At 41.2% G+C, this 72089-nt stretch overlaps 3 protein-coding genes and 1 non-coding gene across 4 annotated transcripts in view; 3 read left to right on the top strand and 1 right to left on the bottom strand.

Moving 5' to 3' along the window:
- The window catches only part of LOC147881535 (Peroxisomal membrane 22 kDa (Mpv17/PMP22) family protein), a 12182-nt gene extending 5599 nt beyond the window's left edge, over nucleotides 1–6583 (top strand). The window contains exons 3-6 of the mRNA XM_087370225.1: nucleotides 5178–5310; nucleotides 5414–5453; nucleotides 5539–5651; nucleotides 5979–6583. Coding sequence (XP_087226351.1) covers nucleotides 5178–5310; nucleotides 5414–5453; nucleotides 5539–5629 — 264 coding nt within the window. The 3' untranslated portion in view covers nucleotides 5630–5651; nucleotides 5979–6583. The remainder of the gene's footprint in view (nucleotides 1–5177; nucleotides 5311–5413; nucleotides 5454–5538; nucleotides 5652–5978) is intronic.
- A 13620-nt stretch (nucleotides 6584–20203) lies between these two features.
- On the top strand, nucleotides 20204–22639 carry LOC147881536 (pentatricopeptide repeat-containing protein At4g13650-like). The gene has a single exon (XM_087402409.1). The coding sequence runs from the start codon at nucleotides 20204–20206 to the stop codon at nucleotides 22637–22639; it is 2436 nt and encodes an 811-aa protein (XP_087258535.1).
- A 13216-nt stretch (nucleotides 22640–35855) lies between these two features.
- Nucleotides 35856–53671, top strand: LOC147881537 (adenosine kinase 1-like). The gene is made up of 13 exons (XM_087402427.1): nucleotides 35856–36117; nucleotides 36609–36662; nucleotides 48293–48339; nucleotides 48447–48478; nucleotides 48581–48682; nucleotides 48786–48853; nucleotides 51413–51489; nucleotides 51584–51681; nucleotides 51770–51840; nucleotides 51961–52027; nucleotides 52138–52260; nucleotides 52344–52404; nucleotides 53358–53671. The coding sequence occupies exons 1-13, from the start codon at nucleotides 35876–35878 to the stop codon at nucleotides 53498–53500; spliced, it is 1185 nt and encodes a 394-aa protein (XP_087258553.1). The 5' UTR covers nucleotides 35856–35875; the 3' UTR covers nucleotides 53501–53671.
- A 14697-nt stretch (nucleotides 53672–68368) lies between these two features.
- LOC147881538 (U6 spliceosomal RNA) lies at nucleotides 68369–68474 on the bottom strand. Its single transcript, XR_015540508.1, has one exon. It is a non-coding gene; the product is annotated as a U6 spliceosomal RNA (small nuclear RNA).
- Nucleotides 68475–72089: the final 3615 nt, after the last annotated feature.

Raw genomic sequence — 72089 nt, forward strand, 5'->3', positions numbered from 1 at the left:
TCATCTCTGATTGCATAGCATACTCCCACTTGCGTTGATCCTCGCGCATCATAGCCTCTTTGTAGCAAGAAGGCTCCCCGCAATCAGTAAGCATCACATAGTCTACCCCTGGAATAAACTTATCAGGCGGTCTAGACACTCTAGAAGATCTTCTCAAGGGCATTTCAGCTTGCTGTCCCACTTGCATATCAGCCACATTTGGCTCATCATTTCCACCAATAGATGATCCATCATCTACCCTTGATTGTATACCTGTGGGAGTACTTGGTGGTACCATTTCTTGCACATTTGGTGCATGGACAGCTTGCTGTCTATCAACATATGTAGGTGGATTCACATCCTGGAAAGTGATTCTCCCCATTTCCACATCCCTCATGGGTGCCTTATGCATCTTCTTCTCATTGAAGACTACATCATGGCTGCGTATGATCTTCTTTGCTTCTGGATCCCAGAGACGATAGTCCATCTCTCCACTTTCACCATAACCCAGAAAGATGCATTCCTTAGACTTACGAAGTCTGAAATACCTGGAACACATCACTCTTTCGAGCTATAGCATAAGCCCACACTTTCCTAGTTGCATCATCTATGAATGTCACATAGTATTCAGCCCCGCCTAATGACCGTGTAGGCATGGGACCACATACGTCTGAATGCACCAAATCAAGCATTTCAAACTCTTTCTTTTCCCTTCTTTTATGGGCTGATTTAGTTCGCTTCCCATAGAGACAGTGCTCACAAAATTCAAAATCAAAGAAACTTAAATGCGGTACATAACCCAAACGGCATAAGAGTTTCATTCCATTCTGGCTCATGTGCCCCAACCTGCAATGCCACAAAGAAGTGCTTGGCTGCTCGGTTATTGCAACAACATGATCAAATACCCCTGATATATGTAAGGGATACAAAGTCCCACACTTGGCACCCCTGGCCAAAAGCATAGAGCCCTTCTGAATTTTTCAACTCTGAAAGCCAAAAGTGGTGTGAAAACCAGCATCATCTAGTTGACCCACTGAAATAAGACTCTTGGTCAGCTTAGGCACATGTCTCACATGTTTCAAAACAAATGCAGACCCATTTGCAAAAGAAAACTTTATGTCACCTGCTCCCACTCCACCTGCTCCCACTATGTCACATGCATAGTCATTTCCAAGATACACACAACCTGTCTTTCCACTGTCATAAGTGGAGAACCATTCCCTATGGGGAGTAACATGGAATGAAGCACAAGAATCCAAAATCCAATCCTGGGAATATGCATCATCTGAAGTGGTAAGCAACTTTGCAGATAAACTAGACATGAAGAGAACGTCATTGTCACTATCATGTGTGACTGCATTGATCTCCTCGATCTTCACTTCTCCTTTGTCCTCCCTTGGACTCTCTTTCTTTTGATTTGCACCCCAATTTGCATTCTTTTTCTTATCCTTTTGCTCTCTTTTCAGCTTGTAGCAATCCTTTTTCATATGGCCCTTCTTGCCACAGTGGTAACACTCAATGTTCCGTGCCTTGGATTTGCTACGAGACTTCCCTCTTTCTTGGGACTTCTCCCTGAACTGTGATCTACCCCTTTGCACATTTAAGGCTGCATCCTGCTTGTTATCATCCATAGACTTCCGTCTAATCTCCTCGGCCAACAAGCTACCCACAACATCATCAAATTTCAGTACTCCACCAGGTGCAGAGTTACTGACAGTTGTACGGAAGGTATCCCATGAGGATGGCAATGAACATAAGAGAAATATTGCCTTAGTCTCCACATCAAAATTCATCTTCTGAGCTTGAAGCTGGCTGAAAATAATATTGAATTCATTCAAGTGAGAAGCAATGGAGATCCCTTCCTTCATCTGCAGCTCAAACAACCTCTTCATGAGGTAAACTTTATTAGAGGCAGTTTCCTTCTCATAAGTGGCACACAGTTTCTTCCACAAATCTTCCGTAGTCTGCTCATTTACTACTGTGAAATAAACAGACTCTGCAAGATGAAGTCTAATAGTAGACTTTGCTAATGCATCCAACTCATTCCAATCATCCTCAGACATATTTGCAGGCTTAGCTTCAATCCCTGCCAAGGGTTTAATCTGCTTCTTTTGAATAAGCACATCCCTTATCTGTTCTTTCCACAAAGAAAAGTTTGTCCCATCAAACTTTTTAATGTTGAAAAACTCCTTTTCAGACATGGAAGAGGATGCCATAATGCAAATAAAGCAAAATCCCAAATGCTAGTGCCTGTAAGAGAGAATCACACCAAATACCAGGTGCACCCAAATGTGTATGCCACAATAGAGTGAAATATCACCAAAACTCAAAACTCAAAGCATCAAAAGATGCATTTGACTCATGTGCATATACTATGCATCCATATGAGCAAATCTGGCCAAAAAGAAAATGCCAATAAGTGCCAAATAACTCAAGCATAAACACCGTCCACTGGCATATGCATCAATAATATCTCATCCAAGAGAGCATAGCACTATCAGTGCATCACCTGCAATGTGTCAAAGCTGTCCCTCAGCATAAAATAGCATCCATGTGCAAAGCATCCATAAAAAATAGCATCCCACAAGGCAATTTGGGCCTATCAGCGCATCCAATAAGGACCGTAATGCATCCAAATGGCCTATAAATCATCCACTGTAACCCAATGCATACCACGAATGAGCGCACACTGCTCAAACTGCAACCAGAGTGATCTGCATAAGGTATGCTCAAGAAATCATAGTCCCACATTAATGACCGCTACTGAAAATAGAACCTGAGATGCCTCAAAAAACATGGGCACCATTGCATAATCGGACTCAGCAAGAAAATTTGCAAATATCTCTCTTCTGTCAGAACTCCAAAATCCCAACCGATGAGTGAGAAATGGGAGTCAACACTTATCCACTGCCATGTGGCATAAATCTAAGGTTTCAAAACCTTAGAATGAAAAATGCATAACAGAGAGACGAAATCGAATACACAGAGATCTATAACTCTGAAAATCCTCAACCGAATTGCGCAAGAACTGACAGATAGGGGTTTTGGGCGTCTGGAACGCAATGGGACATACGGTTTTGGAAACCGTGGTCTCAATCACTGGGCCCAACACACGGACTGAAAAACGTTTTTGGAAATAGAGCTGTTTGTAAACTCCACCGGAGTGCGAATGATGAGTAACATAGAAATTTTAGGACCTACTGAGTCCACCGGAACTGACAGATCTGCAAATGGTTGCTCCAAACTTGAGTTCCAACACCCGGGCAAAAAACGCAAAAACTGACACAGTGAGTCAGAAATCCAATGAAATGATCCCAGATTCAAGAATGAAGGTGTTTCCAAGCTTCTGAAGTGAAGTGGATACCAAAAGCAAGCAATAGTTGCCTCTACAAGTCAATATGGAGTCTCTGTCATCGAACGGAACAGGGAAAAGCTCAAAAAATGACTTTTTCTTTGAAAACACTTAACAGGCTCTCAAAACCACTTTGCAAAACCAAAGTGACTTTTCCAAAGGTTCTTCCAAGGTCTTTGCATACTCGGATGCAAGTAAAGTCACCCACAAAGCTTCCCACAGAGCTTCTCCTTCCTCCCACAGAGCTGCTGAGGTTCTAGCATTCACGCACGCTCAGTTAGATCACCCGGGCTCTGATACCAGTTGAGAATGCTCTCAACGGAAGCAGGAACGGAAGAGGGAGAGAGAGAAACAGAGAGCCACACAAGTTTTGGTGGGTGCAGAACCACCCTAATCTTCTTTTTTATTCATTTATATATGTGTTTGAGTATTGTACATAACTGGGGTAAAGGCACAGTGACCTTTAACCCCCACAGGACGTTCAGCTCTAGTGGGCACTATTTATAGTTGGAGAGGGGATCTCAGTCTGTCCCAATTGATTGGGTTTTGTAGCAGGTTTGACTAAGTCTTCGCGTCCACCGACCCCTTTCAGGCCTTAAATGGCTGCCCCAGTTAGTCTGACCTAGCCCACTATATCCCAAACCCAGGGGGCTAATTTTAAGACTCTTGTTGGCCTAATTGCAGCACCTTACTGAAATGAAGTCTCCTTGCTGGAGGAACGACTTGCTTCAGTTTGTTAAAGCAGACAAAGAGGGTACCATGTTCAGCTCCAGTGGGCTCCTGAACAGTAACCCTTTACAGCAGAATCTTTTCAAACTCTCTTATTGCTAACACGAAGTAGGTGCATGCACACACCTGCACGCGCACGCATACACACTGAAACCTCACCCAGTAAAGTACAGCATGAAAGTGAGAAGAACTCAGACTTTATTAATCCGCTGAGACTTGCAGAGAACAGTCCTTCAGTCTGCAGTGCCTTCGGAGAGCTTCAGTGGCTGATGGAGTTTGCAAAAGACCTCCCCTGGCTAGAGCCCTCCCCAAAATAGGCTGACCCTGCAGGCAAACAGGCTGGCCCTTCTGATGATGCATCTCCAAACAGTCACAGATGTTGCGCCCCAGCCTGCTTTCGAGTTCCAGGTAAGCCTTACCTACCCAGGTCCACTAAGCGTTTGTCCTCCTTATATGGGGGCTTACAGTTTGGTTGTGACCATTCCTCTAAAATATTGACTTGTGGTCAGCTTTCTCCTCTGCCAAGGCCAGGCGCTTGGTGGCCTAATATAAGGAAGGGTCATACCCTCCTCTTCAGCAAATCTTAGGGCGCTTACTCGTCTAGTAGAATGGAAAGCAGGTCTTGTGTCCGCCACTGGAGCACATAATTGTTCACATCTCCCGTCTTACAAGTGTACAAGATGGTGATATCTATTTTTTGGTCCTTGAGTGCATGTGTGTGTGTGATGAGACAATGTATTCATTGGCCTGGTTCTACGTGTTAATTTGGTGTTCCTAGTTCTGAATGTGTATGCGACTAGCTAGACTAATACTCATATCAGTGCTCCAAGTATATTGAGAATATATTCCCCTTAGAATAAAAAGACTATGAACTGACTCATTGGCTTGGTTCTACAGGTTTATATGGGGTTGAACTTAAGAGACTAAAACTCATGTTAGCAGTTACAAGTAAATGGAGAATTTATTCCCCTTGGAATCCTCAACATATATAATTTAATATTTGCACCAATCTTTCACATATTTTTGTCCTGAACGCTAGCTTCCTGGTTTATGTGGCTAGATTATGCAACTGAAATACCAGTATAACAAATCATGTGCTGCCGTGATGACTTTGCAGGTCACTCTTAATCAACTTGTTTTAGGCCCATTTGTGATTGCTGTAGTTTTTGCATGGAACAGCGTATGGCAAGGAAAAATGGATGAGCTTCCAGCTCTCTATCATGAACGTGCAATTTCGACACTTATAGATGGTATATATATTGCAAGTTCCTATGTTTGTCTTTTCTCAATTATCAACAACTATTTATCATTTTTATGTTGGATTTCCTAATAAATAGCATCTGCTTGATGCAGGCTGGAAATTTTGGATTCCTGCTAGTGTCCTGAATTTTGGGTAAGTAAAGGACCTTTGGAACCTTTGCTTTCTCGTTTCAATTTTCTTTTTAAGTTGCTGACTGTGTGGTGTTGGTTGCTTGCAGGTTAGTTCCTCTGCAGGGAAGGGTGGCTTTCATGTCATCATGCTCTATTTTCTGGAATTTTTACCTTTCAACTACCATGGGAAAATCCTAATGGATTTGCTTCAAGATAGGAGGTGAGTCAATGTGTATAAGCTGATTGCTATAACAGCTTTCTGGGATCGGATAAATCCGGAATATTTGCAATCTGAGGAGTAGAAATAAGTCAATTCACATGAGTTGCTGACCATGCTAGCACAGGTTACAGTATTTATCACCTGGTATATGTAAATCTGGAATTGATAAAGGATGAGATCCAGCTCATGTGTTGATGATTTGATGTCAGGACCCATAAGCTCCTCTTTCACTAAAGCACCTTGTTTCTTCATGTTCTCTTGCGAAAGTCCTGCCTTGTAATGCTACTTTCTATTGAGTGTATCTGTGATGTTTTGTCTGTTGTGCAGGGACTTGAAACTTTAAAGGATGCTGCACTTTCGCCGGAGGCGATTGAATGGATTTTGTGAAGAGTACCATATTGGCCACGATGTCTGGTATCATTGGAAAGAAGTTGATTAGTGCGAGGACTGATTGTTCCTTGCACCATTTAATTGATTGTTCCTTGCACCATTTAATTCTTTTCTTGCAAATCTAGAAATATGCATTTCTTTTATCAGAATGTAGGAAGTCTTTGCTTTATTATTTATGCATCTAATTTGAAAAACAGTACAGGATCCACAGAATGAATTACATACAAATAGAAACGATATGTTATTATAGGCTGAACGTGTAAGGCCCGCATATGAGGCGAAGCCAGTAAGCATTAGATCAGGTGGTCATTCAGCCATCTATGCTGAGCATATCACGTGACAGCTGGCAGCCAAAGCTTTGCATTCCAGGTTGGCCAATCGGATCGTCCATTTTGAGTTTCCTTTCATCACTTAGAAGAGTACAAGGAAGGTTACTGACCTTCAGTAGGAGAGGTCAGCCTGATTTGAGGCAGCACCTCATATGAGAACTTCTATGTTGACCTTCATCCTCTCCATGTTTAGGAAGTAGTCTTGATATAATGTCTTGTGCTTTTGTACGTGGGTGCATTGTAATTGTTTCATGTGGTATGAGGTTTCAGTACACTTGAAATTAATTTTTGAACTTCTAAATAGCTGCAAACAAATTATAAATAGTAGTTTAAATCACGCATGTAGCTATCCTGACAGAGGGTTTAGAAGAACTGAAATAAAGGAGGCTGATGCAGCGTAAGTATACAATCAAGGACTGACCGCTAGCAAAATATCAAACCTTGGTAGGGTTACCCTTGGTAGGCAGACTTCATGTCTTATAGGGTTGTAAAGGATACCTTGAGATTGGGGGGAATTCTAGAAGTCTCATCACAGACAACTGTATGGTAAGTCAAATGAAATCTTTGGAGATTGCCTACTAGAATAATTTTGTGGGTTCTTTGAAAAGTAGTAGGATAGGATCAAATTATAAAATATATAAATACCTGTGGTGATGTCTTAACTTTGGGTCAAAGGCTAGGTCAAGTCTAGATTCTTAAATCAGCAGTAGTGATCAATCTTCCCAAGAACATCATCCTCTTTCACAATCAATAGTCCAATATCTCGCTATTCCGAGATAGAATTCAACAAGTCTTGTAAACACGTTATAGAACTCTTTTAGCCTAGATAGTGTCATTATTTATAAAAAGAAGTGTACACCTCCAATTTGCAAGGATGTGACTTCAGATGGAAATAATGCTAAGTTTATCTTAATGTGACTTTAGATGGAAATAATGCTAAACTTCCCAAGATGTGAGTCGTTAATTCAATATGTGCAAATCAACAAAGCACAATTCAACGTCTCATTTGGTGTTTGCTTAGGAGGAGAATTGCAACAACATCCAAGCCTTGGAGATGCCTTGAGCTACGAAAATATGTATTACAGCTAGTGCATGTTGATAGGGGCTTTAGGGCTAGTATTTAGCAACTATTGGAAGCCAAGGCAGAAGAGTAAACTTTAGGTAGTAAAGGGTTTCAAACTTATGAGCTAGGAGTAATCAAGGACCGTAGGAAGCAAAATGCAATTGGTTTAGGTCGTGGTTGGAAAAAAATAGGCGAGTATCGGAGGTAGCCAAGTGTAGAGAGGCCAGTTTAGACTAACTCTATAGAAAGCAAAGGCTACTAAGTCTTAATTAATGTTTAGTTATGGGTCAAATAAGCTAGCCTAACTTTGGTTTAGACTAAGGAATAGGATTTAGTATGAATTAACTAATCCTTAGAAAATTTGCTCCATGACTCTATCCATGTATTCAATTAATTTGAGAGGGGCTCTACAACATTAAATTACTTTAAGTTTTGTAGCTTAATGCTTGCGCAAGAAAGCTGAAGTTCTAAATTTTGATTATAAGAAGAATTGTAAGTGATCTAATTAATGAAGATATGAGTAACTAAAGTATTTTGAGAAAGCTTTCAAGGTTAATTAGTTCCATAGAGAAATTTCATACTTAGTAGGCTAGATATGTGATGTTGCTATCAAGACTCCCTCCCAACGCTTGTTGAAGGCATTAGAAACTAATTCTAGGGGCTTGTTGACGTACAAAGCATTCCATTGATATGGCATGTCAAATTAGAGATAATAGGTTGAAAAGACTAGTTGAAGTTGAAAAGCTTGGAGCTCAACTCAGTAGAAATGCGACATGCAATAAAGACAATGCCATGCCTAAGAGATCTTTGATGTAGATAATGATGAATATTTAAATTTCTACACAATAAATTAGTAGCGCGTGCAGGAAACAATGCAAATATTAGTAGGGCAATTAAAATCCCTATGTTGCCAAAATAATTATCTTCAATTGGCAACAAATGAGTTGCCTCAATAAAGTTGAATAAGAAGAGAATAGTTAGAAAGGAAAAAAGTGAAAACCCGTTTAGCATTGATAATGGGGGGAATGACCAAATACTTGTGCTCATAATGCCTTACTTGAGTAGGATTTGCTTGAGTGCAACAAACTCATCTCCATTCATGGCCTTTGCTTGATCCCCATCCAGATCTTCCAATGTGAAGAGAAGCATACATGAAAGAAACATTCTTTGTTATATCCGTTTTGAAATGGGCTAAATCACCTTAAAGCAAGTTTAAACACTAAGGTTTCCAACCTTAGTCTTCAGTCTTCTTTGTTGAATCTAAGCAAAACCCTATCAATACTCTTTGTTACTAATTCTCAAAAGATGTTCTTTTGCACATACTTACCAGTTTTCTTTTGATTACTTATGATCCCCCATAAATGATCTATTCCTAGCACTTCATCCTTGATACACATTATTGGAAGTGGCAATGACTTGCCATTTGTTATATTTTAATACATCCATCATAGGGGGAAGTTTTTTTCAAAGTCGTGGGTGCTAATGTATATCGCTACAACCACATAACTTGGCCTATCTATCTTTTGATAAAAATAAGATGAAAATTTCAATTAAAACACAACCAATAGAATGGGGCCTATCAAAATTTACTTGTAGACTTGAAAATTTTAATTAAAACACAACCTATAGAATGGAGTCTACCAAAATTTACTTGTAGACTTGATTTCTCTTTTTAAAAAATTGCTTTTGGAAATGTGTGATATGCGTAAACAGGCAAAATGGAAAGAAATGTGTCTTTTGTTGATTTTCAAATCTTCTCGCAAGGTATGAAATGGGCTTCCTGTTACCATCATTCATGGCATATGGTGATTAGGAAAACTTGCAATGAAATTCATGCCTATATGCTCACATGGGGCATGTGAGATTGGTAATGGCTACTTCTACATAGGAAATAACAAAATGTATTAGAATAATGGTGAAATCAATGTGTTTTATGTATCCTTGTATACCAGACTAGGGGCAAATGTAATATTTAGGAGGGTTGAATTTTGTGGTAGGTGGTCTAATTCTGGTGCTATACTCAAAAAAGCATGGTCAAGTAGTATTGAAGCAAAGGAGTCATGGATTTCTTCCACTGGTCTCGATGACCTTAAGAGTATATGGGTTGGATTCTCTTTGGCTTCATCTATACCTACTTTGGCTTTGGAGTTTCTTTTTTAGCCATTGGCTTGGTTGGTCTTGTACCCTTGTCTTACTCCATTCTTACAAAAGGGGATTTGAGGTGCTTGTGCACATCTTTGCAACGAATACACAAGCCCTCCTTCATGCTTTGCTAATTGGTTTTTGGAGTTATTTACTATCTAGGTCAAGTTAATCCATTTGGTATGTTTATAGTCTATGGTGGATTGGAAAGTATACCTTTAAAACGAGTAGCAATGTTTTTGAGTGCAATGGTTCCCACTATGACAATGTTTTGACTATCTTGCTTAGCACCCTCAATGGGCAAGAACTTGGCTAAATATCAGTACAAAGAAAGCACAAAAGATTTATGAACGTTCTTACAAAATGTATTGAAATGAAAACAAATATAAATGGATAAGCAATTCATACATGTGGTCTTACTTTAATTAGAGATGTTTTTGGTCAATGTAGCCATTCATAGTATTTTTTTAACAAAGGAGCGATAGAAATGGATCAAAATGACTTTTGATTACCATGAGTTTCATAGTATGATACTAAATTTTGATTACCATGATTGATTTTGTAGATCAATGAGCCATGATCAAGAGGCTTCATCTTCAATGGTTAGACATGGACTTAATGTTTCAATGGTTGGACATGGACTTAATGTAGACCTTGTCAAATATGTACATAAGGGTAGTGGCTATATTTTATATTATAGAGCAAGTCTACCTTCTACCCTCATCTCTCAAGCCTTTACAAAACGCTTCTGCCATATATGTGATATATTGATTAGGCAATGAAAGAAGTCTCTTGCCTTGAAAGGAGTCTCTTATTGATGCTAAACTAGCTTCTTTTTGCATCATAAAATTCAAATTGAAAAAAATTCTTTCTACCTTGTAGAATTGTAAACTTGAATAAAGAGTTGCACTTGAATCTTGAATAGCTTAGTGGCATTTGAGATATTCTCATTTGGAAATTTACTAGAAATATGTATATTGGTTTCTTAGAAAATACCTCTCTAATGGAAACATTTTTAGTGATGAGTAATTCACATTGATGCCGCTAACATACCTTTTGGAATGTCAATATCATAGCTAGTTTGACTTGACTCATATCACCTTGACACAATACAGTATAATGTAGTGATTTCTAGAGTATTCTTAAAAGTGTGTGGTATAAAACCTAATAAAATTGGAAGAAATATGTGAAGAGATGAGCTAGGGAAAATGATATTAAAAAAGTATTTATGTCCATTGATGAAGAGACCTCCACTAAAATTTGGGTTTTTCCTATCAAGTTTGTATCATTATTATCATGAAACACTTGTCACCCACAAATGATGCTTGTGTTGGAAAGTGTAAAAGGCACAAGCATAACATCCCAATGGATTTAACATGAAATACTAAAGCACGAAGAAATATAACTCCTTTGGGGTCTATTTTTAATAGAAAGCCACTTGCAAAGGACTTTTGGGGAAGCTAGTAGCATTCCTTTAAGTACATGAGGGCTATCTTTTGGGCTTGTTTTTGTGGATGACCTTATAAGACTTGATGGTTATTTTGCATGCATACATGTTTTAAATTGTAGGTCTTTAGTAGCAATTCTCAATTCTATGTTGATGTGGTTTCATCAAATGTGCTACTCATTAAGATTTTTCTTTTTTGAATTCAATCTTAAGGCTTGCATTTTTTAAACCTAGAAGTATTTCATCTCAAGTTAGCACAAAGAGGGACTATTGTGCTATGATTTAGCATCTCTAGACAAAATATAAACTCACTTATGTTGATGCATATGTATTTCTTTAAATGTTTATGTAGAGATTAACCTTTTAGTTCAAAAAATAAGTACTTTGTAAAAAGCCTTAGTAACTTCATGTGTGAAATTGTGATTGTATAGGTATGTATACTCTTGCTTATACACGTATGAGTTCATATGTGTATTTACACATAGAGGAACCATGACATTGATTCTCTTACTGCAATTTTTGTATTAGTATATCCATCTATACATGCTTTGGTAAACCAATTCACACACACACGCGTGCGCGTGCACGCACGCATGCGCCCATGCACCTGCACATGCATGCACACACATTGTGTGCGTGTGTGTGTGTGTGTGTGTGTGTGTGTGTGTGTGTACATACATACCATATATGTTCATCCATACAAGGTTGTGAATTCAATAATGTGCATGTGTGAAAAGGTGTAGTTAAATGATTCAAAGCCAGGCTAATCCTGTAGACATAGATGGTTCCATATCATTGCATACATTTAGGCTAAAGAGCACATGAAGATTATACTTATATATTGTTGTATCCATGCATGGGTATCATCTATTGCAATGCCATATGCTTACACTTGTACCTTTGAATATATTTTTCCTTCATTTGTTTATGCACTTTTTTGTGTACATGCTTACACATATTGTGTATATATGCATATGTGCATGCACAAAATATAAGAGTGAAATTATAGTTAAAATAGACTTAATTCCCAAAACAATTCAAGAATCTACAAGTCTACCTTCAAAAACAAATCCTATATGCTTACACATTGTACATTTGAATATATCTGCCTTCATGTGTTTACACACTTTTTCATGTACATGCTCACATTTTGTGTCTATATGCATATATGAATGCACAAAATATAAGAGTGAAATTATAGTTAAAATAGACAATTCCCAAAACAATCCAAGAATCTACAAGTCTTACCTTCAAACAAAAGTCCTTCAACAAATTATACATTGCTTTCCTTGCTTTGGACCTTACTACTTCTATTTTAAAATGCAAGGATACAACCCAATTTATTGTCTCATATGGAGATTAGTTATTGTCCTAGGAAATTATCTCAAATGAATGTAATTAAGTTTCTCAAGTTTTATTCCAAGTGAACATGTTATTATCTCAATGTTGTCTCAAGTAAAACCAAGAGAAAGCAGTGATTGTATTAAATGAGGGCGAGTCATTGTCTTAATTGACGATGGTCATTGTAGTTAAGACTCAATGTGGAGTAATGAGAAGAAACATAAAAGCAAGTGATTAGCTAAAGTGAAAATAATTGATTTGCTACATTTAAAACAAGTTATTTACTATTTCTCAATAGAATAATTGAGGAGAGACTTTTTTTCAAATGAATTGATGCGAAACACTTACGGCCAATTATATCATCTGAAGACAACTACTTGTCTTAATTGACTACGATTGAAGATTGAAGGTCACTTGGAGAGAAAAAAAACTAGTTTTTAAAGCAATAAGAAAATATGATTGCAAGTGAAAAAAATAAACTAAAAATTAGCTAACAATATAGTCCCAAATTGAGCCTCTACCCAAGCCAAGTGATTCTCTTAGATGATTGTGAATAAAAAACAAAAACCAATGATTGAGGGTGAGATTGTTTCAAGAAGAGATGGATGATTATGTCAACTAAGGGTAGCAATATCCTTGTTAAGACTAGTAAAGACTAGTCTAAGAAAAGAGTAGTGAAGGCTAGCAAAGAATAGTGAAAGTAGGTGAAGACAATTGAAGGTGATTGAAGACGTCTCATGACAAGTTAAACTAGAAGCAACTTTTAACAAGTTTATTATAGGAATTTTTTGGAAGCCTTTGATTTTTGCATAAACCCTTCTGATATTAAATGTTACAACTTGGTGGCTAGATTAATCATGTTTACTTTCTTTTGCACATCCACTTGGATACTCACAATTTAGCACTGTTTCATACTTGAAGAATACATTGGTAATGTAACAATTCGTTTGTATCTAGCAGAGATTGTACAATCTAGAATTTTCTTTCAGAGTCACATGCTCATTTATAATTGCATAACTTTGCATACAATCCTAGATATCAATGTATTGTATAATTGTTGACACATGGCACATGTAAATGTAAACTACCGATTTGTTAATGCTTCTTGTAGTCTACAAAGGTACTTTGGGAGCTTGTATTCTAGGATGACAAGAGAGTAAAAAATAAGCATAATTTGCGTTATTAATCAAACAATGGTGCTTCAATCTATATGGGCATTGAATGTAATTAAATAACTACTTTGTTTGAGTGGGTAAGGGGGCAGCATGTGGCTGCTATATGTACTCAACAACTAATTGATTTTAAGATGAAGAAGATAGTGTACTTTGCCATTCATAATTCAAACAAGAAGGTAGAATGAAACTTAATTCAATGTAACGTAACATCATTATCAAAACTAGCCTCCAATGAAAATATACATTAAAATCTTCTTTTTATTTTTGGAGGGGGGGTGGGGGTTGGCGAGATACACCCTCTGTGAACATTTACTTTTTCTAACACATACAAAGATGCGATTGGGAATGCACATTTGTAGGCCTACACAAGATGAAAAAAAAGTCTCCAAGGTAATGGTAACTAGATATTGAAGCTTAAAATAATAGATAATCTCTCTCCTTTTTGGTACAAGTTCAACTTGGCACCACACATTTTAATGCAAAAGTTGGGTAGCCATTTGAACTCCACTTCTTTTTATTATTGTAGCCAACTCAAGTCCTTACCAAAATAGGAGATGGATATACATGAAAAGGCACTTTGTTTGCATCATTCCATTCACAGGACGAGGCATCTGCCATATCAAGAACCTCAAAAATTGAATTTTCATGGTTTCCAGCATGTTGATTTGTCATATACATATGTCTAAACATCAACATGCAAGGTGTCCATCCTTTGGAAATGTGGTTATCCACCAGACGTCTTCATAGTGGGCTCAAATTTGTTGAGGTTAGCATTTTGTCAATCTGACTCGATCTTTGACTACCCTTTATCGGATAGCATAGTTAAAACATACTATTGGACATGGGAGGTTGTGTGTGTGTGGGAGGGGGTGCGTGCATGTGTGTGGGGGGAGGTGCGTGCGCACATGTGTGTTGTGTGTGTGCTTGAGAAAGAGAGAGAGAGAGAGAGAGAGAGAGAGAGAGAGAGTGTGTGTGTGTGTGTGTGTGTGTATGAGAGAGAGAGAGAGAGAGAGACACACAGAGAGAGAGAGAGAGAGAGAGAGAGAGAGAGAGAGAGAGGGAGGGAGGGAGGGAGGGAGGGAGAGAGAGAGAGATCACAATCTTGGTAGAGTCTCTGGCTGAGAGCTTGCTAGTGCTGTCCACGTGTCTTGAGCAATTGGTCTTTGTGTTGTGTGGCCTCATGAAAGAAGATCACAAACCTCTCTAATCCGGGTCAACCAAGAAGCTAGAGAGGGGTGCAAATCCATCTTTAAAAAGATAGTAATGATGATCGCGTATCTCATAGTACATAGGGCATGCAGAAGCAAAGTGCTCATTTAATTCAATCCCCTATAGATCACATAGGGTGAATACGTGGCCCTCTCTAGGTATGTCCTCACCCTATCCTATCTCAATGCATAATCGGTGTGAGGAAACATGGAATCATGCTACTGACAGTCCTCAAAGAATGGGGGTGGTGGATCCATGTGTAGCCTGGTGGGTCAATGAAGCCAAATATCCATAAGCAGTAAAGTCATTAGATGCTGAGCTTCACAAGAAGTTGCTAGGGGCTAACCAGGTCCGCTTGTGTGCAGTTGTATGAGGCCCTTCCGAATGACTTGGTTAGCCTAGTGAGAAGAATAGAGGGCATCTCAAGGCTATACTAAAAGGGGTCAATTTGTCCATGTGGCATCCCCGGCTCTCAAAACATCTGCATTTACAACACCTCTGACGCCCTTGACTGCTAATGTCATGGATGTAGATAGGACCAATCATGGTAACCTGTACTGGTGTAAGGTTAAAGAACCAAAGTCCCTAACTCGGAGGGGTATGTGGTCACCTAGAATACCACATCAAGTTGGACATGGACTTAGCCAAAAATGATTTAGTGTGGAACTAACGGCTTACTTTGGACCATCAATGCCACCTTTGATAGTGTAAGAAAATAATACAACGTCTGTGCTCAACAGATAACAGGATCTCCTACACAAGAGAGAAAACCAGATAGTATGGAGAATCAAAAATTTGATTACTGTAGAACTGATACAATAGAGGGCGCTGCCTCCCAACCGTGCGCTCCTGTGAAAGAAGCTTTGATGGCAAGCTAGAAATAGTAGAGGACGGAGGCTGGATGCTAAGGAATCAGGGTTGCTGTAGCCAATGATGAAATGGGCTTCACGGGCTTGCTCTAGCCTCTAGTCGTAGTCGATTAGACCCAATATGGTGACCGACCCAGTCCACTTAAAACGGTCGATTGGGGGTCGGTCTCGAAATAGGCCACCGACCACACGATAGAACTAGTGCGCAAAATAGAGCAACTAACCTATGGTTATCGTTCGGCCCATAGCCATCCGGGATCATCTGGGACTCCAAACGAGCCCCGCGACCCGAGAGTGGGCTGCCCCGAGAAATCTGTCTACCCTCAATGCGATCAGTCATGGGATGCCTTCCCGCACTTGCATGTAGCCTAGTCGACGGTGTGCCAATTCTATCTGAAGCCGTCCAGCCATTAGGCCACACATGGCCCCCATCTGGTGTCCAAACCAGGACCTACCGGATAACCGAGCTACTCAAATGCCTTCTCCTCATATGGGGGGCTTACAAGTAGAGTTAGCTGGTTCCCGCGTAGTTACACGAGAGTGGAGCATTGATATCTAACACCCCCCCTCAATGTCCACCCACAAGTGAACTTACTTTTTCGGCCCAATGCCAAGTCAATGAAAATGCCTCTCCAGCAAGTCTCTTCCAAGAGCCTTCGTGAAGATGTCCACATCATTCTCTGTAGTCAGACATTACACCAAGTCGACCTCTCCATCCATGATGAGCTCACGTACAAAGTGATATTGAATCTCAATGTGTTTTGTGCGAGCGTGGAACACCGGGTTCTTTGCAATCACCATGCAACTCTGATTGTCACATGATAACTGCGTAGGCTTGTTCTGCACTGCACCCATGTCCCCCAAAATCCTCCTCAACCACACTGCTTTGCAAGAAGCAAAGCATGCTGATTTGTACTCAGCCTCGGTAGAAGAAAGAGCAACTGTGGGTTGCTTCTTGCTGACCCATGACACAACTCTAGATCCAAGTGAGAAACAATAACCTGTCACTGATCTCCTGCTGTCCACGTCTCCTGCCCAATCGGAGTCACAGAATCCGGTCAAGATGTTGCCCTTGGTATAGGTGATGCCATAATCAAGTGTGCCTTTGATGTATTTCAGCACCCGCATCCCTGCCCTCCAATGGTTCTCCTGGGGCTTATTGGAAAACCTGCTTAGTACACTAGTCACAAAGCTGATGTCCGACCGTGTGTTGCACAAGTAAATCAAGCTACCCACAAGCCTTTTGTACTTCGCTTCGTCCACCAGTGGTGATGAATCCTCGTTTGAGAGCTTCGCGTCAACCTCCATAGGGGTACCAACTGTCTTGCACTCAGCCATGCCAAATGCCTTCAGTATCTCTCCAGCATACTTCAGTTGTGAAATGAAGATCTGTTTCGGCTCCTGCCTAACTTCAATCCCCAAACAGAAATGCATCAGTCCGAGGTCTGTCATTTCAAACTCTCTTGCTAGCAAATGCTTCGTCTGCGAGATCTTCTCTTCATGGTTCCCTGTTATGACAAGGTTGTCCACATAAAGGACCACGATCATACACCTGCCTCCTTCTCTGAAGATATACAAATTTGAATCTAATGGGCTCCTCCTGAACCCGTTTTGTAGAAAGTAGGCATCAATTCGCTGGTACCACACTCGTGGGGCCTGTTTCAGCCCGTAAAGTGCCTTCTTCAGTTTGCAAACTTTACCTTCTGAACCGGGGATCTCAAAACCTGGTGGTTGTCCCACGTATACCTCCTCCTTGAGATCGCCATTCAGAAAGGCGGATTTCACATCCATGTGAAACACGGGCCAACTTCCTTGGGCTGCTAAAGCCAAAACACTGCGAATTGTGGTTAGTCGAGCTGTGGGAGCAAAAGTATCCTGATAATCAAAACCATGTACCTGTGCGAATCCTTTTGCCACGAGCCGAGCCTTGTACTTATCCAACGTGCCGTCAAACTTGTACTTGGTCTTGTACACCCACTTGGTTCCGATTACCTTGCGTTTTGGTGGTCGATCCACAAGATCCCAAGTGTTCTTCTTCATTAAGGAGCCATACTCCGACTGCATAGCCTCCATCCACCTGTCATCACCTTGTGCCTCTTCAAGACTCTTGGGTTCATCAGCACGGATCACTTCTGTCATCAAAGCATAGTTGATTAAGTGTTCCTGTGCCCTTCTTTGCTCCTCTATTCTCTTGGACCGGCGGTGTTCGGATGGTTCCTCCTCAATGGCTGGAGGTTCTCTGCCGTCCAAAAGCTGCTTTACCCACTTCGGGAATGGCCGTTGCTGTTGTGGTTCTGCAGGCTCTTCTTCATCTTCTTTGTCTTGAATCCTCCCAAGCACCGTTGGGGGAGTTCGGTCTGCTATTGGTGGCGGTACTGGATGGATATCTTGGTTCTGGTTGTCTGGGAAGGAAGCATCCTCCTCCAATTGTTGCGGCTATCCTGAGAAGACCACACCGCGACTTACTATCACCTTCTTGGTAACAGGGTCATAGAGACGGTAACTCTTCGCCTCTTCACTGTAGCCCAAGAAAATACACTTCCGGCTCTTCGGTTCCCATTTGGTCCTGGTAGCATCAGGGACATGCACAAAACAGTCACATCCAAAAACTCTGAAATGTGCAGCTGAAGGTTTCTTACCAGAAAAGGCTTGCAGTGGAGTCATCCCGTTCACAGCCTTCATGTAGCTACGATTGAGGATGTAAACTGCAGTGTTACATGCTTCAGCCCAAAAAGTTTTTGGCAAATCTTTCCCTTTCATCATACTCCGGCCCATTTCGCAGATGACGCGCATCTTGCGTTCTGCTACTCCATTTTGCTGTGATGTATGTGGCGGGGGCTTCTGTCTCTTGATCCCGTGACCTTTGCAATAACTCTCGAATTCAGTCGATGTGAACTCTCCACCTCTGTCTGATCTCAACTTCTTCACCTTCCTTCTCGATTCTTTCTCGACCATTACATGCCATTCCTTGAACCTACTAAAAGCCTCGTCTTTAGTCTTTAGGAAGTATATCCATATCCTTCTACTGTAGTCGTCGAGCGATTAGCGTCATGAAGTAGTAGGAACCACCCAAAGCGTCCGTCTCCATCTTTCCGCAGTGGTCTATGTGAACGAGCTCTAGAGGAGCCTTTGCCCTACTGGCCTCTTTAGGAAAGGGATGCCAATGCTGCTTGCCCATCATGCAAGCTTCATATACATCGAGCAGATCTGAAATTTCTGGTAGGTCTGCAATCATTCCACTTTTATGCATCTCCTTCAAAGAACTAAGGTTTAGATGACCAAACCTCTCATGCCATAGCTTAGTGTTCTTCACATCTACTCGAGCACTAAAAGCTGAGAGTTCATAAATGTTGTTGCGTCGTGTACCTTTACCAACGACCTTCCCTTGAAGATCCAGGATCTGTGCACCATTCTTATCGAATTGAACTTTGAGGTCCCGATCCGTGATTGCAGAAACGGACAACAAGTTCCTCTTGATATCTGGCACATAAAGAACATCGGACAACTGTTTTACAACTCCATCTGACTTGAGAGCAATCGTACCTTTTCCTTTTGCTGGACATTTTGCATCATTGCCGACTACTACCAGGATGTCATTCCCTACCGGTTGTAGAGAGGTATACCAATCCTTCCGACTGGTCATGTGGCGCAATGCACCACTGTCAATGATCCAAGGTTCATCTGCAGGTACATGAACTGCCTCCGTGCAAATCTCCTCAATTGCTCTGAACAGTTCTACTGGTATTGCATGCGCGCTGTTGTTGGACTCTTTCTTTACTCGGTTCTTCTCATCTGCGATCTTCTTTTGGCACTCATTCTGCTTGTGCCCTGCCTTGTTGCAATAGAAGCACTTGATCTTCTTCTTCCTCTTTTTATCATCAGAAGAAGATGGGTTACCAGAGTCCTTACCTTACCTTTCTTTGATCCGGTCCAGAAAGCTGAATCTTCTCCAGTCCTCGTCTTTTGACGCATCTCCTCCTCCAGAAGCATTGCACTGAAATCCTCAAAGTTAAGGGGCGGATTTCTGTTCTGCATATTCAGCGCCGTAACAAGACCATCGTACTTTGGTGGGAGAATCCGTATGCACCTCCGTGCTGGTGATGCCAATCGCAGTCATCTGATCGCGCAGATTCTTCACCCTGGTGATGAACTTCTCTGCCGCTTCAGACTCAGACAATTTCTCGTTCGCGAGTTGAGTCTCCAGATTTTGAATCCGCGTCTGATTCGTGGTCTTGTAAGTTGAAAAAGCACACGCGCGCGCACAAAAGTGGTAAAAAATAGTATCGAGACGTTTGTATCCCATTCCAGCTTGCTTCCTCGCTTAGGACTTGACTAGAGCTCATAAGCGATTCCTCAATGCTCATTCACCATCTTCCGGGTCTATCGACGATGCTCAAGTGTTCTTGTTCCCAGCTGCCATTCACGTTTGAGAGAGGGGTCTCCCCCTTCACCAGCGGGAAAGGGCCTCCTACACTCCGTCTCGTGATGATGATTTACAATTTAAGGATCCTGTCATGCTCCACAGTTCAATTGTCGGATTGTTTTGTTTGAAATAGTGAGTTTTCGAATGCTGCTCTCTGCTTTGTTATGGGGCGACAGCTTAGGTGTCGGTATTCCTCAGGTGCAAGCAGAGCAATCCCCGACAGGTTGCCTCAGCTGAATGAGGTTAAGAAATTTGGTGCGTCCGGGGTGAAACGTTCAAATGAGCTTCCATTGTTGCATACAAACAATTTGTTGCACGAGTATGTGAAGCGTGGGAGCATGGTGGATGCCCGCCTTGTGTTTGACAACATGCAAACGCGCAATGTTGCCTCATGGAATATCATGATCCTTGGCTACGCGAAGCACAACGAGACTGCGCAGGCTTTGGAGTTATATGCACGGATGCCCAAGGAAGGTGTGCAACCGAATGACAGAACCTTTGTTGGCGCATTGAAGGCTTGCAATAGCCTGGCAGCAATGGAAGAGGGGAAGCAACTTCACGAAAGATTTAGGAAAAGGCCATGCCTGGAAAGAGTTAGGACCATCCACACCCAGGTTGTAAATAGCGGCTTTGAGTCAGATCTATACGTGGGAACCAGCTTGGTGGATATGTACGCCAAACTTGGGACCTTGGAGGATGCACAGGATGTCTTTGAAGGATTGCCTCAACGTAATGTGGTTTCCTGGACTGCCATGATCCTGGGCTATGTCAACCAGGAAGAGAGTGCCTTGGCCTTGGACTTATATGCACGGATGCACAAGCAAGCTGTCCAACCAGATGACCGTGCGTTTGTTGGCGCTTTAAAGGCCTGCAGTAGCTTGGCAGCACTGGAAGAAGGGAAGCAAGTTGATGGGAAAATTTTGAAATCAGAATGCCTGAAGAAAGGCAGAACCATTCATTCCCAAGCAGTGGAGAGTGGTTTTGAGTCAGATCTATTTGTGGGAAACACTTTGGTAGATATGTACTCCAAATGTAGGAGCCTGGAGGATGCACTGCATGTATTTGACAAATTGCCTCGTGGTCATGTGGTTGCTTGGAATGCAATGATCCTGGGATATGCCAACCTGGAAGAGGGTGCCATGGCCTTGGACTTGTATGCGCAAATGCACCGGGAAAGTGTCCAACCTGATGAGAGAACTTTTGTTGCGGCAATGAAGGCTTGCATTAGCCTGGAAGCGCAAGAAGAGGGGCAAGTTGACGTGGAACTTAAGAAAACTGGAAGGTTGGAGAAAAGTAGATCCATCCACTCCCAGCTAGTAAAACGTGGCTGTGAATCAGGTGTATTTGTTGGAAACACCTTGGTGGATATGTACACAAAACATGGGAGCCTGGATGATGCATGCCGTGTCTTTGATGTATTCCCTCATCGTGATGTGATTTCCTGGACTGCCATGATCCTGGGGTATGTCCAGCAGGAAGAGGGTGCCCTGGCTTTGGACTTATACACAGAGATGTGCCAGGAAGGTGTCAAACCGGATGATCGAACCTTTGTTGGTGTATTGAAGGCTTGCAGTTGTGAGGCAGCCCTGGAAGAGGGCAAGCAAGTTGATGGGAAACTTGTAAAAACAGGATTTTTGGGGAAAGGTAGAGCCATCCATTCCCAAGTAGTAAAGACTGGCTTTGAGTTGGATGTATTCGTGGGAACAACCTTGGTAGATCTGTATGCAAAATGTGGAAGCCTGGAGGATGCACGGTGTGTCTTTGATGACTTGCCTCATCATAATGTGGTTTCCTGGAATGCCATGATCCTGGGGTATGCCCAGCAGGATGAAAGTGCAGAGGCTCTCAGACTTCATGCACAAATGCAAGAGCAAGGTCTATCACCAAATAGCTTTACCTTTGTTGCCCTCCTGAAAGCATGTGGCAATGCAGCAGCTCTAGAAACTACAAAGGAGCTCCATTCTCAAATTAACAGGGTGGATTTTTCTACTACGTCGATTGTGGAAAATAGTCTTATTGACATTTATGCTAAATGTGGGAGCATGCTTGATGCCCGACAGCTGTTTGATGCATTGCCTACAAGGGATATTGTACCCTGGAATGCACTGATTGCAGGGTATGCCCACCAGGGAGAGAATGAACTTGTGTTTTACACATTTGAGAGAATGAAGCAGGAAGGCGTACAGCCAGACGAGGTCACATTGCTCAGTATTCTTAGTGTATGTAGTCATGTGGGGCTAGTGGACAAGGGCCAGAAGTATTTTCAGGCTATGAGCAAAGAGTATGGAATTATCCCAACTCCTGACCACTGTGCTTGCATGGTTGATCTCCTCAGCCGTGCAGGCCAACTGGATGAGGCAGTGGCCATGGTGGAGAAGATGCCTTTTCAACCTAACGTTGTTATATGGCTGACTGTGTTGAGTGCTTGTCGAAAGTGGAATGATGTAGATTTTGGAAGGCATGCGTTTGAAAATGTAGTTAGATTGAATAGAAAAGTTCCTGCAGCATATGTCTTGATGGCTAACATATATGCAGATGCTCACATGCTCGAGGACCGTGATAGGGTCGAGGTAATGAGAGAATGCTCAAGCATAAAATAAGCCAGGAAAGAGCTGGTGTACTAATCTTGGTGGAATGGTGCACATATTTGGGGTGAGAGATGGTGGAGAGAGATCCCTGAAGCAAAGATATAGATGCACATCTGAAAATATTTTCTTAACTTCCCAATTCGACACGCTAACTGTGCATCTGAGGGACATCCTTAGGTGTAAAGGTTGTGTGTTTGCGATCATTTACACAAGGCCATTACTTCTAATACAATTTTGCAGATATGCAGATTGAGTTCACATTTACAACGACAGGCTTATGGGGACTATTTGTAGAAACACTGCATCTATAGCAGTATTTCTACTCTCTGGCGTCTGTGGGAAGGGAGCCAGTTTTGCTAAGGAACACAGTGAAGTTTATCGAAAGGCAATGTCAGGAATAAGGGCAGCACACTGTTTCGATACAAGACTAGAAGACTTGCTTGACAGCTTGCATCACTTCTGAGAAAGGTCACACTCAAGTAAAGCTATGCCTCAAAGTTTCTGCTCATTGTTGCAGTATTGCTTATTATGGCAAGCTCTTCTTTTCCTTTGGCAAAACACATAAACATCTCCACAAAACCACCACTCCAAGTGGAAGTTGCGCCAAGCCATGTATCACAAAGTTAAAGAATCTATGGTGGGACAAACGATAGGTGAATGTTAAAATAAGTTTGAGCTGTTGCTAATGCCTAATGTTGATTTTCAAATACCAAACATGGCCTTAAGAACATGTTTTTTTTCCGTTCAAGGTGTGTGAGAACATGAAGTTGCAAACATTACATCTGAAGATGTCATGACAACATCACAAGATGGGATGCATGCTAAGCAACGACATTTGAATTGCCCTATGCAATTTCCAAATACTCATTTTAAATAAACTAGATGGGGTTAAGGTAATTCATGTATGGCATGAGAGTGTGCATATATTGCATTCAAAGATGTGATAACAACATCATAAGGTTGGATATCAACTAAGATACAAAGTTCATTTGCCCCTACATATTCTTGTCAAATGTAATGACAAAACCATAACTATTGATGGTAAAATAGTCGGAAGGTCTGCTCTCCATCAATAGATTGCAAGCACCAACCAAGCTACAGGAATGGAACTCAATAAACTGACAATCTAGGTCTAAAGGTTGTAAACATGTCCACCCCACACCTATACAAGAATCTGAGAGCCTTTAATGAAGGCACTCAAACCACGACCTATACGCTTTTTCATCTGAAATAGAACGACCTTGTAGGATCATAGTTGACTTGAGGACCCTTGCATGCCTCACACTGAAACTATATCAAAGGAGCATTTAAATTTATGAAACGTATGTGGGATAGTCAATGTGATTATCTTGTAGCAATTGAGTCCACCCACATGTAAATTGGATAAGAAGGGTCCTTCGCTTTAAATGTGATGTACTTCATCAGCACTTTTTCCTCAAAAGCAAAGTGGGAACATATAAACTCGCACAGTTTCTTGATGCGGATTTGCATTTTGATAGCCTTTTGTGGGCTGTAGTGGCAGTAATGCTCGAGGTGATATGAGGAGTGTTGGTGACATGATCATCCTCCTCATTGTCATGCAATTCGGTGTTGTAGTTTCTCTTATTGGGTATGTCTTTCTTATGTGCCGTATTAGCGCTCACTGGAATGCACCATGGCAAGCAAAATAAGAAGTGGCGGCATAATGTAGCTTATGATGACAAGCATTATTACATATGGTTGCAATAAACTCACACAAATTACGTATCATCTCTTCATGTTCAAAATCATTTATGTGATTGCATAATGTTGTAGTGCTTATAAAGTGCGGATTGATTCGAATGCTTGCAATGTCATAATGTGAAATGGAAATGTGGGCATGATAGTTCTAAGATTCTCATTAAAAGTAATATTTTTTACCATCCTCTCACATAATCCAACAATTGCATGAAAATATGAACGAGTTCTTAATTCTTGCAATAATAGACTTAAGTGCACAATTATATATTTGATTTTGTAGGCCATAAATTATTTTCTTGTCTGGTGTAAAGAAAAGGGAGACAAAAAGTAATCCAGTGTAACGTTAGTTATGTTCTCCAACCATAGTTATGCTTTAAAAACTAACTGATTTCAAGTAATTATGTTGCTTGTCTCATCATTAAAACTCTCTGCACAACAACTAACTTTTCCATATATCACATACTTCACCTAAATATGCATAGTGCTTGAAAGTTTCACACTCACCTCTTGAGTACATAATTTTATGCACTATGGAAACAAAAAAGCAAACTTTGTGCCCAATTTTGTTTCACAAAAAAACAAAGGGAAAAAGAGATTACCCTTTGAATGCCCATGTACATGTGCACAAATAACCACACTTAAATAATTCAGAATTGCACACTTTTTATCATTTTGTCTCTCAGCTTCATGGTCATGGTTGCAAGGTGATCTTCATCAGATGTTTCTCTGGTTGACTTATTTATTCCCCTTCTAGAGCTTCTATCCTTGCCATCATCACTGTTGCAATGTCTACTCCTACCACATGAGCAGCATTGAATGTCCCATAACTAATAATCTTTTTCATCTCCTTGCGGATTTTCTTTTTTTAGACGGACAACAATAAACCAGCCATTAGGCACTTGTCATTTGGACGAGGCTCGCGTTTTGCTATTAGGCCAAGACCCCAAAGTGCTGCCCTACATTAGATCAGTCAGTCTGCAAACTATGGCAGACAACATTCCTTGCCATCTCAATCCCTGCCGATAGGTCGTCGAGTTTGTGGCCAATTGCAATAAAGCGACCAACACAACAAGCTGGGTGCATGTAGACGATCACCTTTCTGCTGACCCCATTCCGAAAGGTTATGGTAATGTGGATAGACCAGGTTGATGCCTACAAAGAAGAAGGAGGAACAAACCGAGAAGGCCCAAGAAGAAGAGGCCGCCAAAAAGACAGGCAGTAGCAAGCAGAACTAGAGAGGCTCTGGGCAGTGGAGGAGCAGAAAAAAGGGGCAAAGTTACAGGACCGCCGGGAATGGGAACACAGGCTCAAGTGATCTATCGGTCATGGATGAGCAGATAATAGATTTAATTCAGGATCCTCACGAGCCCAACCCCCCACCGCCAACTTAGCAATTAGCAGCAGCTCTAGGGCAAATGCCTCTCCAAGCCCTATTCATCCTGACCTTGTACCAACAAGCCATGGGATTTTGTACGTCCAACGCTTACACCTCGACTGAAGGGTACGAGGATTTGATAAGGTGCGATCGAAATGTGGATCTCAAGGACATTTCTTTCATGCAATTGATCTCTGCTCTCGCTCTGCGGCTGTACAGAATGTCCTCCATCGATTCTAGGAAGCTTTCAGGCGATAGCACATGGAGGTAGTACAGACCTCTCACCAGCTCTAGCAGACAGCACAGTAGCCCTACAAAAGGAGAAAGCCAATCGCTTCGTAGTCAAAGCAAGCGGACTACGGGCAGTTAAAGTTGGAAAGAAGCTCGAACAAGAGCTGCTACAGACACAAGAGACTCTCGCCCACAAAGATATCATGCACGGGCAACCTCCCAGCAGACTCTGAGGCAATGCAATGACAGGCAACTCTAGATTAGCAATAGCATGCTCGGGTCATAGAAGAGAAACAGACCCTGGAGCTCCAAGTCTAGCAACAGGCCGCCCTCATTGCGCAACTACATGCAACTACCCGGCAATGAGCACAGCAATTCAAGCTCTTCAGGTGGACCTACAAATGGCAATGGCATCTTCCTCTCCGGCACGAGACCCAGATCATACCCATGAAGATGCAGGAAGCATCGTCTCGTGCTTGCACCCTCTGTTTCACAACATGCATGGTCCTCTCAACACATACACATACTTTTTGCACACACTCTCCACTTCACAATATCCATTTTGAAAACACACTAACACTGCACGACCTCAATGAGGCCTTCCGCCAAACACATCCCCTACTAGTTATGGTAATACTTCCATGTCTGCGAAGTCGATATGGATGTCCTGGAAGTGGGTATGGATATCTCACTCTCTCTTACTGGGACCCGCCAACTTTACAATTCCTACACCATTACCAGAACTTGTCAAGCCTATCGCCTTTAAAGACCTCCCCTGCAATGCTAAAATGCTCCAACTCCAACGAAGTCTAGAATGGATGCAGGGGAGCGGTCGCAATGATGTCTAATACATTTTCCGTTGCTTTTTTAAGGTAGTAAGCGAAAGTTATCCACCTACCAGCATCATTATTCTCTATAATAATATTATGAAAGCCCTGCAGAATATGATTCACACTGGAATAAGCTAGCCTGACGATTCCAATGTAGCCTACCCCTCCAAAGTCCATATGATGATATGGACTTAGCTTTGATTTTTTTTTGTCCATTCCACCTCCACCTCCCCCCTCACACTCTGACAGACAACACTTGGGACAGGCCCAAGATCCACCCTCACTAGCACTCACCCAAGCACAAACACCACCACACAGTCCTCCACTTCATAGCATGGAACAAGGGACACGCAAGAGCAACCTGTCGTCGATGGAGAAAGACATGAAGACATGGGTACCAAACAATGGTACAATATTCTCAAGCCCATGCTCTTCTTCGATCTCGAAGGACCATTATATGAAGAAGAGCCAGAGGAGAAGTTGATTAGCAACCCCCAGAGGAAGAAGACTAGCCGCAAGACTCCACACCCAACCATGATACCTTGTATGAGGCCATAATCTCATTTAGATTGGTCAAGGATGTGGCAGATGTAAACCAATAGAAAGGAAATCTGCAAAGCTTTCACCCCTCCAGAAAAGGCATTATGGAGGTGAGATCCCTCACAGAACTTATTCATCACATATTTCAAAAATGGTGGCGGGAACATGCTTGACATACTTAGGGAGGCTACACCTAACCAGATTACACCAGGTGGACAGTGATGTGGGTCTCCAGCCTCAATGGAGAATCTCATTTTTGAATCATGCAGAATTTTGGATGACCTATTGTGCTACGCAGGGCTCGAACGATGGATCGACCCCACATTTATGCCACTGCGCGGATGTTGGAGTTGGCCAAATTTTGAAAAGATGCAAGAAGCGGATCCCAACATCGCCTACAACTTCCCACACTTTAATTTTTCGGAGGTTGGCTCCTCCCTAGCTCTGGCCACCCAGATGGAAGAGTTCAACATGACATTTGCATCCATCCCAGATCCGGTCATTGTAGCCACCATGCATTTTTTTTTGCGGCTACTGATTATATTGCTAAGGGACCTACCGACTCTCGATTTACTAGTGGAAGAGCACCACCCACAATGGAGGGTCCACACTTGAGGTGGTGCCAGATAAATAAGGCGGGGAGAAAGAGTTCTCCATTAGATGTCTGGTGGGTGTAAGTGCCTCACATAGCAAAGCCGGCTTTCAAAACAAAACAAAACAACTACAGGTAGAGATCGTGTTCAATCTCAATGAGGGCCCTTTATTCGTGTAAAACTTTGTAACTTGTCATGGGCTTAATCTAGCTTGGTCACACATGCCACTGTCTCTTTCTGCTCTTTGATGAGTGTGATAAAGAGAGGGGCGGTAGTGAAAGCAAGAGATGAGAAAGAGAGGGGCGAGAGAGACTGGGGAAGAGGGAATGTGAGGATGGAAGGGGGGACGGGAGTGGAAATAGATTGGAAGAGAGGTGGAGGGGGTGTGGCAGTGGGAGGGAGAATGAGAGGAGAAGAAGAGCGGAAAAGAGTGAAGAGAAATGGAAATAGATGATAGGAAAGAGAAGGAAATGGTAGAAAAACCAAAAAAGTAATGAAACTTAAAGAATAAAGAGGAGGAGATGATCACCTCCACCGCTTTTCCAAACTTTGTTTGATGTAGTGAGATGGTTGAGGAAGACAATGGATGGTGGGTGGATGGCTAGGTCATTGTTGCAAGAAGAGCTCGATGATATCACGATAGATGACGATGGGAGTAAGGTGGTGTCTGATGTATAGGGAGGAGTGACTTGCATAGGGCGTGACAATTTGGAAGAGGAGAGAGGCTAGATGTGGAAGAAGAATGAGGGGAGGGAAGCATTTTTATAAGGGAGGAGGTGGAGGTGTGGATTTGGTCGACACTTTTGCACCCTCCAATTTGTCCACATTGGTATAGGTAGGATAATTTGGATTATTTTTTAGGAATAGGGATTGGGGCATTTACAACTTAACTTTTCATTGTCTGTAACTTTTGATGGATATGTCAGATTGCTCTTCTCTAAAAAGGAGAAATGTTCAAAATTTTAGCTCTATACATCAATAGCCATCACATGGCCCGATTTGTTCTTATGTGACTTTTTTTTACAAGAAATATAAAATTCCTAAACCAATAACCAAGGGTTACGCTAAGGATTATTGTTTTTGGCTAGAGTTGAACATATTTTTGCTCTCGTAGACCTTGAGTGGTATGGCAATAATAGTTTTCTTAAGGTTGTTCATTTCATGCAAGTTGATGCATATCTACCTCAACTCTGTAAGGTTTCGAGGCTTTTTGTCACCGACAAATATATTGATGTCATCATCATTGTAATATATGTGTACCTCAGGACCTTCGTATTTCGTAAGTGATGCAGGCTCAAGTGTATAAAGTAGACTTTGTGCATGCTTGCATGAAGGGAACATTCAACAACATGAAGGCTTTCAACTCCATTGGGAGTTTAAGGTTTAGAAGGATTTTTAGGGCTCACAAGGAGGCTCCATAGTTCAGAAAGAGGTTCAAGGTTAGAAGGAGGATCCAAGTTTTAGAGTAGAGTACACGATGGAAAACTCATCTTCCTCATAGATCTTGGAGGGTAATGGTTAAGAAACTAATCTAGGAGCATAAGGTTCAAAGAGAAGCATAGGAGTGGGAGAGAAGGAATGTGTAAGAGAAAAGGGGTAGGGGAAAGAGAAGGGAGAAGTAGAGGGAGAGGCGAGATGCAAGGTTGGAGAAGAAGGGAGTAGGAGCCAAGGATAGGACATGCTATTGGACATGATAGTGCAAGGGAGCATGGACAATTGGAGACAATTGCATAGAATACCAAAGTTGAACTAAACACAATGCCCCAAAGAGTGTGGGCTTCATTCCATCGTGAGATATTTTTTAAAGTTTGGAGATCTTCTCTCTCTGCATGTAGGAATTGTAGGGATTTCTCTCTCTACATGTAGAAATCGCATGTAGGACTTGCATCTAAAATGTGCTTATAGGAATGGCATGTAGAACTTACATCTAGAACTTGCATGTAGGAATCACATGTATGAGTTTCATGTATGATGCACAAGGATTGCCATGCATGCAGGAATCACATGTAGAAGCTGTATGTAAAATGGGCACGTAGGATTCCTAAGAGAGATTCTTGAGAGATTATTCTTGGGCTCATGTAAGTACAAGTGCAACTTCGTCGCTACTCTACACATACATTCTATATTGAAGAAACATTCGAGTTTGGTGACTTTGAACCTTCACTTAAAGAAATGTTATTTCACCAATTCAATGGCAAGATATCATGGCAATGTGTTAGCATAAGTGTACTCTTAATGCATTGGAATTTTCATGGTATGTATCTTTTGCATTGTACGTATCCATTCCCTTGTATATTATGATGGACATGTCTACATCAAGGTTAATAAGTGTAATAAAAAAAGTCACAAATTATGATGGTGACTTGGAGGAAGAAATGGACTTACAAAGTCCTGAAAGATACCACATGACTTGGCATCAACCATTATTTTAAGCAAAGAGAACAGCTACCATGCTCAAGTTAGGATAGCGTTTCATAGCTAAGTAATATTCTACACTCAGAATACCACTATATATGTGTTGTAATTTTTGATGGAGGTCTAGAAAGGATTGAGCAACTCCATTTTCTATGATAACAATTGGATAAAAGCCTAGACCATAGTTGCCTCCAAGAGGGCCACCATTGAAGTTACCATTTATTGAGATCAACAAGTTAGCCTCTACTTTAGCCCCCTATGATAGGAGATGTACGCGTATGTTCTGTTGAGTATGAAACATTGTCAAGATCTTGGCAGACACACAGATCATGCTTGGGGACATCCCATCCATGTTTTAGACCGGGGCATGACAGATAGGGGTACTGTGGCCCTTGTCAGATGCACAACCACCATTGCTAAGAGACCATAGTGGACTACATCCACAGATAGCCACTAGCTTTCTATCTTTGAACTCTTACCATCACAACCAAACCCATCACTAGGTCCACCATGATCTCTCCTTTTATGGACAATATCTGTTGTATTTGCCCAAACTTGGTGTTGAAAATTCTATTCACTCACCTTGCTAACTCAGAAACGTTTGGTTTCATTCCCAACCTGGTGTAGTGCTCACTCTTGCAATTCTAGGATAGGGGTATTCAAGCACAGGACAGGAATTCAAATGGCAAGGGTAAATATAGTGACTCTATGGCATTGTGCCTAATGTGAGACTTGGAAGTTAATGATTGTACTCAGTAAAAAATTATCATCAAGAGTTTGATGAACTCACAATGATATTGGAAGAGAGCTAGAAGCTATACTCCATATGACAAGAAATAGAGGTGGCAACGGTGACCCCTCAATTGTGTAGTTGGCATTCCAAGGATTAGTTTAAGAGACAAACATTTGTGCCAATGTTAGAAATTGCAATTGAATTTCTATAGGACATATGTGTAAGTGAAAAAGCTTGTCATATGATACATGCAAGTCCAAAGAAAACAAGGAGCAAGAATCTTGCACCAAAAAAGTAACTCTTCCAAAAAGTATAAAATCTTTGTAACACTTTTTATTTACAAAAGCTTGTAACTCTCTATTTATCCTTGATTGAAAAGGTGGTAGCAAGTAGTATTACCAAACAATACAACAAAGGGTATTGGAACTACAAAAGAAGAAGGTAATAGTATATCAAAATGAAAAACAAAATAAATGGAGCAATGCTTCCATGTGATGTCACAAAAGTTAAACGCTTAGCTAAAAGGCTATGTAAGCAAGAAAATCAAGCATTGTCTGAGAATTGAGCAACACAACATGATGCAAATTAAGGTGATACATGGATTTTGTAAGGTCACATTTGCAAATGAAATTCACGTTTTGAGGTCTATGTCTGAAAATAAGCATTTTTAATGTCATCATTTTTTAGGATAAGGTTGAACATTTCCATTTCATGGAGAATGAAGAAAGAGATGGATTTTAAAAGTCACACGTTTTTTGTTTGGCTCCATTTCAGATATAAGAATTGTCATTTACTAAGACCCCAACATTCCATGTATACTAATACTATATGCACATAGATGTATATAACATAAAAGACAAAGAGAGAGATAATTCTTATAGTAATTATCTTGATTGTTCTTCCTCTAAAGTGTGGAGCCATATTTTTGGATGTTCTTCCTCTAAGCATGAAGCTATATCTATGGATACAAAAAATCGCAAACAATCACAAACGCAAAACAAATTCAACACAATGCCAAGGCCAAAATGCACAAATCCAGCAAATTTGCTTTGGATTTATAGGTTCATCAGTTTAACGTTGAGCTAGATTATTGTATTTGATAATTTTACTTCAAAGGCCGTTCAAAAAAAATGATTTACAATGGAGACTGTGCATCTTGAACAATGCAAGCAAAGTGCTCCCATGCATTTAATGGATAATAATATATATTTTTGAATATACCCTTATTTGTACATGAAATTCAAACTAGAAGTACTCTATTTATATTCTAAAACAAAAAATATGGAAAAATGCTCACGATCATTATGTAAAATGTGTTGCCCACATCAAGATACTCATGGGAAAGTGGGAAATCGGGAATCACCTTATTGTAAGAAGGCCCCATTTCCTTCCTTGCTTTTAATCCATTCATGGCCTAAAAATCAAAACCATTTGCCATGCTTTGCTATCATTTATAGTTGTAACGGGTTCTATAAAATGACATATAAGGGCAAAATGTGTTTTCCCCCTTGTGAGATGTCACCTGCCGTTCTCCTTGACCATATTATAATTATTTAGTAATGGAAGTTACTAACAAGCTTTCTTTTATCCTGTTTTTTAGAAGTACCATGAATACCTCCCCTGCTTAGCATGCATAGCTAACCATTGTTTATATTCTTGAATGTTCCCTTGTTTTAAGTATGAAGCTATCTATGTTGATCTTGAAACAACCGTCTCGAGCCGGCCACACAAACGTTGCTAACAATGCCTTTGTGCAATGGCCATCATGTTTGCATAGCATTGGGTACAAGATCCGTGACCTAATGTGTGGCATCTTTCTAGTTGGAGCTTGGGACACATAATGGAAGCAAGGAGAAAGTTGGAAGCTTGGAGCACATAGTTGGAAGCAAGTAGTCAAAAGTCACACTCATAAGGGATGCAAAGCAGATGCATTCAAAAGCACCCAAAAGACTTCCTATATTAATTTCTATCACTAATCCCACAATCACTTTTCTTACCTAGTTAACACCCCCTTTGCATTGCAACTTAATCCTCTTGTTAATGGGTTGAACATTTATCGTGGGCTTTTCATTATATGGTTAATCATATGTGGGGAGGCTTCCCACTATATTTTGTTCGAGGCATTGGTGGGTCAATACCTTGTGCTTCATGAACCAAGTTGTTTCCCCCACAGTGAAGTAGAATGAAAACTTTCAATCTTCAATTCAATAGTGAGATCATTGAAGACCCCATTCTCATCTTTAGACCTTGAGATGTTGCTATAATGAGCTCCTGGAATCAAACTCAACTACATTGTAGGCCTTTATATTCCATGGCATACTACCTCATTCCTAGTCCATTGAACCCTTCACCCATCTATAAAGCCCCATGCCTATACACACAAAGTGTTGTGCATGCATAAGTAGAGTGAAACCCCACACTCATGGTTGCAAAGCTTACACAAACCTCACACCATATATATATGATTCACAGAATTGCTTCAAGGTGGAGAGAACTACAATGGGTAAGTAAAACAACTTGAAAAAAATAATGTAGAAGGGGATCACACATATTAGCATCACATTTGGGAAATCATGAAGGTCTATTTTAATCGGTTCACTAGAATCCTTTGAGCTCTCTATGAGTGTACTTCAAAAACCTCAAAGAGAATTTCCTTTTACTAAAAACATCCTACACTTTGGACAACCCAAGCAAAGTGTGTCCCACATATTAATTTGATATTACTAGAACATTTTGTGTGTTTCTTTGTTTGCTACGCATAACATTAGCATGCAATTATGTTTATTTTAATGTAAAACATGAAAGATAATAGAATGCCTAGGCTCACAATGCAAAGATGTGTGGTCAATATTGATAAAGTGAAAAGTTCAATTGTTGCTCATCTAGTGTAAGAGGAGTGCCTTTATTTTCTTGCTCGAGGCTTAGGATTATACCCATAGAAAACATAAAATCAACAATAGTGGGGTAGGAGCTAGGTAAGAAAGTGGTTGTCAGGTTGGCAAGATCTAGAAATGAATTGAAAAATGCTCCTCAATGGTGCCATTCAAAGCACGCCCTTTCTCTTCATGAGATAGCAGTGTTTACTTCCAACACGTACTAGAAGGGGGTTGGAGCCTCTCCTAATTATAAGGGCCCCTCACTCATCTACAAAGCTCTCCTAAATATAAGGGCCCCTCACTCATCTACACCTTAAGGCACACAAGTCAGCAACCATTCCCCCAAGTTCTCCCAATCACAAGGCCTCTTGACAATTCCTCCTTTTGCATGTCGCCTTTGGCTTGTCTTAGCATGCATAATTATCATCTTAGATGTTTCATACATTGTTGCTCCTAGGTACTACCAAAATAGAAGGTTCAACCACTTTAGACCATTGTTGATCCCTCCCTCTCAAGATACTACCAACCGTAATAAAAAACCTAATATTCACATTGAGAGGGTTAAGCCACCCTAGGTAAGGGTGGGGTTGGTGAGGCCTCTTCTTCCTTTTAGGTGAATCTTCGGAATTAGGCTTTCCTCTAAGGTAGGCTATAGTTATCACACGTGTATGTCGACATGATAGTGGTTCACTCAATGTAAGCCTCTTCTTGTAAAATTCCTTGGGGAACAAGGATTGAATATGACATGCCAAAATGTTGTAATCATTGTGAGAATATAACTTTTTCCCAATAATTTAGTACTTTGCAAGAATTTAATGATTTGGGATATAACTTTTTCCCAAAAATTCCCCAAAAGTCATACTAGCTCCTCCCCCAAGGTTTCCACTTTCTAATAAGTCATAATCAATCCTCTTGTGATTTCAATATTTAGATGGAAGTAGGTCACATCTTTGGCCTCACACAAAGATAGAGATACGAGTGTTGTGGGGAGTGCAATGCATTTGCATGAGAGATGGGTTGGTGGAAGGAGAAGAGGGCAATGGAGAAGGGGAAAGGGAGGCGAAGGGACTTGGGGGACCTAGGTCATCCTCAAATGGTGATATGTGATAGTAGGTAGGGAGCCATGTGATTGTGACTCTGGGAGCCATGTCCTCTCCCTCACGTGGAAGATTTGGAATTAAGCAAAACTAGAGAGTGTTTTGGACTTTGTGTTCCCATGTTTGCACATCAAAAGTTTATAGAGCATGATGCACATTATAGCCTTGTTCCAAAGAGTCTTTAGGGGCACATATTTGGAGATTATGGTTGAATTTAGCTTGACATGACCTTTTATTGAAGCAACCTTATAGTCTCCACCATGGCACAACCTTTTAAGACTTGTCTGGACGTGTGTGCAGCCAGTGGAGTGATTACTCCTATTTTGGTGGGGATCCTTTACACATGAAGTTTGGACGGATCACCATTTTTCGCAATTGTGTAAAAAGAAAGGAACTTGTCAAATTTCGCAGCATTCGCTCATCTGACGACCCATAAGCCTTGAACGAGAATTTGTCATCTGGACGATCTAATGGAATTGTTTCTATGAATGGGGTCATGACACGGGAGTTGGAAAGCTCAAGTTGTGTGCACACGTCGACACATGTGTGAAACCCTCCTAATTGAGAGCCTATACATGCAGCATGAGGGGTGGTTTGCAAACCACCATGAAGGCCAAGTTTTTCTACTAGCCTCTACTCTAGGGAGCAGCAGCAACGAGCTGTTCCCTCCAAAACCCAGATGCGTGAATCAGAGTCAAACTGGGGTGAGCTTCGTGTGAACAAGCTCTAAGCAATCAAGGACGGAGAATTCACCAAGCGAGTGATGCTCATAAAACCCTAGAGATTTTACCTGGGCAAGAGAAGGGAGGGTAAATGATTGGGGGGTGGTAGGAGTAGGTATGAGAGCACATTGTATGAGAAGGAGAAGCTGGTCCAGACTGATAAATTCCTCTTCCTCCTCCTCCTCCTTTTCCACCAGCTTCCTTACTCCTGTTTTTCCTTTTCTTCCTTCTTCTTCTCGTCTTCGTCTCTTCCTCTCCACCCTAATGGCTCCCCACTCTGACCTCCAGGGCGTCCTCCTCGGCATGGGTAACCCCCTCCTCGACATCTCTGCCGTCGTCGAGCAATCCTTCCTTGACAAGTTAGTCTCCTCTCCCTTCTCCCTGTCATCCCCTTTTTCATCTCCCATTTTCCCCGGCATTTTCCTCCCTAGCTTGCATCGCTCTTTTTGCTTCCCCCGAAGCAGCATTTCGTTCGCTTTCCCGGTTCTGTTGCAACAGGATCTCCTTCTTGCCGCAGTAGAGAGTTCTGACTCACGTGACTGTATACGGTTAAGCGTCAGCACAGCAAGCACAAGCTTCAGGGCCTTGAATATGAAAATAAATCAACATTTTGCTCCGTCTTAACTTGTGTAAAGTGGCGCCTGGCCTCATCCCCGGACGATTAACCAGTAATCTGGCACATTCCTTCCGGATCGCGTTCTGTACCTCTTATCTGACTGGTAGAAAGCAGATCCGTACGACAGAAAACAGTGTGTCGTTTGTCTCTCTTTTCTGCTGTGAATCGCACAGCTGTTTTTTTGCGCATAGTTTCGCTAACGCGAATAATTGGTGCGGACTGGTTTTCCTGCAGGTATGACGTGAAGTTGAACAATGCAATTCTGGCCGAAGAGAAGCATCTCCCCATGTACGTTTTATGTTTTATGCTATGCTAAACTTTTGTGCGTTTCTTCGTTTTCATTCTGGTCCTTCACTCGAAAGCCTTGGGTAATGAGCCTGTATATTTTCACGCCCAAGCTAAGTAATACGCGAACCTGTAACCTTACGGTAGGTTATTGTCCGATGGGCACTTCGGTTTCAGCTTGTGTATTTCTTCAGCCGTGTAAAATCGTGGTGTATGATAGTTGAAGGCGGACGCAGATTTACGTGTTGAAGAAGCGGGAACATAATAATGCTGTAGGTAAGCATAGTTTACAGGTGACGAGGTTGAAGATGACGGACTGTTGAGTAGAATCAGATTTGGAAATGGGATGTCCATTTTCTTTGAATAGTCGGTATTAGTCAATCCTCCTTGCGGGTATGATGTTAATGGGTTTGTCCTTATAGATCAGAGTGGACGTCTTCATGTGGTAATGAATATACACAATTGGTCATGCCTTGGAGAGAGTCATGGAGGCTTTCTTCCAGATGAGTTTGGTATATGCAACTGGTGTGGTTCTCTAAGCTCTTCTCTAAGCTTTGCCTGTTGTTACTATTCTTGCAAAAAGCTGCAATGCTTCCTTCTTTTGTCGATAGGCTCGTGATATTATTTCACTCATTGCTATGATTCAAACTCAACGGCTTGTATCCTGGCTCAGTTGTACCCACACGACCACATTATTTTATCTTGATGTGTAAATACAGCCTAACACTGAAAAGAAGTTTAAAACATAGACATGCACATTTAGAATAAACTTACCCTAGTATGAAGGAAGTCAATTCAACGCTAATATCATCCACATAGCATACAAATAGAGGAGTCAAGAAGAGACACCTCCGTGTCTCCCATTTGAGGGAGGGTCTACTTTTCTTGGACTCTTGGGATGAAATCGACTAGATCTTAGAATCTCGAAAGTGACTTCAAATATCTCTGACTCAAAGATTTACAACATGGTTATGAAGTATTGTAGACTATCCTCTGATTTTTCCTCGGCCTTGGAATTGGATTAAATCTAGTTATGAAGTAAATACTTCGAATTTCAATACTATCATGAACCATGATTGTGTTGACCGTATAGAGATCATTAACTAAATGTAAACATATGGAAACTTTGGATCTATCTAAAGATAATTTTTTATTTACAACAAAAACAGTAAATATGACAAACCAAAAGAACTTGGAACATTTGCGTGCTCCCAAGGGATTTTCAAGAGGTTTAAATCATTCCACTACATGACATCATAAAGGGTTCAAGACGAGAATTCCCCCTTCCCCTTGCCCATTTAGGTCCTAGCTATATTGGGATGCAACATTAATTGTGGCAAGGACGAGTCCCATGCTTGCAATCAAATCCGAAAGTTATCTATGATTCAATCGACTTAGGCACTTTGGTCGTCCTTTTTCTAATCTTTTTGGATGTCCTATTCAACAACGTTCTGTAATTGGAGTCCATGCATAGGGTCTTTTCATGCTTCTTCAGCCACTCCTTTAGTTAGAGGAGACATGATGGCCTGTTGGAGAGATTGGATTGCTTTCACATAAGGGGGAGACATGATGGCCTATTGGAGAGATTGGATTGCTTTCACATAGCTTGTTTTTCTTTTAGTTTCAAAAGAGAGTTTGATTGAGTATGCATGTGCTTTCTAAGTTAGGAATGAAACTTTGCATCTTTGTAGAAAGGGGTACATAAGTGTAAGGGGTAATTTTGCATCTTTGTAGAAAGGGGTACATAAGTGTAAGGGGTTGTGCTTTCTTAGTTAGGAATGAAATTTTGTTGTAGAAAGGGGTACATAAGTGTAAGGGGTTCATTTAGTTTTATTGTTTTACATAATTCATTCCTTCTGTAAATTCTTTCTTTCATTCGTACATGGAGAGAGAGAGAGAGAGAGAGAGAGAGAGAGAGAGATTTCTTCAAAGTTTTCGTTCCTTGATTTGCTTGTTTATTTTTGCTTAGTTACCTTCTTCCTTTCTTCTTTATTTCTTGTTTTCTTTCTCTTTTGTTTATGTGATGTATTTTAGTAAGCACTGGGTTTGCCCTAGGGACTCTGCGGGTCTTTAGAAACCCAGTACAACTGCTTATGCTTGGGCACTGATGACATAAGTGTTACTTTGCTTGCTAAGGATGTCTTTCTTTTGTTTTTCAAAAAAAATTTGTTACCTCTTTTTTCTTCTTTCGTTTTCTCTTTTAGTTTTTGTGTAGAATTTGAGTTTTGAGCAACATAAAATCTAAATTTGTACGATTGGATACATACTAGTCTTACAAAGGTATATTGTAGACTATCTTATGAAAATATTAGAGGTTAGATTATATCATACAAGCGAGGATTATTTGGAAGGGGATTGCTAGACTATTGAGCATCTTTATACATTCTCTTTTCTTCATGACTCATAGCATGGCTCCCTCTTTCGGGGCCCTAGGTATTCTATGAGAAACATGACTCTTCTTGGGTTGTTTCAATTCTATGACATGTGGTTGATGTTGGGGTAAAGGCACATTGCCACCCTTTTGTTAAAGTAATGACACCTACGACTGTCTTAAGACAGTCATAGGGTGAAAGCCTAATCCTAATAAAACCTATGAGTTTGTGGTGTGGCTCAACACTTCACACCCACACTTTTGTGTCTCCCCCTCTCTCTCTCTGTCTTCGTCGTTCCACTCCCCCATTCTTTCCCTCTCAACTGGTATCAGAGCATCTACCTCTCCCCCTCTTTTCAGCTCTATCCCTCTACCCCTTCCTCTCCCCTCGGGCCTAGTGCCCTCAGTGGCTAGCAGGGCAGCATCGCGAGCAGATCGGGGCAGCGCCATCGCACGGGACAGCGCCAGCGCACGGGGCAGCGCCAGCGAGCGGGGCAGCGCAAGCTTGCAGGGCAAGCGGCCAGTGCAGGAGCGGCTGCTCACGCAGCCTTAGCTGCTGCTAGCTGCGCGGGCGCAGCCAGTTCGCGCACCGCACAACCCCGGCCGCGCGCACGCGACCAGCGCGTAACACAGGTTACGGTCAGGTACAGCAGTCCGTACCGCCGTACGGACGCCGCCGTACAGGCGGCCACTGCGTCAAGGAGGAACAGGTCAAATTTTTTTTGGGATTTGTGCTCTTGTAGGTACAGGGTACAGCAGGTGCCCTGCACAGGTACAGCAAGTACCCTGCACAGGTACAGCAGGTACGGGAGGCACATTTTTTTTTTGGGGCAGAAGGAAACAAAGAGAGCACTCTGCTCTTCATTCCCGGTTGTTCAGTTCTCAAAACTGTGTGGTTGAGGTCCTCATGCTTGAGGTGACTAGTGCCACAGTGTGGTGGTTGCACAGTTATTTTGCTTCGGGAAGGTCAAATGCCTTGATTTTGCAGAGGGCTTTTATGCTTTTGCTGAGTGCAAATCTCAGCTTTCGGGTGACAATTTCAAAGGGCTTTTGCCTAGCAGTTTAGGCAGTGTATGCCTTGAGGCAGTGTGGAGCTAGGGTGCTCACATTGGTCTTGTTTCCGCAGTGTATTCAGTGACATTTCTTGCAGGTCACATTCTGTGTACGACACCTTGAAAAATTCTCAGTTGAGCCACGCTTGGCCAGGGCGCATCGAGTTTACTCGGTCCCTAACTGTCCATCGTTGACAGTGCTCAAAAGATTTTCTCTTCAGTGTTTGTACGTTGGGATCTGTGTTGTTACTGTGTACACAGGGCCGTTTATGCATTACATTGTCAAGTGAGTGCCAGGAGAGCGCTGTATTTTGTATGCTACCTCGGTGTTGAGGTGTTTTTCACTTGGTACAGGTGTCAAATCAAAGGGCTTTTGCCCAGATTTTGCTTGTGAGCACCTGAGTTACTGTTTGAGACCTTCAGATGCCTTTTATCCCCTTGGCAAAAGGGTGATTGCTTGGGATTTGTCCCATTCTTTGTTGCAGGTTTGTGACAGGCTGAGGTGTTTGGAACCTCTTTTCAGTGAACAAAACAGTGTATGACAAGTGGTTTATGCATATAAAATCAATGCAATACCTCATCTGAGGTGGGAGAAGTATCCAGGACAGCAGTGTTTTGTGCTTCGTCAGCTGATGATGCACTAATAAAGCACTTGTGGAACAGCTGCAGCATTCTGTAGTTACTGTTTTATGCCTATTTGAGCACGGTATAGTGTGTCAGAAGGTACAGTGACTGGAGGGAAATTTTCTGTTTTGCTGCAGATTTTTTTTTGACAGTAAAAACAGCACTATTGTGAGTGCTCCTGGCTCTTGATAGAGCAGTTTTTCTGAGAAATCAGAATTTTATTTAGTCATTTTTTGACTTACAGGGAGCTAGATACTTTCCTTATCTGATATGGCATCAGGGGGAAGTGAATCTTCAATTCTGAACATAAAGAAATTGGAAGGGGCACACAATTATGCATTATGGGCAGAACAGTGTTTGAATGTACTGCTGCTAAAGAAGATTTCTAAGCCCATAAGGGTGAAGGGTGTCAAGCCATCTGGGATGTCAGATGATGAGTGGGAGGAGCTTGATTTGTCTGCTAGGGCTGCTATCATGCTCACTCTTAGTGATTCTCTTGTGTTCAATGTTCAAGCTGAAAAGACTTCTTATGGCCTATGGCAAAGGCTAGAAGAGTTGTATGCCCAAAAGAGCTCAGCCAGTAAGGTTTATTGGTTGAAGAAGCTTGTCGACCTTTGCATGAAGGAAGGTACAGCTATGACCTCACACTCGAGTGAGTCAATGCCATCTTTACACAGCTTATTGCACATGGATTGAACCTTGATGAGGAGTTAAAGGCTACTTTCTTGTTGTGTACCCTCCCTGAGAGTTGGGACACTTTCAAGACCACCCTGTCTAATTCAAATGTCACTCTTATGTATGCTGATGTGGAGAGCTCTCTCCTTATGGAGGGGATGAGCATGAAGAATAATGCGGGCAGCAAGTCTTCGAATGCTTTGCAGGTACAGGAAAGAGGTAGGACTCAGTAGAAGGGGAGATCTGCTGGAAAGTCCAAATCCCGCAGTCAGTCCCGTGGCAAAAAGGATATTGAATGCTTTTACTGTGGCAAGAAGGGACATGTGAAGTCTAAGTGCTTCAAGTTTTTACGGGATCAGAAAGCCAAGAAGGTTGAGACAAAGGATGCAGGCAGTGGAAGCAAAGGCAAGGCCAAGGCAGATGACTTGGATGCAGTGAATGTTGCAGCAGAGGACAGTGAAAGTGACAGACATGATGTTTTATGCTCTTCTGCTGTAATTGCACATACATTGGTTACTGATGGCCATGACATGCACCTGGCTCTTGGATTCAAGTGCTTCTTTTCATGTTACTCCTCATAGGGAGTGGTTTACTTCCTACACAGGTACTCGTGGAGTTGTTCACCTTGGGAACAACTATGCATGTCAGTCCCGTGGCAAAAAGGATATTGAATGCTTTTACTGTGGCAAGAAGGGACATGTGAAGTTTAAGTGCTTCAAGTTTTTACGGGATCAGAAAGCCAAGAAGGTTGAGACAAAGGATGCAGGCAGTGGAAGCAAAGGCAAGGCCAAGGCAGATGACTTGGATGCAGTGAATGTTGCAGCAGAGGACAGTGAAAGTGACGGACATGATGTTTTATGCTCTTCTGTTGTAATTGCACATACATTGGTTACTGATGGCCATGACATGCACACCTGGCTCTTGGATTCAAGTGCTTCTTTTCATGTTACTCCTCATAGGGAGTGGTTTACTTCCTACACAGGTACTCGTGGAGTTGTTCGCCTTGGGAACAACTATGCATATCAGATTGCAGGGATTGGCAGTATATAAATAGTATTCCCTGATGGACGCATATTTATGCTTGATGGTGTTCGCCATGTGCCGCAAATCAAGAAAAATCTGATTAGCACTGGCTTGTTGAATGACAGTGGTTACCACACCACATTTGGGGATTCCAAATGGGTGATTACTGATGGCCAGGTTGTAGTGACTGAGGGTTATAAGAGTGATACCTTGTACCCTCTTTATGTTTCCAGTGTAGGTAATCATGTTGTTGCCATAACCAAGCTGCCAAAGGTTTCATTGTGGCGTGGCTGAGGGTTATAAGAGTGATACCTTGTACCCTCTTTATGTTTCCAGTGTAGGTAATCATGTTGTTGCCATAACCGAGCTGCCAAAGGTTTCATTGTGGCATAGCTGGTTGGGACACATGTCCGTTAAAGGAATGCAAGAACTGTCACGTTTGGGTTATCTGCCGTCTCTTTCTTTTTCAGATTTGCCTACTTGTGATCATTGCATATTTGGCAAGCATTCTATGACTCCTCATAAGAGGACTCCTCCCCAAAATAGAGCACCGCTTGATCTAGTGCACACTGATTTGGGTGAGATGCCATAGCTATTACTAGGGGATGCAAAGTATTTCATTACTTTTATTGATGATGCCACACGCAAAGTGTGGGTCTATTTCTTGAAGCATAAAAGCGATGCCTTAGATGCTTTCAAGAAGTTTGTTGCTCAGGTTGAGAATCGGACAGGTCGCAGGCTGAAATGCCTCAGATCCGATAATGGGGGTGAGTATGTGTCACATGCTTTTGTACAGTTTTGTGAAGCTAAGGGCATTAAACAGGAACTCACAGCCCCTCATAATGCATCTCAAAATGGTGTGAGTGAGCGGATGAATCGAACTATTCAGGAGAAGGTTCGATGTATGTTGTCTTATGCTGCATTGCCCCATGGCTTTTGGGCAGAAGCCGTGCAAACAGCAGTTCACCTAATTAACAGGTCGCCGAATAAGGCTTTGGAGTTGAAAGTGCCAGAGGAGGTGTGGTCTGGCAAGCCACCTTCATATAAGCACTTACGTGTGTTTGGCTGCGAGTGCTTTGCTCATATACGCAAAGAATTGCGCACCAAACTGGAGCCAAAGTCTTCCAGATGCATCTTTATGGGTTATGGTGACGAAGGTGAAATGGGGTACAGGTTATGGGATCCCGTCAAACGGAAGATTATACGCAGCAAAGATGTCATCTTTAAAGAGGATAGTGTACACAAAGAACCCGTGCAACCTGTGGAATACAGGAGGGTTGTTTATGATGATGTCGGACAGCAAAGAATGCCCATTAATATGCAGCAGCAGGCTGCTGTAGATAACCCTGTTCAAGAGGGTATACAGGCTGAAAATCAGCCAGACAATTTTGCCAATGATGCACCATTGGATATGCCAGCAAATGGGGCTGTAGAACAGCCAAATATGGTGGTACAGCCACCCGTAATGCATGACGAACAGGCTAGACGGCAGCCTAATCCGGAACATTTTATTAGGAGCACCCGTGTACAACGGCCTCCTGACAGGTTTGTTCCAGGAGCCAATAATGTAACTGATTTTATCATGCTGACAGATTGTGGTGAGCCTTCCAGCTTCAAGGAAGCTATGGGAAGAACAGAGAAAAGGAAGTGGGAGAAAGCCATGCAGTCAGAAATGGACTCCCTACTTCAAAATGATACATGGGACTTGGTGCAGCTACCTGCAGGCAGAAAGGTTTTGCCATGCAAGTGGATTTACAAAGTCAAAGTGGATTCAAATGCTTTACCGAGATATAAGGCCAGATTGGTTGCCAAGGGATTTAGCAGGAGAAGGGCATTGACTTTGATGAGATCTTTTCCCCTGTAGTCAAGATGACTACTTTGAGAGCAGTGTTAGCTCTTGTTGCTCATGAGGACATGGATTTATGTCAGATGGATGTGAAGACTGCTTTTCTTCACGGAGATCTCCATGACGAGATCAATATGAGTCAGCCAGAGGGATATGTTGTTAAAGGGAAAGAGCAGCTTGTATGTAAGCTCAAGAGGAGCTTGTATGGACTCAAGTAGGCGCCAAGAGAATGGTACAAGAAGTTTGATGCCTTCATGCAGTCCCAAGGGTATCATAGGTGTGAGACCGATCATTGATTGTACACCAAACGGGCAAAGGATGGCAGTTTGATGCTACTCATTCTATATGTGGATGACATGCTGATTGCCAGCAAATCTCAGTAGGAGATTAGTGCTTTGAAGAAACAACTGCATAAGTCTTTTGACATGAAAGACTTGGGTGATGCAAACCATATTCTTGGCATGCGGATTATTCGTGAGAGGTCCAAGGGACTTTTGTTTCTGTCACGGAAGGAGTACATTGACAAAGTACTGCAGAGGTTTAAAATGGAGGGGGGGAAGTCTATTAGTACCCCGTTGCCTCCACATTTAAAACTCAGCAGTAAGGACAGCCCCAGATCAGATGATGATAAGGCTGAAATGGCCAAGGTTCCGTATGCATCTGCAGTTGATTCTTTGATGTATGCCATGGTTGCCACTCGTCCGGATATTGCTTTTGCGGTGGGAGTCATCAGCAGGTATATGGCAAATCCAGGCAAGCGGTACTGGGAAGCAGTGAAAGGTGTCTTGAGGTATCTCAAGGGTACCAAAGACTTGTGCATATGCTATGGTAGGCAGGATGCATTGGTGCATGGTTTTACAGATTCAGACTATGCAGGGAATGCAGATAACCGGAAGTCTACTACCGGTTATATTTTCACATTTGTAGGAGGTGCTATATCATGGGTGTCTCGGTTGCAGAAATGCGTTGCACTGTCAACCACTGAAGCTGAATATGTTGCAGCCACTGAGGCTTGCAAGGAAGCAATATGGCTTACTCGACTGGTGGGAGATTTGGGCATTGCAGGAGATATGCCAGTTTTGAATTGTGATAGTCAGAGTGCTATCATGTTGGCAAAGAATCCGGTCTTTCATCAAAAGACCAAGCACATAGATGTGAAATACCATTTCATCAAGGAGGTACTGGAAGACAAGCGACTTGATCTTGTGAAGGTGCATACTGATGATAATCCTGCAGATTTGCTCACTAAGAGCTTGCCTACAGAGCGGTTTGCACATTGCCGCCACATCATGGGATTAGGATGAGACCATTCTTATTTTATGGTCTTGTATACAGTAACTGTATATTGCTGTAATTTTTATTCTTTTCTCCCCTTTAGGCACATTGGCCTTTAGGTGGGAGGTTGTTGGGGTAAAGGCACATTGCCACCCTTTTGTTAAAGTAATGACACCTATGACTGTCTTAAGACAGTCATAGGGTGAAAGCCTAATCCTAATAAAACCTATGAGTTTGTGGTGTGGCTCAACACTTCATACCCACACTTTTGTGTCTCCCCCTCTCTCTCTCTGTCTTCGTCGTTTCACTCTCAGTTGAGTCATGTTCTCTAGACAGTGTTCTTGGCTCTTTATGTAGACCTGCACATGCATCTGTGGATACTTTGTGGGAGATTTTGGCGAGCATGCTAGCGTGGCACATTTGGAGATTCACATGTACATGCTTTGGATGGTTCCTAGGTCTGCCATGCACACATTTGGCTAGTATGTAGACGGATATAGTACATTCTTCTAGCCATCTGGGGGACCATGCAAGGTCTTTACGAGTAGCCTCTACCATGAGGAAGGTTTTTTTTGAGAGTTTGGAGTGGCTACCAATTCTTCTCGGATTTCCCCACAGGTTGAGGTGGCACTTTTAACCTCAACCTTGGATATTTTTTTAGCTCTTTTATAGGAGCTTGATTTTTCCGTAGCTGGTTTTATTTTCTCATGCCTTGCATGATGATGTACTTCTCCCTTGAGCTTTGCTCTTGGAGTTTCATTACTTATGAAGTTTCCTTTTTGAAAAAGGAAAAATCCAATGTCGAGAGTAAGTTTGCAATTAGTGGTTAGAATCATGTGAGAATCTTAAAGAACCACCAAATGTACAAGATAAAAATTGTGTCTAAAGGACTTTATGGGTACTTAGGGTAGGAAAGAAGAGGGTATATTTTTAGGGATAGGGTAGCAAGCCTAAGCTAACCCTTCGAGTGGAATCTGGTGGTTAAAGATCTCACTACTCTTTGAGATCTACTTATCTCACAAATGGACAATGGATGAATGAGGAAACACTTAGAGTTGCAAATTAGTACATCCAAAATCCCATACTATAGTTGTGTGGTCAGCTAAGGCTGCGAAACTGTCATGTTTGTGAACTACATTTGATGGTGCTTGTGACATTTGGTTGTCACATCTAAGGGATAAATTGCTGCAGTGGTCTATAGAGTTCTTCATCATGGTTAACTTTCATAAAAGTATGACAGCTAAATTATATCTTGAAGAATTATTCCAAAGATGACTTTCTTCAAAGCTTTGCATGCATAAATCGTGGAAATAAACAATGGAATGAAAGAATATACAAGTTGACATTAAGAAACTAAGTGCTCAAATACCTCTGAGTGTTGGGCGCTGATGACATCAATGGCGCTGATGATGTCAATGGGGATGTCATAGTAGCTAGTCCCTCCTATGCATGATGGAGTTTATGGTTTTCAACCTTGTGAGTGACTATCATGAGATTGAAACTGCACTATGTTGTGTTTTTAGAGGATGAGTTTGGGAATGTTCTTGGATTCATCTAGGTATATGCTTTTGCCGTATTAGCGGACATGCAAATTTCACCTTGTGAAGTTTTCGTCCAAGTTGCGGCCTGCTGGTATTGTGATAATTCTTTCTATCTTAAATGGTGCATTGCCCTATCAGCTAGATTTAGATTTAGATGCTCGTTGGGGAGAGACTAAAATGAAAATGTTTAGACTTCACAAGCAGTTGTAGCTTGAATGAAGAGATTTTGGACTACCTTTTGATTAGCCTTCTCCTTTAGTGCTAGCCTTCATCATGGTTGTGTCTACCCTTCACCTCCGGAGTGCCGACAGAAACTCAATATGAAGACTTTGTATAAATGGATGCTCAAGTATGTGTGGGTGTGTGGATTTGTATGTGTGAGAGCATATTTTTATACTATGGTCTACACCCATTGTTGGGCGCTGATGATGTCAGTGGGGATGTCATAGTAGCTAGTCCTTGCTATGCATGATGGAGTTTATGGTTTTCAATCTTGTGAGTGACTATCATGAGATTGAAACTGCACTATGTTGTGTTTTTAGAGGATGAGTTTGGGAATGTTCCTGGATTCATCTAGGTATAAGTTGACATTAAGAAACTAAGTGCTCAAATACCTCTTCTATATCATCGTGAGGCTTAGACCAAGGAGTCTTGTTGCTTGACTATCTAGAGTACTTCCCACATTGGAGGTGACCAAACTTTCAATAAACTCAAGCGGATAATTTGCCAAGCTGCACAGATTCTCTATAGAGCCAGGTAAAATGTATGTACTTCATAATAAGTAAGGCTTAAGTAGATGCTTGCTTCTATCATTTCCTAAGTTTACCAAGATGCACATATTTGGTTAGATAAAATAGCCTTTTATCTTGCCTGTGTCCAAATTACATCTACTTTTTGGTGGTGATCAAATTATCCTATCTAAGTTTTGTGATGGCAGTGCTAATCACTACAATGTGAATTGCAAGGACTTCATTTTTCTTTTAATTGTTCTACTCTTTTTGGTGCCCATGAAGCTTCAGCATCGAAACTAGTTTTATTGTGAATCATGTTTGTGTATTGAGTTTAATTGTGTATTAATGGCAGTGCTAATCACTACAATGTGAATTGCAGATGTATTTTTTTTAAAAATTGTTCATACTCTTTTTGGTGCCTATGAAGCTCCAGCATTGAGACTAGTTTTATTTGAATCATGTTTGTGTATTGAGTTTAATTGTGTTGACTGATAGGTACAAAGAGCTCGCCGACAAATATGAGGTGGAATACATTGCTGGAGGTAAGATTTTGACTAGTGATATAATATTATGTTAGGAGAAGTGTGATAGTGGTTAGGAAAGCTATGATTGATTTGTTTTTTTTGTCCATGCTTTGATGGATATATAGGTGCAACCCAGAATTCTATCAGGGTCGCTCAGGTATGTTTAATTCCGTTACTTCCATGTTTATAGGTTTGATAAGTTATATTGCAGAATGCTCTTGCTTATGTCATCATTGAAGGATGTTGGCCTTTTGCGCAGTGGATGCTGCAAGTTCCTGGGGCAACTAGCTACATGGGCTGCATTGGCAAGGATGAATTTGGACAAGAAATGCTGAAAAGCTCAAAGTCATATGGAGTGAATGTTTGTAACTCAATTATTTTGGTGCATTGACATTGTGAAGTTAACTCGTTCACATCACATTTTCAGTCTTAACGAAGCTCAAATAAATACTTTGCATGCCCAGGTACACTACTATGAACACGAATCTATGCCAACTGGCACATGTGCTGTTCTTGTTCTTGGTGGAGAGAGGTAGATCTGTCCGACAATTGTTTATTTTGGTTTTATTAATAAAGCTTTTTGTAAAAAGACATAATAAGGCCCAGTATGACCTAAATCTTTCTGTGAAATTTTGCAGTCATAATAGTGTTGTTGCCACAGTAGGCAAAACTCAGTGTGTTAATTTGTCTTCAAATTGGATCATGTGACGTTAGAAATTTGGTCTTTGTCAAACACGTCCTATTCTTGCCATATCTGCTTTATTCCCATAATGGGATGGGTGATATTTGTGAATTGGTTTGCTTCTTCCATTCAAAGGCTTCATTTTTATCTTGGATGATATTTGACAGCTTGCACAAAATCTTCAAACAATGTTATTCAAACGTTCAATCGGCAGTTGTGTCTCCAACTCTAGACTGCCTTGCAAGCAAGTAGCTAGCTGTTATTTCCTTTATATAAGACTACCTTAGAATCGAGATGGTATATGAATTCTGTGCAAGTATTAAGGTGTTGTAGGTTCTTGGGCCTCTCAATCGATGAGGTTCTTGGACTTCTCAACTGATTTGCTTCTTCCCTTCAAACAAATATTGTGTTTCCTCGGTAGTGTTTGATGGTTGCACAAAGGCTTCAAACAGTCCTCTTCATTTTTCAAAAACATTTTTCGTTACCTCATTTTTCTTCTCTTTTGTTTTCTCTTTTATTTTCTTTATAGAAATTTGGACTTTAGAACAACAAAAAATCTAAATTTGTACTTCTAGTCTTACGAAGGTATATAGACCTCTTCAAACAAGATAAGTCTTCGGTGTGCTTATTGCTCTTTTTTCCCATGAAATCTTGTTCTCATATATAAGTCACAATGTGTTGGACTTCACCTATCTTGCAAGCTTTGGATGTCATTTGATAGTATGAGTTTTGTCTCTCCAGCTCTGTAGTGGACTATCAATGCTACTTTACTGCTAGCCTTTTTCACAGCCGAGTCTGCCCTTCACCTCCGGGCGCCGACATAAACTCAGTACGAAGACCTTTGTATAAATGGATGCTCAAGTATATGTGAGTTTGTGGATTTGTATATGTGAGAGCATATGTTTATACTATGGTCTACACCCACTGTTGGGCGCTGATGATGTCAGTGGGGATGCCATAGTAGTTAGTCCTTGCTATGGGTGATGGAGTTTAGGGTTTCAACCTTATGAATGACTCATGAGATTGAAACTGCACTGTGTGTTGTTTTAAAGGACGAGTTTGGGCATGTTCCTGGATTCATCTAGATATGCATATCAATTCATCGTGGGAGTGGAAGGGCATCTTGGCCGTAGAGATCTTGAGGTTTAGGAAGTCGTATGGTTGCCTCTTCGTTTTTTAAAAATTTTCTTAACCACCTTTCTCTGAGGGTCTTTTTTATAGACATGCTTACATGATGTAGACAAATCTCTACCTTCTTTACCTGCATAAAGCAAAGATGTTCTTAGGAGATGGGCTTGAAAATTACTGCTACTTCAGGGTTGAGGTGGCATTTTCAGCCTCCACCTTGGATTTTGGTTAGCTCCTTTTGAGCTGTTTTTTCTCTCATGCATGACATGACGTACTCCTGCATTTGAGCTTGCTCTTGAGGCTTTCATTCATACTTAATGAAGTAATTTGTAATCTTTTTGGGAAAAAAATAAAAAATTATTGCTACTGCAACTCTAAAGTCTACTAAGAGGATTTATGTCGGTGTCTTGATTGGGTCCTTTGCAGATGTCAATATGTTGTTTCCTCCTTTTAGATCAGCTAATCTCATAAGTCTTTGTGTTAGTCTCTCTCTCTCTATCTGTGTGTGTGTGTCTTAAATTCTTCTTCTCCTTCTTCTTGTCTCTGTCTCTCTCGTGGCTAAATCTGTTTGATGTACTTGCTATGTTGTTTTGGGTAGAGTGATGGGGCAGTATATCAAAGGATGCATGGGATTTTTGCAACAAAGCCTTCAGGACCCTTGTCTTGGAGGTCCTTGAATGCAGGCAAATTTGGATGGAGAAAGAAAAAACTGAAGATGACCAACCTGGGCTGAGCTAAAGTAATACTTTAGCTCAGCCCAGGTTTGAGCTTTCTAGGGGTTTCTTTTGCAGTCTACTGAATAGACCCATACATTGTTGCACTAGATGCTTGGAGTGGTACACATTTTCTCACAGAAACGGTATGGGTGGAGACTGTCTGGAATTTTGTTGTTAAGGATGTATTTGGTGCTGTAGATAGTGTTTGGGCACTCACGATAAAATGTATCATCACCACCATCTTTTTGTGCGCGTGTATATGTGTTTCTTTTGCTTGTCAGGTTGTGTTCAGGGTTGTTTTCTGTTGTCTTTCATGGTAGCATGTTACACAAATTGTGCATGGTGCAACTTTGCACAACTCTTCTTTAAAAAAAGGGAAGAATTAGCTTAGACTTATTATGGATGTTTTTGTCTATTGATTTCCAATCTTAAGTCTTCTTCTATGTCAACAATTAATTGAGTCGTAAATGAGTATGAAATAAAGCACATGCCATATAAACTCTGAGTTGAAGCATGTGGCACAAGAATACTATAGGCGAGTTATTTTTCCGCATGTGGATTTCAGGTCGCTTGTGGCCAATTTGTCAGCTGCCAATTGCTATAAATCAGAACACTTGAAGAAGCCTGAAAATTGGGGCTTAGGTAATCGAGATGTCTCATATACCCGATCATCACATTGCATTTGTTCTTTTCCCTCTTGCTTTTTTGTTTCTTACATTTTGTTTCGGTTTAGCAGTTGAAAAAGCAAAGTTTGTGTATATTGCTGGATTCTTCTTGACGGTTTCACCAGATTCCATAATGCACGTGGCAAAACATGTTGCCGAGGAAGGGAAGGTACATGTATTGATGATATATTGAAATACATGTTCCAATGATGGTCTTTGTTATAAGAAAACACAAGTCTTTACCTACCTTGGTGCAGGTGTTTGCGATGAACCTGTCTGCTCCCTTCATCTGTGAATTTTTCACAAAACCGCTGCTGGAGGCCTTAGGGTAAATGCATCACCCTTGTTAAATCTTATGTGTGTTGCTTTCAATCTGCCAACTCTGGAAGTTATTGTGGGTGTTTTTTATTGCTGCCCATTGTCTTCCGTCCCCAAAACTGTGGTGCAGGTATGTGGATTTTCTTTTTGGAAATGAGACGGAGGCTCGGACTTTCGCCAAGGTGCAAGGTTGGGAGGTAAGCTTTTGAGTCATAGCCCGTATATTATTTGCAAATGAAACTCTACTGTACCAAGTGCAAGCGAGTTCCTATAGATGCCATAACCATGTCCTGTGTTTGGATACCAGACAGAAGATGTAAATGATATTGCTTTGAAGATTTCAGCCCTACCCAAGGCATGCGGGACACACAAACGCGTAGCTGTTATTACCCAAGGATCAGATTCAACTATAGTGGCAGAAGATGGCAAGGTAATCTTCATTTATGTAAGGCTTCTGCATTTGCAGATGCTTTCCCTGTACACTGCTCTTACTTCTGTGTATCTTGTGGCCAGACCATACAATTTCCTGTACTGAAGATTCCAAAAGAGAAGATTGTAGATACCAATGGAGCAGGTCAGGAGCATTTTTTAATTTTTGTTTGTTTTGGTTGTTCTCTGGCTTCAGTATTCCTTTCTTATGCTGCAACTTGGATCGACCGTCTATAAGCCTCAACACTCTGTTTTGTTTCTAAATTAATAATTTTGTGGGAGAGCCAAAGTTCTCTGAAGCTTTTAACAGCATGTAGTTAATTGGTAATGTTGCAGTAAACATTCATTAGGGACCTAAGGGTCTCTGCGATGAATGGATTACAAACATTCTTACGACAAGTTAAGAGATGGACGCACACATACTGGAAGTTATGAGACATACCTTTCTTAAGAGAGAAGAAAACGCTGACTGCTATAAGAGAGAGAAAATGAAAACACATAATCTGATCTGCTCTGTGAGGATGGAGCACATTACAAATGAAGGAGGGGATCAGTCCTTGGAAAATTGGGTGATCTGGAAATGACATGGGAATCCCATGGAGAGGGTGGAGAAACCATCCTTTAGAATGGTGGCAGAGTTCGGTTCATGTAATAAAGACAAATATAGGGTCAAATTAATGTGGTGAGGACAATTTGGTGAGGGACTTTTTGGGCTTAGAGAAGGCTAAATGGGATATAACGGAGAAGACTATATAGGTCCACCCATGGGAATCCCATGGAGAGGGTGGAGAAACCATCCTTTAGAATGGTGGCAAAGTTCGGTTCCTGTAATAAAGACCAATATAGGGTCAAATTAATGTGGTAAGGACAATTTGGTGAGGGACTTTTTGGGCTTAGAGAAGGCTAAATGGGATATAACAGAGAAGACTATATAGGTCCACCTCCCACTCATTGTAGGAACATTGTACAACGCTAGTTTGTTTTTTTGGGGGGGGGAGAGAGAGAGAGAGCGCTTGCTGCATTCTAGGAGTAACGATGTCATTAGACAGCACAAAGTGATCTCATTTACTAGTGTTTATTGATTAATTTTTTTCCCAGGTGATGCATTTGTTGGAGGCTTCTTGTCACAACTCGTTCAAGGGAAAGACACCAAGGAATGTGTAAGAGCTGCACATTATGCTGCTAGTGTGATCATACAAGAGTCTAATTGTAAATACCCAGAGAAGCCAAGCTTTGAATAGGCAGTTCATAAATGAATCAAATACCTGGGCACCCTTTCTCGACTACTCGTTTGAAGTGCCTGTCAGGTGGAGAAGAAGATCATTTCTTCTATAATGAGAGCATTCTATGTTTTGGACAGGATACGTTACCTATGATTCTATCCATTATTCTTTCAGGTGATTTTCACCTTACGGCTGGGTCTTGTAAATTAAGAGTAAAGTACTTCAGCATCAAGCAATGAGTTACTTTCAATATGTGGCTAGGCTCTTACAAATATGTTATAGGGTTAGTGTCCACTTCTAAATATGCAAATATAATCCTCAGCTAATGCAAATAATGTTTGTAAAATGGTTTGAGAGGTGAGGATGTTTGAAGCTTCCTTGAAATCATCTTATAGTTCCTATGCAATTACAATTTTATGTGGTTTGAGAGGTGAGGATGTTTGAAGCTTCCTTGAAATCATCTTATAGTTCCTATGCAATTTTTTTGTAAAATGGTTTGAGAGGTGAGGATGTTTGAAGCTTCCTTGAAATCATCTTATAGTTCCTATGCAATTACAATTTTATGTGCATTACAATTTTATGCTGCATCATGGAGGAAGGCAAAGGAACTCAGGGTGGCTGAACTGTTCATCCTTTTTACAATCATTCATTGTAGAGTAATGCCAACTCATGCTCAAGCAATTCTCTTGCAAACACTCGGTGGAACAGCACTAAGCCTACTGAATTGACAATTACTGAAATGTAGCTCTCCACTAGCACACTCCCTAACGGTCAGAGAATAGGTGGAAAAATAAAAGCTTCTTGTCATTGTGGATCTTTAATGTGAATCCAAATTGCCCCCCAAACATCAAGAAAGAGAACAAGCTCACCCTCATCAATCATCAAGTTTACTCTCATCAAATGATTGATGAGAATAGAAACGATTGATGAGGATAGAAATGATTGATGAGAAGAAGGATCGTCACTATTATACAATTCTTATCAATAGGATTGCAAACACAAGCGGCAATGGATGAGAGAAGATTGACAGCCCAAGGTAAGAAGTGATCCAAAGGAGAAGCATGTTATCACTATACAAAACTATAACAGGACTGCAAACGCACGGTTGTTAACTTGATCTTGAAGATCAATGGTGTCCATTTGAACTTAATCACACCTCTTGGGAAGCCAACATGGTCTTGGCACATGAATGAGAGGAATAACTTTGTCTGAGTCTCCACCATGCAAGGAGACCACAACACACCCAATGGAATACATGACATTCATTAGGACCTATTTTGCCATGCCTTGGCCATGGTACAATTGTCCACTTATCACAACTAGGCCATTGAAACAAGATGGACATACACAACCCCCAAATCATGGGTGCTAGAAAATGACTCCTTAAGAAATTCCTTGGCATAAACTCACTACTAGAGTGGTCAATGTAACTCTCGAAGGGCTATGGAAATAGCATCTTAGTCTTCCAAACGTGCCTATGCCCCATTTTTAAGAGGGAGGGGTTTTGGCTCTAACAATATACTTGAGTAGTCTTCCAAACGTGCCTATGCCCCATTTTTAAGAGGGAGGGGTTTTGGCTCTAACAATATTCTTGAGTATCTCGAACAATATTCTTGAGTAAGTATCATTTTTTGTGCCTCTTCTAGAGGATATGACGTACAAACCACATCATACATGAAAGCAAGATTAATATGCCCCCAAACATGGGGTTACAAATCCCTCATATGTGCATGTGTAATGGAGTCTGGTGTGCTCTCTAACCCACTCATAAGTTCTTTAAATCTTTCCCGCATCATTTTAGGGACTTGTAAGGGAACGTCTCCCCCTTGCCCCCCCTCAATACAATAGGGGAAATACACGTGTGCTAGCTTGATCTTGAAAATAGATGGTGTCCATTCGAACTTAATCACACCTCTTAGGAAGCTAGACATCATCTTGGCACATGAATGAAAGGAATTTGTCTAACTTGCCACCATGCAATTATTGGAGACCATATAACACACCCAATGGAATGCATGACATTCGTGCACGACCCATTTCGCCATGCCTTAGCCATGGTGCAATTGTCCACTTCTCACAACAAGACCATTGAAACACAATGGACATGTGTGTCTCCCAAGTCATGGGTGCTAGAAAACAACTCCTTGAGTAATTCCTTGGCATCAACTCACTACTAGAGTGTCAATGCAACTCTCCTAGGGCTGTGGAAATAGCATCTTCGCCTTCAAAAGGTGCCTTTACCCCCCCTTTTTAAGAGGGAGGGCGTTTGCCTCTAAGAATGTTCGTGAGTATGCATCTTTTTTTGTGCCTCTTCTTGAGGATATGACATACGAACCATATAATACATGAAAGCAAAACTAATATGCTCCCACACATGGGTTAAAAACCCCTCATATGCACGTGTGCATGTAGTGGAGTCTCTTGTGCTCTTTGACCCTCCTAGAAGTTCTTCAAATCTTTCTCGCATCATTTTAGGGACTTGTAAAAGCACGCCCCCCCCCTTCCCTCCTTCCCAAATCACCATCGCCACACCCACCCGTGAAAGCAAAATCCCCTTGTTCCTTAGTTCCCATAAGCCTAATGTGGTTGCAAAATCTCTCAAGTATGCATCATTTTTTGGGCCTCTTCCTAGGGACAATAACGAGGCCAATCCAAGCTCTACGGAAGCAAGTAGGCTGAGTGTTCTAGAAGTGCCTTGGAGGTAGGAGAACGACATAGTTTGTTAGTATGCAAACAATGTGTCTTCATGATCTTGAATGTCTAGGGGCCTTGGTTGCATCCATTTGAGTGGTTGTACTTTTTCCTGGAGCATGTGCTGCATTTGTCTCACCCACAGGATGTTGATGTGCATTACTTGCTGCTGCTGAAGTATCGATTACATTTTTATCCCCAGCGTATTGATGCATATTTAATACACCATCCATGGGGAATGCATATCCTCCTAATCTCAAATGGAAAGAATCCCTTCTTGCATGCAATTGCTCTTCCCTACCACCAATTGTAGTGCATAGGATGTTCTGCTCTCTAGCCAGAGTACGATGTGCTCGTGTGCTGAATGCAATAAATTTCTTATATTGAGGCTCGTTGATTTTTTAGCAATGCATGCTATATCATTGTATCCATGCATCTAAATCTATTGTTTGTAAAGGCCGACCTCTACACTCATAGATTCCACAGTTACCCACATGCTTCTAGTACCTTCTCTTTTCAACCTTGTTTGTTGTATAGCGATGGGCTGCCCATGTTGAATCCAACAATCTTCTCCTATGAGACCTTACTAAATGTAACCTCTATTCTATTCCTTTCACCATCTTCTATATATATGATAAATTAGATCCCCTTAGATAGTATCCACTAAACCAACTGCATAAAGATCTATTCCTCAGCAAAAGAAGAATAGCTTAATCAAACTTCCCATGCATCATGCTCTGACCATGAGACAATTGATAAATCTCAATCCAATGTGGCCCAATGATGCAAAGAATTTAGAAAGCAAGAAGCGTGGTTAAATTAACAAAGCCATCCTCTTCCCATATCTATTTGTAATTGAGAGTTGACCATCTATGCATCACTCATAGTGTCCCATAAACAAGATTGAATGTGTCACCATATTTTGCTATGTGTAATCCTCCTATTTCGATAACATATGAGAAAAATCACACACACATATACATGCCAATGCACATATGCACATGCAATTGCAAATGCAAATGCAAATGCAGAAGCAGCTATGTAAATGAATGATTTATTACATTTAATTTTAATGATTCAAAAATTTTTATTCATTGAATCATCCTATGTATTGAAACATAAATGCATTGAACCATATCAAAGGAATAGAATTTTTTTTCAAATGCTTAAGGACTAGACATCACCTAATTGAGTAAACAAAAGTAGCGCACAGGAGGTAGTGGTGATCTAGACATCTAGTGAGCTAACAGCTGGATGGAGCACTTGTATAAAAAAAACCACATAAAAAAAGAATAATAATGAACCATTGAATCATCCTATGTACTGGAACGTGAATCATCATATGTATTGAAACATAAATGCATTGAGCCATATCAAAAGAATCAAATAAGTTTCAAACGGTAAGGAACAAACATCACTCACTTGAGTAAACAAAAGTACCACACAGTAGGTAGTGGTAATCTAGATACCTAGTGAGCTAACAACAGCTGGACAAGAAAAACCATAGAAAGGAAGAAGAAGAATACACAGAAAAAAAACCACAGAAAAAAAGAAGAATGTATTGAACCATATATACGTTAGCTTAAAGAATACATGCAATCAATCATATGCACAAAATAGTTTTCCAATGACATGACACATGTGCAATGATACATACAGACTTGCATATATGTATATATTTGGAGGATCACATACCCTACCTTGCAAGAAGACTTGGAGACCTCCCTGAAATTCTCGCAAGTCTAGCCCACATATATAACTTCACATCCACCCAAGATAGATACAATCCCAAAATATGTGCACTGATGACTAATTCACTGCAAGGAAACCAACTCATACTATCCAGGGAACATATTCCATTGAAAAAATGCGGGACAGTTGATGAACTTGTTCTTTCACCTTGTCAACTTGTAGTCTACGTCCATTCTCACATACAACTGACCCTTCTCCACCTCTCCCCAGAATATGTTGCATGCACTGATTAGTGTCCTTCATGGTATTCTCAATTTGAGAAATCCTTGCAATGAGAGCTCCAGAGAATTCTCCCATGTCCCTTGCTATTACTCCACCACCATCTGAATGGATTTCTCCCCATAAGAAGGCCACATATCATGTGTCTATGGTACATGGATCCTTATTATGCTCACACATGTCTTGAATGGACTTTAAAGGATTGTATTGCCTTGAATATGATAGGCTCCTACTTGCATGATTGATGGGATGGGTTGAAGCCCCCCCCCCCCCCGGCTCCCCAGTCTAAGTCGTTTCATTCTAACAACAGTGTGACATTCACAGTTAGACTTAAAATGCCTTGAAGGCAACTTGGGTGCCTGATTTGCTCCATGGGTTGAAGTCTCCTCCCTTGCAACAACTATTTTTGTTGTACAAGGGCTTTGTGGCTCACGAAAGAATGACAACACATCGTCAAAAATTGTGGAAGCCTCCACCCTTGTATCTCACTTTGTTGCACAAAGGCTTTTTCGTGCATGAAAGGACGACTCCCAAGCATTTGGAATAGTGGTAGAAGTCATCTCCGCATTTGCATTAAAAATAAAATACAAAAGCCTTTTAGGTATGTATTGACTCAATTGTGTAATTGGATTAGTAGACCCAAGGCTTTGAAATTTGTTATAGTCTAGAGATGAGAGAGAGAGAGAGAGAATGCTCTCACCTCACATACACATAGAGGGACACTCTAATGTTTGCATAGACTTGACACTTAGAATTATCCATGCATCATGCTCAAACCATGAGACAATGTGCCCCAAGGAAGCAAAGAATTCAAAAAGTAAAAAGCAAGGGCGAATGGTAAGAAATAAACATCACCTACCTGATTAAACAAAAGTAATGGAGACAAGCTAGTGGTGGTCTAACAACTAAATCAAGCACCTGCAAGAAAAATAATCAAAGAAAAAAAGAAAAGCTAAGTGAACCATACATGTTTCAGTTTTAAGCATAGGTGCAATGAATCATATGCCTCATGGTCAAAGCATTTCTGTTCAATTTTAGATTTTCATTCATCGTAAGGATTCAAACCTTTGCAATATATTTCATAATAGAGACAATATATCTGACACAACCTCTCTCTCTCTCTCTCTCTCTCTCTCTCTCTCTCTCTCTTCCCCTGCAAAAAAAGAACAAAAACCACCTCAGTCATTGAAAAAGTCTAAGGAACTACCCCTGGAGATGTGAAATTTTAGCACGATGGAGTGCCTACCAAAATTTTAGCCTCTTTGAAAGATTCTAGGTACCTACCTATGTTGTTTTTTAAAATCACAACAATGTCTATGCAAATGCATGTACGCCAATGCAAATGCATAAGCATATATGTCAATGTATGACACTTGAAGTGCCTAATGTCAGTGATGATGCATAACATCAAGGTCCATCCTCCATCATCACTCTCTCTCTCTTTATCTCACCAAGTACACACACACACACGTGTGTGAGTGTCACGTGTGTGGGTTATGTATTCTCTCTCTCTCTCTCTCTCTCTCTCTCTCTCTCTCTCTCTCTTTCTCTCACTTGAAGAGACATATGTGGACACATGGCACCTGAACCTCCCTCCACCTTCCTTAAGATATAGTAAGATTTTATATATATATATATATATATATATATACTTAAATAAATAAGTGTGTGTCTGTATTTGTTTATAATCTCTCTCTCTCTCTCTCTCTCTCTCTCTCTCTCTCTCTCTCTCATTTTAGGCATTTTGAATTCTATTCTACAGTTGCACCTTTTAACAATGTGGACTCTCCTTCAACACTTGTGTACACTATATATGTGTTTATTTGTGGTACATTTAAGTATAAGTGCCCACAAATTAACACTTCTCCCCTATACTCTGCCTTATCGGTTATTGTAATTTACACATGTATTGTCACACATCATCTCATTGGTAAGAAGTACAGACTGATCAGAGAAGGACTTATGGAGATTGCACTTGGAGACAAATCTTGCTAAATATGAAGAAATGTTGCCTCACATTGTTCAAAAATTTACTTATGAAAACGTCCATAGAATTTCCATTTGGGTTCAAGCCCATGAGAACAACTACCCGCAAGCCTTGTTACATATCTTTTGTGCTCTTGAAGGTCACATCCACTTGTAGCAATCAAAGACCCCTCCTACCTAGATCTACATCCCACATAACTCATTCACCATAGGAGACTTAAATTTCCAAATCAAACATTTGCAAACATAACTTTTGAATTTACTATTCCCACCTTGCAAGAAGACTTGGAGACCCCTCGTAAAAGTCTCACAAGTCAAGCCCTCAGATATAACTACTTATCCTCCTAAAATAAACACAATCCCAAAATATGTGCACTGATGACTAATTCACCACATGGAACCCAACTCCTACTATCCATGGGACATATTTCATTAAACATAATGCAATTTTCACCTTAGACATCTTTCTCTAATTGAAATGTTACAATAGACCAATTTTCAAAGACCAAAATATTCCCAAATGCAAGCTTGTCTTAAACCATGCAAATGTATCGTCCCCCTAGTTATTGCCTTCAACAAAATAAAGTAGAGATCTTGCTTAAGCATGGGACACCTATTCTACTAACACACACACACACACACACACACAACATCTATCTGCAAGCCTTGTTTACATGTGTATGTGTGTGTGTGTGCACGCGTGTGTGCGTGTATTGTGTGTGTTGTGTGTGTGTGTGTGTATTGTGTGTGTGTGTGTGTGCGTGCGTGCATGCGTGTGTGTGTGTGTGTATTGTGTGTGTGTGTGCATGTGCGCGCGTGTGTGTGTATTGTGTGTGTCTCACACACACACACACACAGAGAGAACCATCGAGGATCACTTCACATGTCTTTCGCATTCAAACATAGCTTTTGAATCTACTATTCCCACCTTGTAAGAAGAGTTGGAGACCTCGTGCCATAGTCTCGCAAGTCAAGCGACAGTCTCGCAAGTCAAGCCCACATATATAACTACACATCCTCCTAAAATAAACTCTATCCCAAAATATGTGCATTGATGACTAATTCACCAGCACTAGTGAAGAGCTAGCTTGACGGTGTCTCCGGATATGTCCACCAAGGTTTGATGGACTGGTAATAGCACTTAACACTTAGGTGAGACCCCAACCATTGTCATTTGAGGAGTTATGCGCTTTACTTATGGAGGAGGAATTGAGGCTTAAAGCTCGAGATGGAGGCGGCAATGGGGATGCTATGTTCTCTGCCATTGTGAAAGGCAAAGGTGGTTCATGGGTGTTGGATAGTGGTGCCTCCCATCGCATGACCTACAAAAAGGGTCTATATTGTTCCATGCAGCCACTACAGGAACCCATCACTATGATGGTTGGAAATAATGCAAAATTCCCTGTTGAGGGTATAGGTACGGTTTCATTTGTTTCTATAAATGGAGATGTTAAGAAACTATCTAATGTGTTGTATGTTCCACAAATCAAGAGAAAATTGCTATCAGTTGCTTCCATAACTAACCTTGACCATGAGGTGAGGTTCAACAAGAAAGGAGCAAAAGGCAATCTTGTTGGCATAGGAGTAAGGAGGAACAACTTGTATGAGCTAAGTGCTCTTACAGCCACCACTAGAGTGGGCATAAGCAGACTTTGGCACGAAAGATTCAACCACATCAGATTTGCAGTGCTGAAGGAGATGCAGAAACAAGGTATGGTTGCTCACTTACCTGTAGTAGTAGAAATCAAAGAACTGTGTGAAGCTTGCATGATGGGCAAGCAACAGAGAAAGGCATTCCCACAAGAAAGCAAGAATAGAGCAAACGCTCCTCTAGAGTTGGTGCATGTTGACTTGTGTGGTAAGATGCCTCTGTGTGCATGTTGACTTGTGCAGTAAGATGCCTACACAGGCCTTGGGGGGATCTTCATATTTTTTATTGATTGTCGACAACTATAGTAGGAAGATGTGGGTGTACTTTCTTCGTGAAAAGGCTCAAGCTTTTGGTAAATTGAAAGAATGGCTACAGCTTGTTGAAAATGAAACAGGGAGAAAAGTGAAGAAAATCAGATTGGATGGTGGTGGTGAGTTTGTTTCTATAGAGTTTGGAGATTTTTGCAAGAGCAAAGGCATCAAGTGACAAACGGTGACACCACATATGCCTCAATAAAATTTGGTTGTTGAACACCAAATGCAGACCACCATGGAGATGGGGAGGTGTATGTTGAAAGGTGCTAGATTGTCAAACCACTTTTGGGCTAAGGTTGTCAATACTGCAGTTTACATCCTTAATCGTAGCTATACAAAGGCACTCAAAGGTAAAACACCACATGAGGCTTACAACGGTAAGAAGCCATCTGTCTCCCACTTCAGAACGTTTAGGTGTGAATGCTATGCACATGTACCAGACAAAGAGAGAAACAAGCTACAACCAAAAAGCACCAAATGTATCTTATTGCACAATGGAATACATTTTTGTTGGTACACAAATATTTAACTCCAAGAACCAGCACAGTGGATTTCATAGATCTCCTCATGTAATATGTAAAAATAGGTAACGGAGCTATAACTCCAAGAACCAGTGTGGTGATCTCTCCAAGACAACCTTGAATTCTGGGCGAAGATAGGTGGTCACGCCAAAGACTACGCTGAGGAAATGCTCATTATTATGCCATAAACCAGCGCGGTGGTCTCTTTAAGCCAACCTATGATTTGCATGGGCTACGAGCAAAGAAGCGGCAAAAGGATGCATGATGACAGGTGGTCAGGCTAGAGACTGCGCTGCAATAGATAGAATAGAGAAAATGATGAGTGGTAGTGTTCACCCTTTTGAGGTCCATGAGAACTATGGTTTTGCCATTCTTCTTAATTACAATCATTATAGGTGATACCCAGTTTGTATGTTCGATCTCGTAGATGAATTCCACATCAATCCATTTTTGTATTTCCTCCTTTACTACCATAGCATACTTGGGATTCATGGGTTTGGCATCTTCTGTCATAGGAACGATATGTTGTACAACCTTTGGAGGTACACCATATCTGCATATTTCCATACAAAAAATTCTTCACACTCTAGAAGAAGTGCAATCAAAGCTTCTTCATGCTCTAGTGAGAGGTCATCTGTGATGTAGCTTAGCATGGGATCCTTGCATTCTTCTACTACATTAACTTCTTTGACCTTGGTAGATCCATCAAAGCTCTGATTATTCCCTTCTTCCATAGGTCATATAGCTTGTTCAAACCATATTTTTTGGTCTTGGACCATGTATGCTTTATCATGGGGAAGAGCATGGCGAAAGTCTACCCTATCATCTTCTGATAGATCCTTAGGGAAGTGTTTAGCCTTGGTTAGGCATACCTTCTTTCTAGCTCTAGTGGTTTTAGTGCTTGGTGGTTGTTCTTTCTCAGCATTGATGGATCCTACTGGTGCAATGAATCAATTTAGCCATGAACCCCAATTTCATGAAAACTCATGATCAACTGTGGTGGCTCCGAAATACCTAGGCCAATGCAGATAAGACTTTACCTTGACCTCACCTTTCCTTACCTTGGAGTCCTTAAGCAACTGAGCATGTTGAGCAAGACAGCCTTGCCTTCATCCTGTCTATATGGAATAGCAATTTATGTGCCCCTCTTTTCAGGCACATTTATGGTTGCCAATATGTGTTTCCAATCATAAAAGAATTTGGGTTCTGGTAATGGAGCATACCAATCATCATCCTAGTCCTCTCCCTCTTTCCTCTCATTGCATGCCTAGAGTACTTAATGAAAGTTGTCTACTATGTGGTGCTAAACTCTACTTCAAATAAATGTTTAGAGATTGAGTGAGCCTTCCATGAGTGGAGGTCTACTCTCATGATGCTCATCTTCTCGCAAGTAAATATTGTTAGAGTGCTAGTCATGGACCAAGCCAATAAGATGCATAAATGATCACTATCAACCACACTTGATAGGGAAAACCAAAGGTCTTGATTTTAATATCTTTGAGCACCCCCATTGGGTGAGGTGAACTGTGGCTCCCCATCTGCTAGTTTAGCTATCAAAGAAGTGTAATCAAGCCTGGGTCTTCCCCATTTTTTGCAATATTGTTTAGTAAAAGCTAACATTGGTTCCTCTATCCAAGAATTTTGTAACATTGTGATCATGGTAGGATATGGATAGCACTAGTTAGTATCATCACTCTCAAAGTATTGACCTAGCTTGTTGACTAGTACCTTTGGAAGATCTTGAGACCCATTAGGGGATTTGACTATCTCTAGTTTCAAAGGCTCCAGTGCTATTACATGCCCATTTATCTAGTCGGAGAGGTCTCTCCAAAGGGTGTGGTTACCTTATAGTAATGTTGTAATGGGTATCCTTACCTCCATGGAGAGGAAGGATGATAACTGAGTAATGTCTTGAGGTCCTACCATCAGTTCCAAGCCCATTGATTTTGGCTCTTTGAAGCCATAGCAGGACATGTTAATACCTCTTCTAGTTGATACAAGGCAAGGTCTTCTTCAAATATCCATTGCATCAATGTGGGGCCCTCCAATACGAAGCTTGAAGCACATTCTTCCTCCACCTTTTTAAGCACATGCAAGGACTTAGAGGCTCAAGTAGTAACATGGTGCCTTGGATGAACATCACCCACTTACTAGCCTTGAGCCTTTTCTCAAATTTATCTTGGCACCCATGTACCAAGTTTTCCACTTCAATGGGGTTGACAAGGGGGTTGGAATAGTCACCATGTCCTAAGGGAGTTGTAGGCATCCTATTAGTCAGGACTCCCCATGTCTCCTCACTCTCCTTGGGTGGGTGATTGATTAAATTATCCTTTGCAGGAGCATGCTAGATGAAGAAGACATGGATGTTTCCTCATCCAACCCATTGTGGATCATCAGTTTATTGGAACCTTGTCCAATTTTAGTGGCACCTTTGTTTTTTACTCGCGCAGCTTGAGTTGACCCTCTTGACTATGATGTACTAGCCTCATCTCTTTTGGCTTGCTTACGAAGACCTTGTTGAAATTTTTGGCTTGCAATCAATCGATTGCATTTCAAGGATACCAATGATATTCAAACATATTAATACTTGTGGCCTTAGAGTCAGTGGCTGGCATTGAGGGCCTGCACATCAAATAGTCCTATGGAGATGATCCACTCTGCACCTTGTGCACAATGTTGCAACAGTGGGTTCAGGTTGGCTGTCCTTATAGGGCATTCCTTTAGATAATGAGGTCCCTAGCATTATGGCAAGTGATTTGTTGATGTCATCCACTCATTGGCTCTATGAGGACCTTGACATATATAGCACTGAATCAGTGGTTTCCTTGTTAGGTTATTCATGTCCCTTGCTTTTTGAGAAACAAGACTCACCCGCTATACCATAATACAAATGGTCATCCTACATAACATAACATGCAAAATCTAGAACAATTCGTGTTTTCATCATAAGGTAGATAGTTGTTCCCACTAAGGTCATTCTTAAGCTCTTCCTAAACACTACATAATTCCTCTACCAACACTTGATTCATAGGAGTGATTCGTGGTGGTGGTGGTTGAAGTCCACTTGATGGAGGTAGTAGAATGGTTTAGGTTTTATATTGCCCTTAATTGGCCAACATAGCTCCTTGATGGCCAATTGAGCTTGATTGGCTGCAATGAGTGGTGCTAGCAAGGTCTATTGTGGCCTTGGTTAGTACATGGGCTGGGGGATCACCTTAGGATAATGACATTACAAAGTATCATGCTTTCCCCAATGTGCACAGTGAGCATAGTAAAGTTCTAGTCTTTCCTAAAGACAAGGACACTCATTAGTAGGGTGATTTCCAGTGCATACTCCGCACCACACATTATCACATCGTAGGTATAGGTGGGGGTTTGGAAACTTCTTTAGATTCTCCCCCTTTCCACTACTGGCTAAGTTGATTTAATATGTTGGTAGCCAGTTCCTCCATATTCATCCCCTTTGAGGCCGTGTTTGCTTCTTTAGTGTCCCTTAAGACAGTAGCCATTGAGCATTGAGACACATCAAATGAAGTTGTGGGATATTTCTCCCTTGGGGCCTTCTACATCATATTGTCACTTATATGTATCACCTCTTTGTTGCATAGCTCAAACAAAGTGGGATTCATTGCAAGAAAATTATCATGGCATTTAGAATCCCAAAGCCCTATGAGGAGTTACAAGCACAATGGGGGGTGTTTCTAAAATGCAATTGACTTATCACTTCAAGCAGCTTCAAAATTCTCACCCAACATCATTTTTGAGTGTTTTTAACTGCTTCTGACACTATCCATGCCTTAGCAACCACCACAACTACCTTTTCATAAGATTTGATAACTGAAACACTTAGAAACACTCATAATCACTCAAATAAACTCCAAACAACCTCTTTTCACATCACACACTCCTATATTCCAAAACCAACAACTTTTCATTAAGCTATGAAGTATTGGGCAATAGGTAGATGATGAAAGAAGCAAATGCAAGCAAAAGTGTACCTAGAACTCCCACTAGCAATACAAAAAATGTGTAGTGCTCAATGGTGACTCACATGTCATGGGGATCTTGAAGGAGAACCATTGGAGCTTTGAATTCAGGACTATGCTGAGAAGCTTGATTTTGAAATGACTAAGCTTACTCATGCAGACATAGCCCTAGGTAAGGCTTGGCATTCTAGGAAGAATCCAGCCATAGATTGGAAAAAGCACATTTATCAATTCAAGATGAATGATGTGCTGTATGTCTTACGAGGTGAAAAAGATATACCTCAAGGACCGTTGGTTTCCATAATGGAAATTCAAAAAGTTCAAGAAGAGATTTTGTTTCTTCTACCCTCCAAGAGAAGAAATGAGTGCATAAGCCATCCACAAATGTCACCTTTGTGGCTCCCGAGTTGTTGCCATTGTGACTCTATGAGAAGGAAGGGGATGGAAAGAGGGGGACGAAGGGAGTGGGAAGGGGAGGGGAAAGGGACATGAGAAGAGATGAAGGGAGAGACAGTGACAATCATAAAAGGCAAGCACGAACATAAGAACTAAACCTAGAAGACAAGATGGCTTCTTATCTATAATTGTGCATACAACAACTAAAGACCAAAGTCAAAGTTCTTCCCTTTTTATACAGTCCACCTTTTGAAGGGATGGCTAATACTCTACTCTCCCGATTGCTCTCTTGCTTCCACTTAGCCATTCTCTTGGGCCCAATCGGCTCCAAGGCTCAAACATATCTCTCTACTTCATTAATACAAAATGACAAAGAATGGAAAAATTACAAATTTGGCATGGTTAACCAATGAGGTTAACATATGAGAATGTTGATGCAAGCAATTTATTGACTATGCAAAAACCATGTCACAATAACAACAATGGAAGAAGACATTTTGGCAAACTTTAGTGTTCCAAAGTACAATCGTCAGGATGAACACCCCTATGCAATTCTGTTGGAACTCCTAACTGATGCATCCGTTCCCATAGTTTATCTCGCAATATTGTGTCAAAAGCTGTAACATGCAATGATAATCTGATTGTGTAATTCACAGCAAGACCTTCTTTAAACCTTTAGCAAGGAATTAGCATCGTACACCATAGAGAGAGAAAGGAGATGAGGGTAGAGAGAGAGTAGAGTCAACAAGCGAGTGGGTCCCTATACCCACTACATTAGCAAAAAAGGGAGCTCATTTTGGGCCTTTTAGGGTTTAGAAAAATAGGCTCTCGACCAATCAGATGAGGGCTAACATAACATTGGAAAAATACCAAAAACCATGTAAAAATATAAAATAAGTCATATTCAAAATCTTTTTCTTTTATTATGTCTAACATATGTGATCTTCAAAAGATGATTTTCTCTGCAATATTTGATGATTCTAACAGTGTGAGCACATCCATAGACATCGAAAACCGATGCCTAGAGGCTTAAAAAAGGGCAAAAATGCTTGAAATGGGGGATTTGCACAAAAATGCAATTTGGCCAGCTTGCACAATGATTCTTCTTTCATTTATTATTGTATCATTTGAGTGGGAGTGAGATTCATTGAAACACTTTGGTGTGAGTGATAGTGAGAAATCTCTTGCAAGTGAGAGTGAGAATAGCTCGGGGGTGGTCGGGCGGTTTGAGCTCCGTACATGGAGTATTGTGACTCCAGGATTGATTGTAAACAATTTTGATTCAACAGAAAGTCTCCTTCTATTGTAGTTTAGTTTTCTCCTTCTCTCTATAGAATCAATCTTGATTTTGAGGTTTGAAGTGTCTCAAGAAAAATTTCGACCATTTCTCAATTTGTGCATGTCATCTTTGCACAGGGACCATGATAATCTTCTCTGTATCACTCCAATTTGAAAGTGCTCTCAACAAAAGCAAGAGCAAAAGAGGGAGAGACAGAGATAGAGAGCCACACAAGTTTTGGTGGGTTCAGAACACCCTAATCTTCTTTTTCATTCATTTATATATGCATTTGAGTATTGTACATAACCGGGGTAAAGGCACAGTGACCTTTAACCCCCACAACCTCCCACTTAAAGGACAATGTGCCTTTAAGGGAGAACAACCAGTGAGCATACTATCCAATGCCCATCAATACACGACAATACTCAAACCGCTGACTAGGTAGACTCTTCGTCAGCATATCTGCAGGGTTATCATCTGTATGAACCTTGACAAGCTCTATGCACTTGTCTTGAAGTACCTCCCTGATGAAATGGTACCTGACCTCAATGTGTTTGGTCTTTGCATGAAAGACTGGCTTTTGTGCTATCTAAATAGCACTCATGGAATCATTATGCCTTAGCCCTTTTAGTGTAGACGTAGTGATCAATTTCACTCCTTCTAAAACCCTGGGACCGAATGAAAGCATCAAACTTTTGATACCATTCTTTAGGTGCTTGCTTAAGACCATAGAGACTCTTCTTCAAGTTGCAAACTAAATGTTCTTTGCCCTTTTCTTCAAAGCCTTCTAGGTGCACCATGTAAATTTCCTCATGCAAATCCCCATGCAAGAAAGCTGTCTTGACGTCCATCTGCATAAGCTCCATATCCTCTGATGCCACTAGTCCAAGCATGCATCTAAGTGTGGTCATCTTCACAACCGGAGAGAATATCTCATCAAAGTCCACATGCTTCTCTTACTTGAACCCTTTAGTGACCAAACGGCCCTTGTACCTAGGCACATCATCACCTGTGACCATCTTGTAGACCCATTTTCATGGCAATGCTTTCTTTCCATGTGGCAAAGAAACCGAGTCCCAAGTCTTATTCTTCATAAGTGAACTCCCACTTGCGTTGATCCTCGCACATCATAGCCTCTCTGTAGCAAGAAGGCTCCCCGCAATCAATAAGCATCACATAGTCTACCCCTGGAACAAACCTATCAGGTAGTCTAGACACTCTAGATGATCTTCTCAAGGGCATTTCAGCTTGCTGTCCCACCTGCATATCAGCCACATTTGGTTCCACCAATAGATGATCGATCATCTACCCTTGATTGTATACCTGTGGAAGTACTTGGTGGTACCATTTCTTGCACATTTGGTGCATGGACAGCTTGTTGTCTATCAACATATGCAGGTGGATTCACATCCTGGAAAGTGATTCTCCTCATTTCCACATCCCTCATGGGTGCCTTATGCATCTTCTTCTCATTGAAGACTACATCATGGCTACGTATGACCTTCTTTGCTTCTGGATCCCAGAGATGATAGCCCATCTCTCCACTTTCACCATAACCCAAAAAGATGCATTTCCTAGACTTAGGATCTAGCTTCTTTCGAAGCTCTTTTGGCACATGTGTATATGTCTCACACCCAAATATATGCAAATGAGAGTAAGAGGGCTTCTTGCCACTCCATGCCTCTTTAGGAATACCACCATCCAAACTCTTACTAGGTGATCTATTGATCACATGCACTGCAGTCTTTATTACCTCAGCCCAAAAACCACCAAAAAGACTTGCATTGGAAAGCATGCATTGCAACCTTTCTTGAATGGTATGATTCATCTTTTTTGCAACTGGATTTTGCTCTGGAGTATGAGGGGATGTGAGCTCCCTCTTAATCCCACGTGTATCACAAAAATGCTAAAAGTCATGACCATTGTTAGTCCGTAGGCATTTAAGCGTTCTAGCTGATTGATTCTCAACCAAGGCCAGCCATTTCTGAAATACATGGAACACATCACTCTTCTGAGCTATAGCATAAGCCCACACTTTCCTAGTTGCATCATCAATGAATGTCACATAGTATTCAACCCCGCCTAATGACTGTGTAGGCATGGGACCACATACGTCTGAATGCACCAAATCAAGCTTTTCAAACTCTTTCTTTCCCCTTCTTTTATGGGCTGATTTAGTCTGCTTCCCATAGAGATAATGCTCACAAAATTCAAAATCAGAGAAACTCAAATGCGGTACATAACCCAAATGGCATAAGAGTTTCATTCCATTCTGGCTCATGTGCCCCAACCTGCAATGCCACAAAGAAGTGCTTGGCTGCTCGGTTATTGCAACAACATGATCAAATACTTTTGATACATGTAAGGGATACAAAGTCCCACACTTGGCACCGCTGGCCAAAAGCATAGAGCCCTTTTGAATTTTCCAACTCTGAAAGCCAAAAGTGGTGTGAAAACCAGCATCATCTAGTTGACCCACTGAAATAAGACTCTTGGTCAACTTAGGCACATGTCTCACATGTTTCAAAATAAATGCAGACCCATTTGCAAAAGAAAACTTTATGTCACCTACTCCCACTATGTCACATGCATAGTCATTTCCAAGATGCACACAACCTGTCTTTCCACTGTCATAAGTGGAGAACCATTCCCTATGGGGAGTAACATGGAATGAAGCACCAGAATCCAAAATCCAATCCTGGGAATATGCATCATCTGAAGTGGTAAGCAACTCTGTAGATAAATTAGACATGAAGAGAACGTCATTGTCACTATCATGTGTGACTACATTGATCTCCTCGATCTTAACATTTCCTTTGTCCTCCCTTGGACTCTCTTCCTTCTAATTTGCACCCCAATTTGCATTCTTTTTCTTATCCTTTTGCTCTCTTTTTAGCTTGTAGCAATCCTTTTTCATATGGCCCTTCTTGCCACAGTCATAACACTCAATGTTCCATGCCCTAGATTTGCTACTAGACTTCCCTCTTTCTTGGGACTTCCCCCTGAACTGTGATCTGCCCCTTTGCACATTTAAGACTGCATCCTGCTTGTTGCCATCCATAGACTTCTGTCTAATCTCCTCGGCCAACAAGCTACCCACAACATCATCAAATTTCAGTACTCCACCAGGTGCAGAGTTACTGATAGCTGTACGGAAGGTATCCCATGAGGATGGCAATGAACATACGAGAAATATTGCCTTAGTCTCTGCATCAAAATTCATCTTCTGAGCCTGAAGCTGGCTGAAAATAATATTGAATTCTTTCAAGTGAGAAGCAATGGAGACCCCTTCCTTGCTCCTAACGGGACTACACAAGTATAGAATAAAGTATTTCGATCAACCAGGGTGAAGGGTTGGTAAACTATAAACCAGTGAGCTCAAAAATCTTCAAGGGGGTTATATTTATAACCATTTCTGGCCTGCTTGTTATGTTCCATTACAAGAAACAAGGTTGTTAGAACCAAAGTATCCGTAGTAAAAACAACCATGTAGACATTAAGGTCCCCGCAAACATCCATTACTATAAATCATATGTAAACCTTTTTGAATGGTACAACTCTTATAGCATACCTATTATGGTATTTTTCAATACCATTTGTAGCCATTCGGCTCTAGTGTTAAAGGCGCACTATTCATAGCTTCAATACCATACTGTCTTACAATATACAAACCTTTATACTGTAGCACTTAGTCTTATCTAGCCTCACTACTGGTCTCGAATTATAGTATTTGTCATTAACATTGAGAAAATGGTTAATTTGAAACTTGAATAGCCCGGCTTACCACTCTATCATGAACTCCGTGCTTTCGG

This window comes from Dipteris shenzhenensis, chromosome 31 (assembly GCF_047967505.1).
Source record: "Dipteris shenzhenensis isolate YYH24624 ecotype China chromosome 31, Dip_SZ_1.0, whole genome shotgun sequence".
NCBI lineage: Eukaryota > Viridiplantae > Streptophyta > Polypodiopsida > Gleicheniales > Dipteridaceae > Dipteris > Dipteris shenzhenensis.

Bases quoted from the DNA above. Each gene is read 5' to 3' on its own strand.
- LOC147881536 (XM_087402409.1), top strand. From the start codon at position 20,204: ATGGGGCGACAGCTTAGGTGTCGGTATTCCTCAGGTGCAAGCAGAGCA.
- LOC147881537 (XM_087402427.1), top strand. From the start codon at position 35,876: ATGAGAGCACATTGTATGAGAAGGAGAAGCTGGTCCAGACTGATAAAT. The intron at 48,479-48,580 runs GTATGTTTAATT...CCTTTTGCGCAG, and splicing joins ATTCTATCAGGGTCGCTCAG to TGGATGCTGCAAGTTCCTGG. The intron at 48,854-51,412 runs GTAGATCTGTCC...TGTGGATTTCAG, and splicing joins CTTGTTCTTGGTGGAGAGAG to GTCGCTTGTGGCCAATTTGT.